At 40.8% G+C, this 72089-nt stretch overlaps 1 pseudogene; it reads right to left on the bottom strand.

Annotated features, from left to right (window-relative positions):
- Nucleotides 1-36963: 36963 nt before the first annotated feature.
- LOC109679483 (chromodomain-helicase-DNA-binding protein 1-like) lies at nt 36964-61948 on the bottom strand (annotated as a pseudogene).
- Nucleotides 61949-72089: the final 10141 nt, after the last annotated feature.

Below are 72089 nucleotides of genomic sequence, written 5' to 3'. Positions count from 1 at the left end.
ATAAAACTTCATTAACAAAATCAATATTGTATAGCTCTTCCACCACGTTTCTCCTGGCAGTTTTAGGGTCTCAAGTATTATGTTCAAGTTTTTAATAGAGTTTATTCTTATTTGTTGTATAAGATAGGGTCCAATTTCATTCTTTTGCATGTGGATATCCAGTTGTCCAAACACAATGTATTCAAGTTATTTCCTTTTCCCATTGTATATTTTTAGCACTTTGGTTGAAAATAAATTCATTGTAGATGTTTGGGTTTATTTCTAAGCTCTCTATTGTGTTATATTGGTCTGTGTCACGTTTTGCACCAAGCTCATGGTGTTTTAATTGTTACCACCTTGGGCATAGTTTCAAGTCAAATAGAAAAATATCTCCACTGTTGGGGACCAGGCATGACCCTGGACTTGGGGAAAAGTTAAAGGAAAAAAAGAATGTTTTTAAATGAGAAATGATTTTGTAAAGAAGGGTTTGTCCTAAAGATTGTTTCAAATATGGAGAGGAGGGATAAGGACAAACCATCAGAGGGTTTAGTATGTTGTATGAAGGTCTGAGTAAGTTTTAAAAGTGTATAATAAAAAACTTTGATGTGTGATAAAGCTAAAGTTGGCTATAATCTAAGAATTGCCTAAAAGATTTTTTAGGGTGATGTCAAACTAAAATCTAATTCTCTATGTCCATAAAATAACAAGGCTATCTTAATATTATTCTGCTCTGAGTAACATCTGCAGAAAACTGCTTTTTGGATAGATTTTATCAAAGTAATTATTTATGTTTTCTGTTGATCTTGTCAAGCTTTAGTACTACTAAATCAGAGTTCATTTACATATTTGTTCATACAAAGTTCTCTTAAATGACCATCTTATAACTGTGTTCTGTGTCTATACTTTATCTAAATATGGTACAAACATTTACAAAGTTTAAAGTGTCAGTTTATGTACAATGAGCAAAAGCTCTATTTTATCCAAAAGTGTTACATGTAGCTGACCAGCTAAAGTTGTTTATCCAAAAGCATTGCATCAAAACCTTTGACATATAAAATGCTTAATGAAATGTTTGGCAAGTGTGCTGTTTATGATCAGTAACATTCAGAAAAACCTTGCCATTTGAGCAATCCTATTACTTAAAACCTGGGCTATACTAGTTTTAGTCAAATAAGTGTTACTCTATATGTATAAAATGTAACTATACATCAAAAAATAAGGCTATTTGGAATCACAGGCCTTGGCTTCCTAACTTGAAGAGATCTAAAGTTAATGATGCTAGACTTTTACAAGCTTTTGTCCACAGGTTCCTAATTGTAACAAGGAGCATTAGTGCTGCTGATTTAATACTATCAGTGATAATTATTCTCCTAAAAATTCAGTCTGCAATGGAAATAACTAAATGTTCTGACAGTTCCCAAACTAATTTCCTGTATTTTAAACATGGCTATTCTTAGTCTTTTCATTCTCACTCTGAGTTCTTCAGTGCATTTGCAGTTACCCAATACCTATTTTCAATTGAGCACGTCCTTCTAAATATTGTTGGCTTTTTTCTAAACCTTTAACTGTTGTCTGTTGACATTATGCAGCATTTTTAAATTGTCAGGATATCATCTATAGTCCAGGCATGACTAAAAATGGATGCTAGGTAAGCCCACTTTTTCTAAACTTCTTTTGTTGTATTTAATTTGGCCAGATGGGCCTTATTGTAGCTCCAGATAAGGTACAAAACCAATCTCCCTTTTCATAGTTGTGACAGCTTATTGAGGGATGGACTATCCGCTCTCAAAAAATAGAAATCCGTAAAGATAATTTAAAAACTTTAAATGATTTTCAAAAATTATTAGGTGATGTAAATTGGCTACATCCTACCTTAAAACTTACCACCTGTGAACTGTCTCCTCTCTTTAAAATTTTTCAATCATCTTCTTCTTGATATCTCACACCAGAAGGTCATATGGCCCTGGCTAAGGTTGAACAAGCTATTCATAACTCTCAGAGAACTCGTGTTGATCATTCTCAACCAATACAGCTTCTTATTTTACCTACTACAAGTCTACCCACAGGAGTTCTTTGGCAGACTCAGGGAGTACTAGAGTGGTTATATTTACCTCACTCCCCTACTAGAGTCATCACTCCTTACCATAGTATTGTACAAAAATTAAAAGCTATGGGACGTTTTCACACTGTACAACTGGTAGGACTAGAACCATCCGCTATTTACAACATAATTTTAGAGCTCATAAAATGGTTAAGAACAATCCTCATTAGTATATTACTGAGAAATCATGAAAAAAATAGCTAAGAACAGAGGCTAGGCAGAGTGGTTCATGTTTGCAGCAATACCAGCTACTTGCTAGGCAGAAATGAGGAGGATCATAGTTCTAATCCAATGAAAACAAAAAGTTGGTGAGACCTGGGCTCTTGATATGGCTCAAATGGTAGATAGCCTGCCTAGAAATTACAAGGCCCTGAGAAGAAACCCCAATACCACAAAATAAAATCCCCAAAGTTAGCAAGACCTCATATCAACCAGTAAGCTGAGCATGGTATTGTGTGCCTGTTTTCTTATCTGTGTCTGCTGCCCTACCCCCCAAAAAAATCCCATCTGTGTGATGTGGCATAGGGAGGAAGATCAAAGTCTGAGGCCCACCCTGAGTAAAATCTCAAAAGACCATATCTGAAAAATAACTAAAAGATAGAACAGCTAGTGGTGTGGCTCAAGTGGTAGAGCACTTACCAAGCAAGAAAGAGACCCTGACTTCAAACACCACTTATCTCTAATTTTGTTGAAGAGAAAGTATAAGCAATAATAGGAAGGACCAAAGGTTTTTGCTAGTTGGGATAAGGATAGCTCTACAGGGAGTTGACTTACATTGCTTTCCTGGACATGTTTGTTACCTTCTAAGTTAATTGTTCTTGAACTAGCCTTTTCTCTGGTTCCTGGTCCCCTTCAACTATTGGCCTCTTTTCCTTTAAAATATCTGCTTTAGTTTCTCTGCATTGAGGGCAACAAATGCTATCTAGTTTTTGGGTGTCTTACCTATCCTCACACCTTCCTTGTGTGCTCTCACATTATCATGTGATCAAAGCTCAATCCCCTTGTTGTGTTTGCCCTTGATCTAATGTCTGCATATGAGGGAGAACATACGATTTTTGGTCTTTTGGGCCAGGCTAACCTCACTCAGAATGATGTTCTCCAATTCCATCCATTTAACTGTGAATGATAAGATTTCATTCTTCTTCATGGCTGCATAAAATTCCATTGTGTATAGATACCACATTTTCTTGATCCATTCGTCAGTAGTGGGGCATCTTGGCTGTTTCCATAACTTGGCTATTGTGAATAGTGGGGCAATAAACATGGGTATGCAGGTGCCTCTGGAGTAACCCGTGTCACATTCTTTTGGGTATATCCCCAAGAGTGGTATTGCTGGATCATATGGTAGAGCAATGTTTAGATTTTTAAGAAGCCTCCAAAATTTTTTCCAGAGTGGTTGTACTAGTTTACATTCCCACCAACAGTGTAAGAGGGTTCCTTTTTCCCCACATCCTCACCAACACCTGTTGTTAGTGGTGTTGCTAATGATGGCTATTCTAACAGGGTTGGGGTGAAATCATAGTGTGGTTTTTATTTGCATTTCCTTTAATGCTAGGGATGATGAGCATTTTTCATGTGCTTTTTGGCCATTTGAATTTCTTCTTTTGAGAAAGTTCTATTTAGTTCACTTGCCCATTTCTTTATTGGTTCATTAGTTTTAGGAAAACTTAGTTTTTTGAGTTCCCTATATATTCTGGTTATCAGTCCTTTGTCTGTTGTGTAGCTGTCAAATATTTTCTCCCACTCTGTGGGTGGTGTCTTCAGTTTAGAGACCATTTCTTTTGTTGAGCAGAAGCTCAGAAGCTCAAGTCCCATTTATCTATGCTATCTCTTTTTGTTGCTGAGATGCTGGGGTTCAATTGAGAAAGTTCTTGCCTATACCTATTAATTCCAGAGTATTTCCTACTCTTTCCTGTACCAACTTTAGAGTTTGTGGTCTGATAATAAGATCCTTGATCCATTTTGAGTTAATATTGGTATAGGGTGTTAAAAATGGATCTAGTTTAAGTTTTTTGCAGACTGCTAACCAGTTTGCCCAGCAGTTTTTCTTGGAGAGGCTATCTTTTCTCCATCATATATTTTTAGCACCTTTGTCAAAGACAAGTTGGTTATAGTTGTGTGGCTTCATATCCTGGTCTTCTATTCTTTTCTGCTGGTCTTCATATCTGTTTTTGTGCCAGTACCATGCTGTTTTTATTGTTATTGCTTTGTAATATACTTTGAAGTCAGGTAATGTGATACCTCCATAGTTGTTGTTTTTACTGAGTATTATTGCCTTGACTATTCATGGCCTCTTGTGTTTCCATATAAAATTAACAGTAGAGTTTTCAATCTCTTTAATGAATGTCATTGGGATTTTGATGGGAATTGCATTAAACATGTAGATTACTTTGGGGAGTATAGATATTTTTATTATGTTGATTCTACCAATCCATGAGCATGGGATATCTCTCCACTATCTATAGTCTTCCTCAATCTCTTTCTTCAGAAGTTTAAAGTTTTCCTTGTAGAAGTCATTCACATCCTTGGCTAAGTTTACACCTAGGTATTTGATTTTTTTGAGGCTATTGTAAACGGAATTGCTTTCATATATTCTTTCTATTTGTTCATTTTTATTGCATAGAAATGCTAATGATTTTTCTATGTTGATTTTATATCCTGCTACCTTGCTATAGCTATTGATGGTGTCTAGGAGCTTTTGAGTAGTGGTTTTTGGGTCTTTAAGCAATAGGATCATATCATCTGCAAATAGGGATATTTTGACATTTTCTTTACCTATTTGTATTCCTTTTATTCCTTCTTCTTAACTAATTGCTCTGGCTAGGAATTCCAGTACTATGTTGAATAGGAGTGGAGATAGTGGGCATCCTTGTCAAGTTCCTGATTTTAGAGGGAATGGTTTCAGTTTTTCACCACTAAGTATAATGCTGGCTGTAGGTTTGTCATATATACCTTTTATAATCTTGAGGTACTTTCCTTTATTCTTAGTTTTCTTAGAGCTTTTATCATGAAATGGTGTTGGATCTTATCAAAGGCTTTTTCTGCATCTATTGAGATGATCAAATGGATTTTGTCTTTGCTTCTGCTAAGGTGGTTTAATACGTTTATTGATTTTCGTATGTTGAACCACCCCTACATACCCAGGATGAAGCCTGCTTGGTTGTGGTGAATGATCTTTGTGATGTGTGCTGAATTAGTTTTGTCATTATTTTATTAAGTATTTTTGCATCAATGTTCATTAAGGTAATTGCCCTATAGTTCTCCTTTGTGGAGGTGTCTTTGCCTGGCTTGGAATAAGTGTAATACTGGTTTCATTAAATGTGTTAGGCAGTTTTTCTTCCCTTTCTATTTCATGGAACAGTTTAAGAAGAGTTGGTATCAGTTCTTCTTTAAAAGTCTGATAGAATTCAGCAGGGAATCCATCAGGTCCTGGACTTTTCTTTTTAGGGAGACTCTTGATTGCTGCTTCAATTTCATTTTGTGTTATAGATCTATTCAGTGATTAATAGCCTCTTGGTTCAATTTTGGATGATCATAAGTATCTGGAAATCTGTCCATTTCTTTAAGATTTTCAAATTTATTTGAATATAGGTTCTCGAAGTTATCTCTGACGATTTCCTGGACTTCCCTGGTGTTTGTTGTTATCTCCCCTTTTGCATTCTTGATTTTACTAATTTGGGTTTTTTCTCTCCTCATTTTATTTATGTTTCCCAGGGGTCTGTCTATCTTGTTTATTTTTTCAAAGAACCAGCTTTTTGTTTCATTATTCTTTGTATGGTTTTTTTTGTTTCTATTTCATTGATCTCAGCTCTTATTTTTATTATTTCTCTTTTCTATTTGTTTCGGGATTTGCTTGTTCTTGTTTTTCTAGGAGTTTGAGATGTAGCATTAGGTCATTGATTTGAGATCTTTCAGTCTTTTTAATATATGCAGTCATGGTTATAAGCTTTCCTCTCAGGACTGCTTTTGCTGTATCCCATAGGTTCCAGTAGGTTGTATTTTCATTTTCATTGACTTCCAGGAACTTTTTAGTTTCCTCTTTTATTTCATCAATGACCCATCTTTTATTAAGCAATGTTTTTCAGTTTCCAGCTGTTTGCATATTTTTGTCTTTATTTTTGTTATTGAGTTCTAGTTTTATTCCATTATGATCAGATACAATGCATGGTATATTTTCTATTTTCTTGTATTTGCTGAGGCTTGCTTTGTGCCCTACTATATGATCTATTTTGGAGAAGGTTCCGTGGGCTGCTGAGAAGAATGTATATTGTGTGGAAGTCAGATGAAATATTCTGTAGACATCAACTTGGTCCATTTGATCTATGGTATATTTTAGATCTTGGATTTCTTTATTGATTTTTTGTTTGTATGACCTATATATTGTTGATAATGGGGTGTTAAAGCCTCCCAAGACCACTGTGTTGGAGTTAATATATGCTTTTCATTCCTTCATGGTATGTTTGATGAAATTGGGTTCATTGATATTGCGTGCATATAGGATGATAATCGTTTTTCCCTTTTGGTCTATTTCCCCTTTTATTAGTACAGAATGTCCTTCTTTATCACCTTTGAATAATGTAGGTTTGAAGTCTACTTTGTCAGAGATAAGTATTGCTACTCCTGCCTGTTTTGGGGGGCCACTGGCTTGGTAAAACTTCTTCCAGCCTTTCATCCTAAACCATGCTTATTTCTTTCTATGAGATGGATCTCCTGTAAGCAACAAATTGTTGGATCTTCCTTTTTAGTCCAGTTCGTCAAACGATGCCTTTTGATGGGGAAATTAAGTCCATTAATATTAAGTGTTACTACTGATAGATATTTGGCAATTCCTGTCATTTAGTTGCCTTAGTTGTTTGAATGTTTGATTGTGTGTACCTAAATCGGAGTTACTCTCTACTTTCTTGCTTTTTCTTTTCCTGTAGTTTCATGCTGCTTGCCCTTTCATGGTTATGTTGGGTTTCACTTTCTGTGTGCAGAATCCCTTTAGAATCTTTTGTAGTGGTGTTTTTGTGGTCACATATTGCTTTAGCTTCTGCTTATCATGGAAGACTTTTATTGCTCCATATATTTTGAATGATAGTTTTGCTGGGTAGAGTATCCTATGGTTGAAGTGATTTTCATTCAGTGCCAGGAAGATCTCACCCCAAGCTCTTCTTGCTTTTAATGTTTCTATTGAGAAGTCTTCTATGAATTTGATGGGTTTACCTTTACATGTTATTTGTTTTTTCTCTCTTACCACCATCAACATTCTTTCTTGAGTCTCTGTAATTGTTGTTTTAATTATAATACGCCATGGGGTAGTTCTATTTTGATCTGGTCTGTTTGGTGTTCTGGAGGCCTCTTGTATCTGTATGAGTATAAGTTTCTGTAGATTTGGGAAATTTTCAGTAATTATTTTGTTGAATATATTACATATTAGCTTTGCTTGCACCTCTTCTACTTCTTCAATGCCCATGATTCTCAGGTTTGTTCTTCTGATGGAGTCAGTGAGTTCTTGCATTTTCTTTTCACAGGTCTTGAGTTGTTTAACTAATAGATCTTTGGTTTTTCCTTTAATTACCATTTCATCTTTGAGTTCTGAGATTCTGTCTTGTGCTTGTTCTATTCTGGTGGATTGGCCTTCCATTTGGTTTTGTATTTCTCTTTCATTCTTTTTTCTGTGGTTTTCCATATCCTGAGTCTCTTCCTTTTTAATGTTTTTTATTTTCAGCCTGAGTTCATTTATCTCTTTATTAATCATGCTCTTTGTTTCACTTTGGTGTTCATATAGTGCTTCTATGGTGTCTTTTATTTCTTCTTGTGCTTTATCAAATTCTCTATCTTTGTTGTCTTGGAATTTCTTGAGAGTCTCCTGTACATTTTGTTTGACCATATCCAGTACCATCTCTATAAAATTCTCATTGATTACTTGCATGATTTCTTCTTTCAAATTGTTCTTTTGTGCTTCATTGTGTTCTTTGACAAAGTTTATCTTCATTTTGTCGGAATCTGGATCTGAGTATCTGTTTCTTCATTTCCTTCTGGTTCCTGTACTAAGTTATTGCTGCGGGGGAGCTTGTTTCACTCTTGTTTCTGTCATCCCATCATTTCCCTTGCTATTGTTACTGTATGTACTGTGTGCAATTAAGTATTTTCTAGCTTTTAATAATAACAATGGTGATATCTAGAATGAAGGGTGAGAGGAGAGGGAAAGCAAAGAAGGTAAAGAAAAAGGGAAAAACAAACAAGTAAAAAAGCAAAACAAACAAACAACAAAAAAAATCAGTGTGGAAGGTATGAACAGGGAAACAATGTGTACTAATCAATGATAAGCTAAACAGTCATTAGAGAGACAGGAAGAGGATAAAAAATCCCCAAGTTCAAATGCCATAAAGTTTCAGTCTTAAGAATTTTGGTGTTAGTACCTCAGCCTCCAATCCTGAAGATGATGTCTCAGAAGTAGTTTGGTTGTTGTCTCATCAAAGGGGAAACAAAACCAAAAAACAAACCAAACAAAAAAAACAAGGCACAAATGCAGTACAGTTTCAGTAAGACTTTCAGCATGATTTTGTAGTTCACTCTTTTTTCTCCTCAGTACAGAGGGGAAAAAAGTATGTGAGTGTGTATATATATTCTTTCTTGTAATATTTATTCTTTTCCAAGTTTGCTAAAATAAGTACATATTACTCATGGAGAAGAAAAGTATTTCATCTCTTGTAATATCTTTGTCTGAAATCTCCTTTCCAGCTACAGGAGTTTTTTTTTAAGACCCTGAAATTTTACATCTGGCTAGCCTTACTCTGTCTATTTCTTTTTGCAATGGTAATGAAATGTGAACTCAGGGCCTTACACATGGTAGTCAGGAACTCTAACTGCTTTGAGCCACTCCACCAGCCTATATGCTCTGTACTTTCTGCACACATCTCTTCCTTTCCAGTAATTAAGGTCTTTAAATTACATTAATCCATTACTATGAAAAATTCAAAATACCCCTGCAGTGAGCTTCCTAAGACCCTCTGAGTTGTCTCTCCCTCTCCTAAGAGTTATTTCAGTAGAAAAATTAGAAAAAACTTCCAAAAATAATTTCTGCTCAAGATTGTAATTTTGTCCAACCAAAGTTCCTAATAACTACTTATCCAGTTGCAAGGTTAAATTAGCTTCCTCTTATATGTCAGAGCACCATAGATCTTTGGCAATAGAACTCACTCATTAAGACCAGATATCTTCCTTCTGGCAAAAGCTGCAGCAGCTGAACATTTTTACTATAGGCAATGATAGTTAGAAGTTGTGCATTACAGTGAGGCAGCTTTCATGTGAGTGAGCAACAAATTGTAAGATTTATTAATTAAAACTTAGGTTTAATGGCACATACGTATAATGTCAGCAATTGTGCCGCGAGGTAGGAGTCCAGCCTGGGCTACATAGCAAGATCATGTCTCAAAAAACCACAAATTAACTGGTGGCATGGTTCAAGTGGTAGAGCACTTGCCTAGCATGCATGAAGCTCTAGAATCAATTCCCAATACTTAAAAGAATAAGTAACGGTGTGTTAAAAATCAAAAAAATCCCATATCACTTACTTGACTAGGGAGATTCTTAAGGACACTGACATCCTACTGCCACAAACAAATGTATTAAGCAAATGTGATGTTCAAAAGATGCATCTGTTTACAGGTACACCATAACAGTGAACTTGCAGAATCTTAAATCAACATGTGACAACCAAGTTCCTGTGCATAATAACGTGAGCTTCAAAACTTCTTCTAGACTGAAATAATGCTCACCCTTTTCTGTCCTCTCAGAGCTCAGTAGTCCTTGTCTTCCTAGAGGAATTTGTCACATTGAAGGCAGTCAGCATACTTAGAAATGACAGTTCTTGTTTTAAATGTCCATGCTGACTTCTTAGGTCTTCAGAAGAATTCATCCCACAGAATATCATCTGCAGATTTTCTAAAATGATTCCCTAAAACAGCAAGTATTAGAAAGTTATTACAACTACTAACAATTATTTCAGATAATACACAATTATCCTGAAAACATTCTCATTTTTTCTCTCATAATCTCTTCACATTCAACCTAAGAATTTTCTGAAAACCAATGTGACTTACATCATAATTTCTACTTTCAACCAAAACCACAAAAATCATAGTACTGTATTTGTAGCCCTGGGGAACAAAGTGACAAACCTGGTCTCAAAACATCATCTAGAGGTGCCCACAGTGGCCCTGGTCTCAGAGCTGCTCTCCAGGATGGGAAGAGGCAGCATCTCAGGGCAGGAGGAGCCCTTATGACTCATTGTCCCCATGTCAACCACCAAGAACATCAAGGAAATGCCTTCCACATGTTCCTGCCCCACAGCACAGAGTTCATGAGCTTCAAAGAGGAGCTCTGGGTCTTCCTCTCCACCATGACCACCAGCTCTCCACACATGCTGCTGCAAGGTCATCAATGGTTAGTACTTACACTGGGACATGAGGCATGAATCCAGTGACCCCGACCCCCTAACCCAACACACTGCCCACTTGACCCCCACCACCCACAGCCCAACATGCAGCACATCTGATGCCTACCACCCTATGTACCACCCCGGCCATGAAGATGTGCTGTGGATAGTAGCAAGGACATACTGCTGCCAAGCCCAGGAGGCCCAAGCACTTCTTCTGCTCAGGTGACATGCTGCAGGGAATCTGGAGGGCCACCGCAAAATGCTGACCTCCTTCCCCACCTTCTCAGTCTGCTGGCTCGTGGTGAGTGCCACCTGGGTGTGGAACAGACACAGTTTTCCAAGTCCTGGGAATGGGCATGGAGGTGGTGCTCAGGCCCCACCCTTCTCTTGCTTCTGGTATAGGTGCCTCCCCAAGATGCACTCTACTGGTCCCCTGTCAGCCACCATGCTGCAGTTGCTCTGGAGTGAACAAAGTTGAGTGTTTACTCATCCTGTTCACTAGTGTACTTTATTCTCCTGTCTGTTCCCAGCCTGAGACTCCAGGACTTATGCCCTGCTCACCCCCAGTGCCCAGTATCGCTATGAGGTGGAGGAGAGTATGGAGTCTCAGCTGGACCTGGGCCTGCACCATGGCACATCTACAGGAACACAGGGGCTCATCTCTTGAGGACTCCACCTCACTGGTCTCTCTGCATGTCCTCCAAAGACACCATCCTTCTCCAAAGGAATGTGATTTCCTGTGTGTGCAATAAGCCACTGTATTTCTTGCTGTCCCCTCCTGGGTAGCTGTGATTACAGGGATGGATCACCAGAACTGGCTCTTCTACTTTTAGATGTCTCTTTGTGATAAACAAGTCTATTTCTCCTGTTACTAAATATTTAGAAAACATGTGTGCTGCAAAAATATTTCTTAATATTTTTATTTAATATTTTTAAATGAAATGGAAGGGTGGAATATTACAAATTCAACTAGGAAAAGAGAACTTTTTGTGCAGGTAAGATTTGACCTGCATGGATTTAATCACTATTTCTTTATATTGTTAACCATTTTATATATTCACTTCACTTATTTGAAATTATCAAGTAATGTGCTATTAGCAAGTTCACACATTGCAAGTACAGCTGAATCCCCTCTCAAATGTGACTCTGTTCAACCCCAGATCTCATAGAAAAAGAATTCAGTGCATTTGCCCGTGTGTAGTTTAAGCTAGTAAAATATGTTTATTTTCTCTTTGACACAACCTTCTATGGTCATGTAGACTTTCCCCTCTTTTGTTATGACTGTTCTTATGATTTCCATAAATGGGTGTACCACAGTGCAGTTGGTCCTGTCCTACTGATGATTGTTCCAGCTTTTCATGATTGTAGATGAAACAATTTTGAGGATGTCTCTTACAGATGCTCAAGTGTTTCCCCTGGGTTTGTGGCAAAAAATGGAGTTGCTGTACATTAAATTTATATGCATTTATATTTTAATAGATGCTTCTGAGTTGCTTATACCGATTTTAACTGTTAATGCTAGTGTCATTAAAATACATAAAGGGAAGATATCCTTAGGAGAGGCATAAGAATAATTATGCATGAGAATTTAGAACAAGGTAATGTAAGAACCATTACAGCTTTTGACTTATTATTTTGTTCTTATTTTGTGGTTGATACTCAGGGCCATGTGCTAACTAGGCAAGCATGCTACCACTTCACTTGAGCAACACCATTGGTACGTTTGTTTTTATGTTGTTCTTGAGATGGGGTCTTCCACTTGTTCTCTCTCTCTCTCTCTCTCTCTCTCTCTCTCTCTCTCTCTCTCTCTCTTTCTCCCTCTCCCTCCCTCTTCTTTCTTTCAGCCTGGACTGGCCTCAGATGGAGATGATCCCAAGTATTTGAGATTGTAGGATTGATCCACCATGCCTGACTTGTTTTTAGATATAGAGTCTCACTAACTTTTGCTTGGGCTGACCTCAAAACAAAAACCTTCCGTCTATTCATCCACAGTAGCTGGGATTATAAGCATGTACCACTGCATTAGAGCTTTTAAAACTCTTAAGTTAATTTTTCAAGGGGAAACGATTACTTTGGAAACTTTAAAAATGGGAAACATTTAGGAATGTATAGATGAAAGGGTGAGGGATGTAGCTCAGTGGTAAAGTGCTTGCCCAGCATACATGAGACCCTGAGTGTGATCCAGCACCACACAAAAATGAGTATCCCAGGGGAGCTTATGGTCCATCTGCCATGAAAGAGCCCTGAGGTGGCTGCTGGAGCAGAGCACTTGTGTGGGAGCAAAAATAAGGAGAAAGGCCTCCTGCTTAACTCTGTGCTATTCATTCACCTACAGTGCAGTGGGGGACTAAATAAATTATAGATCAATGGAATGTGTGGTATAGCAGTCATGTGATGTTCTAAAAAATGTAATTATGAGCAGGAAAAAAGATATCCAATTATACCCATATTGTTGTCTAAATTGTGGTTTTGTTTTGTCTTTTTACAGGACTGGGGTTTGAACTTTGGGCCTTGCACTTGCTAGGCAGGCACTCTGTGACTTGAACCATCCCACCCAGATTGCATTTTAAAATGTATATGTTTATATAGAAAATGAAGCAGAAGTACACAAAGTGTTAAAAATAGAATGTGAAATAAGGAACATGTTGGTTTTTTTTGTTGTTTGCATTTCTTTGTTTTCTAGGTATTTTCCAATGAAAATGTTTTGTATTTTCAGAAAATACGTCATGCTGTTAAGAAAGTGTTTTTGTTTTACTTTGTCTTTAATATGATAGTGCTGATTTAGGGTCACCTGAAGAGAAATGCAAAACTACCCACCCTGGTTGATTCTACTTCAAAGATTGGCAGGTAAAGTAAAATAGCATCCATGCATTTAGAAATATGTATCCAAAAGGAACTATAGGAATATAGTGTTATTTTCTAAATTGTAAATAATACACTGTGTATCATGTCCTCCCCTTAATTTATTTTCTTGTGTGTGTGGTCCGTTCAGCACTAAGGTAAGCCCTAGACTATTGAATAGAGTTGATTTAAATATTCAGTATGAATCTGACTTTGAGAGCCAAGTGTGAGAAATTGTCCTGAAATCAGTCCTAGCTACCAGCAACCTGAGGGAGTTTTAATCTTTTTTAGACTCATGAGGGATTGTGAAGATGCTATTGTGGTAGTCTTCTTGGCTAGGCCTCTTGCAGAATACCCAGGCCACCTCAATCCATTGGTCCACCACCCAGGGTTGATCTGAGTCCTTCATGCTCTGGTCTCCCAGGGAGGTTGTGATGACAGAGGAAACCAAGGTTTCAAATTGATTGATGGTGGTGTGAATAATGGGTGCTAGGTAGTTCTTGCACTTCATGCCCCACTGAGACCAGATGCAGCCCAGGCAGTGGTAGAGCACCACATTTTTGAGCAGCACTTCTGTTCGAATTACACTGTGGACAGAAATAGGGATTGACCAGTTACAAACATGTGACACATCTTTGTCACACACATTTTTGTTACACAAACATGTACAATTAATTCAGTGCTCAGTGGATGAACAGTCACCGCAGGGTTCACTCACTGCTTCCATTCTCTGAAGGTGAATTGGTCTCAAGAATCAGTTTTCAATTAGTGCTATCCCTGTCCCTAGACACAGGGGCTTTGAACACATAAGCCCCACAGCAGCCTCATCACCAGTTCCTGCCTTTCCTTGGTGCCTAGGACCAAGACATAGATTACATCATTTGTCATCTGTGCCAGTATCTCAGAATCAAAGGTGAGTCATGAGATGGCTGCCCACAGTCCTTTTATGAGTGGGACAAGGAGGATCCACACCAAGTTATTGTGTAGACAGGTTAGCAATGGGTGTTTGAATTCCAGGAATAGAGGCTAAGTGTATGACTAGCAACTGGGTAGCTCTTTGAAAGGGAAAAGAGAAATTATGATCACCTTTGAGATGCCCTGTGATTGGATGAATGTGTGTGCATGAGTTTTTGACTCAGTGTACATTTATGTGTGTGTATAATCACACGTGCACATGAACTTATGTGACATTTGTTCTTATCTGCATCTGTTTGCATATGTGTAAACATCTGTGGGCACATGAATTTTTGTTCATATAAACCATTGTGTCTGTATGTATTTGTCTCTGTGTGCACACCTTTGATTTTCTCTAAATAAAGCCATGGAACTCAAATCTCTGTTAACTTGGGGTTCTCTGGTTTTGTTTAGAGCCCATGTATGGCTATCTAGCCCTGCCTGGATATGAACTTTGATACTCCAAGCCTCATCCTCCCTAGTTTTGAAATTATAGATGTGCAATACTACACCCAATCTATATTCCATTCTTATTGCTTCCCATCTTCTAAATTTCCCAACACTCATTTAGTGCATTATCTACATGAATCAACTGCCTGAAAGTGTCACAGGAAATACAGGTACTAGACACCATGAAAAACTGATGACTTCCTGGGAATTGGATGCTAGGATGATCCCCCAGGGAGCAATCAGGAAGATTGGGAAGGTTCTGAGATCCCTAACGCTCTGCTCAGGGTCACATACCTGGTTTAATTAATGTAGGGGCCATCTCTGACCCCATCTCTGTGTCCTCAATATTGGAACAGTGACTGTACTCAGACAACTGTGGTGGGCTTTGTGAGTCAGAATATGTCAACCTATCCTATGACCTCAACTGGGGTTTGGGGGTGGAGCATCCTACTAGACTTTGGGGAGGGCTTGCCTAAGGAAGATTTTCAGTTGTGAGTACCACCAGAGATGCCCTCACTTTCTGGATGATGGACCATAGAATATTGAACACTGATGACCAGATGACCACATTCCAAACAAACTGTAGCCAGATCATTTCTCTGGAAATTAAAGAACAATCTTTTGCTATCACCTACTGTGTGGAGGTTCAGGCTGCACGAGAGCCCAGAGTGGAGATGTAGACAATAAAAAGAGACACTGGGTCAACCTCAACCAAGATGCTTCTGGAAATTTTACCAAAGGACCTCAAAGAGGACACAGAGCAGGCCAGGGCAGGCAATGTCAGGTCACCTCAACCACTCTGATCCTCCACAAATAACACCAGTGTGTGTGTGTGTGTGTGTGTGTGTGTGTGTGTGTGTAGTTAAATTTTTTCAAGCTGTTTTCACTTAACTGTAGGCCAATGAGTACATTACCAGGTTGTTTCAGTTTTCATGTTTCATGTTTCATGACCCTTCTTGGTACAAACCAAGGGTGAAAATGAGTCAGGCCCCAATCTGGAGGAGCCCAGAATGGTAGTGTACTTCAAGGCAGGCATACTGGAGAATCTGCTAGGCTAGCTGGTATCTTTCCTTATGTGTGTGGACCCCCTTTTCATCTCTATCTTCCTGTGCATCTACAGACATTTTGCTACCACCAAGCAGGTTCTGGACCTGCTCTTCACAAGGTGAGCACTACCTCCAAGTCCAGAGTATTCCCTCACCTCCTTGCTGTGGCTAAGGAATGCCCTGTGTTTGTGGAAGTTGGAGTGCTTAGAGGTCCACACTTACAGAGTATTGGGAGGACTATGTGGGATGAACCCTGGGAGTGCTTTCCCTGTACCTGTCCAGAGAATCTGCTTTCCAAGACTATGATCTGTTCTGCCTGACTACCAACTCAGCTTGAAGAATCTCAGATCTTTTGTCCTCACTTATTTGAGGTCCCTCGCAAAACAATTTCCCATTTGAAATGGATCTCCTTCATTTTATGGACATGCCCCTGACCTAGCTATGTGCAGGTCAGATTTATCTGGGGTGGGATGGCATCCCCATACCCACTCAAGTATGTAGGATGGGACTGGTTGTTTTGAAATATATGAGGCACAAAATGTGTGCCAGTAGATTGCCAGGCTCTTACAATAAATTGGTAAAAGAGTGTGGAGAGCAGAATATGAGAAGCCTATGAGAACTGGAGATAAGCAAGATAAGTTGCAGCTCAACTGATTTCATCTGGAGGCCGAGATTGGAACAACCTGACAGCAGAACAGCTGCTTCTCCTAAATTGTTTATGTTCAGAGAGGTAGGAACACAGGTTTCTCCTGTTACAATGTCATGTCCCTCCCTGAGAACCACTGCTCCGCCCTGTTTACCATTGGGCATAAAAGACTCCCTGAAGGGAGAAAAGAGACTTTTGTTTTGAGACTTTTGCCTTGAGGCTTTTGCCTTTGGTTTGAGGCTTTTTGTTATTGGCTTTCTGATGGGGAAGACTTTTTGATGTGGGAGGATTTTGGAAGAGAAAAGAATTGCTGAAGGGAAAAGAATTGCTGAAGGAGAATTGCTAAAGGGGAATTGCTAGCAAGTCTGAGGGCCGAGACTTTAAGAAAGCTATAGAGTCACTACAAGTCTGGGGGCAAAGAATTTGAGAGATTATGCTAAAGAACAGCTAAGAGAAAACATGGGACAGAGCAAGTCTAAGGAAAGAGGTTTTAAGTGAGGTTTTAAGCAAGGTTTTAAAGAACTGTAACAAAGTAAGGCCTTAAAGAATAATGATAAAAAAAGAAGCAGTGAGAGTTGTGCATCTCCACTGAAGCGCCCAACACACCTGAACCCTGTCTGTCTGCCCTGTGTCTTTTCTGAATCTCCAGTTGCCACCAGTTAGCCCCAGTTAGGTTCATTAATAACTAGGAGTGAGAGAAAGTTCACTCTAACAAGGGAGGAAGAGAAACAGCTCACTCCAAAAAAGCAGATATATCCCTGCCATCCTCAGCTCCATTTCTAGCAGAAAACTAATCATTAATAATAGACATCATAAGCAGGTACAGTAGATGTGACATCCTCACAGTTCCCCTGGATAGTTGAGGAACTACTCCAGTGAGGATTGTAGACCACAGGCCCAGCTCAAAAACTGAGTTAACTTCTGGTCATCTGGGAGGTACCTATTGGCATAGAGGGGAAATTGGTGGGACATCATCAGGGGAGAGGGGGATGGTCAAATTCTGGGTCCCAAACATCTTCTGATTCCCACTCGAGTACTAATGTTGATGATATGCCACTAGAGGAGGAAGACAAGTGCTGTGCATTTGGCCTGAGCACCTTTAAACCACAGGGCAGCATAGAGAATCAGAGCCAGGCTCTTTGTGAATTCATCATCTTCACCACAACTCATCACAGCCAAGCGTTCCCAACTTCTTGCATATCAGAGACACACAGAATGTATGAGGGAACCTATCTTGTTGATGGACACTCAACTAGTTCCCAGTTGTCTCAGTGTATGCTCAGGAGGTAGTCTGTGCTCCTCTGGAGAACAACATTTAGGAAAATCATCCACAATTTGAGGGCCACCAGGTTCAGGTGGTTGCCAGGCAAGAGGACATGCCTTGGTTGAATTGATATTTCTGGGGGAAAGGCTCCCAGGGAGACACAGGTCACTATGTGTAGAGTCCCTGAGCAGGGGAGATGTGCATGCACATTCTGCTGGGCTCCCTCTCAGAGAGGTTCCCTGAAACTCCTCCCTGTTTACCTTGTCTGACACTGTCTGGACAGACAAATGTCTCTTTCTGGGGTGTCCTGTCCTGTGGAAAGACAAGGGCATTTACAGGAACCCAGGACCCACAATTCAACTGTGGCAAGGCAGGGAAAGGCAAGGCCAGGTCTCTGATTCTGATACCCATCCAACTGCCTCCAGGGCCATCTCCTCCATCATTGACACTTGACTGGATCAGTATTCAAATGATTTCTGTCAGCCTCATGAATTTCCCTGCCTCAAGTTGTTGATGGCTTACTTGCAGCTTAACATGCAGACTTGGAATTGAACAGGCATGACCACCTTCTTCTGGCCCAGTGGGATCACTTGGAGCCTAGTGATGCAGAGCAATATGGTCAGGAGCCCAAGTCTATGAACATAAAGCATGTGACTAATTGTCATTGCTAGACCTTGTCTAGAGGAGACCCTAAGAGTATGCCATGTGTTAAACAATCCTGGGGCTCCAGAAAGTGTTGACCTGAGTCTCAAAAATTGTCCTTTTCTAGAGACCAATACTGTGGGTTATCAGGAAGGCTGAGAACATCTCTGCCTTGGAAAGCCTCAGTGCAAGGCAGTCATACAGGGATCTTGTGTCCTATAGCTCTATGAGCTCCAGTGCTGCTTCTAAACCCAAGTCCAGATCCTGAGTCGGCTTCCTCATGAGCTCAGTGTCTCCAGCCAGACATGGTGCCAAGCCCATCACAAGACTTTTCCTGGCCTTTTGTTGTGGCCACTAAAAATGGGCTGATCAAGGAAAGCCTCACCTCTTGGCATTACCTCCAGGCCTGGTAGCAAAACAATTCAAACTGATGGATGCTATGAGTGTCTGAGAAGGGCAGGGTTGTTGCAGGCGTCCTTCTGGCCTCTTCTTCCCATGTGTAGCATTCTCTGGCCCAGATTTGATGTTACCATTGAAATCCCAACTCTACGTTTTCAATTTCCATGACCAGGCCAAGCTTCTTAAATCTAAATTCAACTCTGCTTGGAAAAATGAAGATTGGAATGCCTACAGTTACTGTGAGGATTCAGGGATTAGGACAGAGATGTAACCAGGCCAGTGTGACACCTTGATCTTTGCAGGAGGCCTCTCAAGGTATAGCACTCATTAGACACCTGGTGTGTCCATGATCACATACATAGGATAAGTTGTGGTTATACCAAATGTGTATGTGGACTTGTATTTAGATTGATGTAGTGCTGGTGGGAGGAGGGATGGCAGAATGTACTATACAGCCATGAGACACTTGCTGGCAACCTGCTACTGAGTTTGGATGGGGAAAATGCTCTCACCATTTCTTTCCTTTAGGCCACTCATATATTGTGTGCTCTTTGTAGTCAGGTAACAAATCCAGAGATTTTTACAAGGCTTTTTTAATACCTCAGTTTTGTAAGCTCAAGAATGAACTGGCTGAGTTCCACTCATGGTCTGGAGGCTGTGGTTGTGTGGAATCATCAGGTGATACAGACCTCTTCCCCAGGAGATATTCAAGAAGGTGGTGCCCTACCACTCCCTGGACTCCATCTGGTCTCATGGATATGAAGTGCAAGAAATTCCTAGCTCCCACCATCTGAACCACCACTACTCAGTTTAAGACTGTGCTCTCCTCTGCCATTACCACCTGCCTGGAAGAACAGAGTATGAAGGCCTCAGACTGAGCCCAGGTAGTAGAACACTGGATTGAGGTGGCCAGGGTATGCTACAAGTGGGACCTAGGGACACCCTCTTTACATTCCTCCTCTCATTATGTGGACTACTGTTCAGAGCCAGTGCCAAGACCCAAGGTCCATTCTCAAAGTTGTGGCCAAGACTATTGTAAGGGGATGGGAAGGTTTACCCATGTAGTTAACTGAAGTCCTGCCTTCATGACACCAGGGTCCCTTATGGATCCCTAGAGCTCCCCACCAACAGTATCATAAAGAGATTTCATTCCTGTAGTAGGTGAAGGCAGGAGCACACAGTAGTTCCATCCATGGCTCACACAATCCTCTTATGCAGGAGTGTGGAGTCCTGAAAAACTCCTCCTTTTATGCCATATTCATGGAGTCCTGAAAAACTCCTCCCTTTATGCCATATTCATTGATCTGTGGCTCAATGCCATCTACCCCATGAAGAGAACTTGGGAAGGTCTTCAGGCTGGTGTAACCCCCTTCCCAGAAGTTATACATGCACAGGAGCTAGTATAGCTAGCTCTTCATTAAGGCAAGGCACAAGCTCTGGGTACAGGTATCACTAGTGGCAAAACACAGTTCACATGGACACTGGTCAGTGTGTCTTTTTCCAAGATAAGGATTCTGTGCCTTCCAGACACTGGGCAGAGTCACAAGGTAGATTTTAATGTTATTAAATTGGAACCAAGGAACTTCATGAGGTTGAAATTCAAATAGAACCTCTCAGTGGAAATGGGGTTTGGATCTCATGTGGTGACACCACAGAAGTTCTCCTAGAAGCTCATGTATGCTTTGGGATCAGTGGAACAATTTCCATAACTCATATCCAGGCGTTTGGAGTCTTGGTTCTGAAAAAAGATGAATCTCTTGCCCCTCTGCTCCCTTCCCATTGACAATTCTCTGCCCTTTCTGCAAGTAGAAATTGAAGAGTGTCTAGAAATTCAAGAAGCTAACAAAGACTCTCTGTCATGAGCATATTCATTCCGTTAAGGAAAAGCTGCTCAGCAAGGTAGGTGAGAGTTTGGGGGCAGACTGGGGGAAGACAGAGGTGATGTTAGTTCCACACTGAAAGTGCTTTTGAAAATGTCTAGTCCTGTCTTCATGGATGAGTTTAAGAGAGATGTATTGACCACTGGTCTGATCAGGGCCAGTTTGAGGAAAAAGAGTCCTGGTAATGGGATATGGTAGAAGCAGTGGTTTGACCCAGAAGGTGGATGAGCAAGGAGAATATGGGGGTCTCTGGCTTCCTGATCAGGTAATGGCTCCTGGAGTCTTCTCAGACCCTAATGGGCAAAGCCAGACTTTTATGCCAAGGATAAGACCAGTTGTCTCTGTGGACACCGAAATCTTTGGGAAAGCAACAGACCCATTTCGGGACAGAGACCCAGTGGAAGCTGGAGCATGCAGGGGCATGAGAAACTTTGTCCCTCTCCCTCTGTGGCTCATCTCAACAGTAACCTACACACTGAGTGGCCTGAGGACAGAAGCCTGATCAGTGGCCTAATGGGGGCTGCAACCTGCTCCTCTTAAGCATCTTTAGGGCCCTGCACATGTTGCCACTCCTCTGTGGGCCTGTCATCTGGTAATGTAGTTAGAACATTCATCCTAAACACACTGGAAGCAATGAGTTCCAAGGGAAAAAGTACATGTGCAGGAGCTCTGAGCAGGACATGGCCACATATCTGAGCCAGGACAACACAAATGACAGGAAAGAGACATTGAGTCCTCCCTGTCCTCATGAGACATGAGTATTTTCTTGTGCAATTTGCAAATGATGAAACAAGAAGAGTGAGGCCATTCCACAGCATGAGATCCCCAAGGATTAGTATTTGAGTAGAGGCCTGATCTAGATCTAATATACCTGCTGGCAGAAACATCAGCACCACAAAGGAATGGTCCTTCAGGCCCAAGGTAAGAGCAGTGGATCAGTAGGGGATGAGAATGGAAAGGAATATTACCAATGCATGAGGCTAAGATCAAGACAGAAATGGAAAAGCACCTGCCTAGGAATCATGAGACCCAGAGTTCAAAGTCCAGTACCATCAGAGAGAAACAGAGGGAGACAGAGAGAGAGAGATAGACATAGAAAAAGACATAGGAAAGAGAAGAAATGATTCATTAATTCCATCCTTAATCCTACAAGGTAAAGACTTCAATATATGGAGTTTTAGGGAAGAAACTCGAGATCCCACAGTCACCATGAGTAAGTAGTAAGTGACTGAGTCTGAAAACAGAGAGTGACTCCTGGAAGCAATGAATGGGGGGGGTTCCACAGCCCCACTGCCTGAAATGTCCATCACACCTGGTCTCTGCACTCTGTTAGGTCTGTGTCCTGACCAGATGATGTTTTTTAATGAGGAGCTTCAGTAACCACATGTAGAACCTGGTAGAGTCTTCCAGGAGGACAGTGGGTATGGGTATCATACCTCAGGGATCTGCAAAATACACGTTTAGGGGCTAACAGGCAACGTGTGCTCACAGCTGCCAGGAGGGGGTTTCTAGAGAGAGGTCACCAAAAGTCTCCAGGCTATTCTAAGTGGGAGGTTATTCTTGGCAGGAGTGGGGTCAGGCTGAGAAACTTTTAGAGGAGGAATGCTAGGACTTGCTGATCACTACCCACATGATGCCTCAGGTGTCATTACAAGGGAACCATCTCCTACCTTGGCACCTCCCTCACTTACTGACCTGGAGATCTGGACACTTACATGGAGGACTATCTGTACGCAAATGATCCTGGGCTTGGGGTAGGGGAGTTCTTTTGTGGGTAGACAATTTTTGTGTGATCCCTAACCTCTAGTGCTCCCACTCAATGTTCTCAATTCTAAATCCATCCCACCTGGGAATAACAGACCAGAGATCTTCACAGCTTTCCTGCAGGCAGCTTTGACAGGAGAGTGAAGCCAGGTCCTCCAAGTAAGGTAGTTCATAGAACAAACAGGGCCTTCTCATCCAAAGCCTCAGTCTCTGAGATATTCTCATAGAGTATCAGGCAAAAATATCCCATCTGTGTTCCCAGATTCCCGTGCCCTGGAATAAAACCCTAGACCAGTCTTGGGTCCATATTGCCCTAAGTTGGTTTTTTATAGTAGTGCAGTGCTAAGATTGGTGATGTAATGGTGGAGAGACCACTTTGTAACTTCATTGCCTATCTACCTTCTAGGGTTGAGGTACCATCTTTGAGAAGATGATGAAGGTGAGCAGATTCTGCCCTCGCTCATGGGGAGGGTAGTGGAAATTTTATGGCTATTACAATCAGCTCTGTCTGCCACTTTTGATCTATGCAGTCATTTGGTGCAGAGAGGTACGCTCTCCACAGAATGTTGGGTATCTGAGCTGGGGTCTGAACAACTTGGCAGAAGTGGCTGTTTGAACTCAGTTATGTTGATGAATAGGACCCTGAGTGGGACTGAGGTAAGGGGAGACCCAGAGGAAATAACTAGAGATTGGCCCCTGCCTCACTTGGCACCTACTCAGGCTATCACTGTCTTGATCTTTCCCTGGCCCATGCATTTGATGTGATTTCTGAGATCAAGCTGCTGCAGTTGGCCTGTATCATCTATGATATTGACCCCTTTGAGCACTTTGATGCCTGGAGAGGCTCAGTGAGGCTTAGAGGAATGGTGGGGCCAGCATTGTGTGCAGTGAGAGTAAATTTGGTTAGCTCACAAGAGACTGTTCTGCATCCAGATTCAGTGACATCTGTTCCATGGTGAATGCTGGGCACCTGGGCTTCTGCTTCCAGGCAAACTAGGAGATGGAGGGAGAATTTCAGTCCTGATAACTTCACAGCTGCTCCTTTCCTCAGCTACCAACTATCATGTGAGCTGGAGCCCCCATTTCAGTTAACCAAAAAGGTCCCCAACAAGCACAGAGGCTTAGGGAAGCACTGGATCAAGTAAGTGCCTTGTATTGATGGGCAGTGGACAGAGAAGTGTCTGGACTATAGGCTGGGGGAACCAGTCAAGTATTGTGTGGATCCCACTCCATCTAAATCAGCCTCATAACTAACCTGAGAGACCTCAATTTCCTACTCTGGAATGTAGAAATCCCTCACATGATGTGGTAGAATGAAGTATGGATAGATGATCATGAACCAAGAATGGTGCATCAGGTCCAGAGTACAGTGGGGAGCAAGGGGTGTGTATATCCTTGTGGATTTCCCTCAAGTAAGCTATCCCCTCCATCCAGACACAAGGCCCCCAAGATGGAACCCAGAAGCAGCATTACCTCACTCTCCAAGTCCTATAACCAGCCTAGCTATGCCTCTGATTTCAGCAGTGTGAACATCAATGACCAACTCTTTGTGGACCCAGCTGGCTCTGCCAGATCACACACGGAAGGAATAAACATGAACTGTGTCCTTGTGTCTCTTGGTGGACAGGCTGAGCTGCAACCCCAGGAGCTTCCACATCCTCCTACTGCCAGGCTTCTCTACTGTTTCCACAAACAAGCCCAGAATCTCCAGTAAATCAAGGGACCAACTCAATTCTCCCTCCCATGAAGAAGAAAGGACTCAGACAACCAAGGTGAGATTCAGAGATCATCTCAACTCAAAATGAGGGTTTTGGGGGCAGGACAAGTGCATGAATAGGGTGACGACTGAATATTTTTATTTAAAAATTTACTTACTTTCTTGGGAAATACTTGTGTACGTAGTGTGTAATAGTTTGAAATTTTACTAAAGTACTGTTTCTACTATAGCTTAATCATTGTAGACTTATTCACAAATTTTATGTGAAAAATGCAATATTAGGGTCAGAAAAATAGAACTGGAAGCCCTAAACATTCCCAACCTAAGGAAATACAAACTTTATAAAAACACACAGACGAAAAGCATATGTGAGGAATCTCAATGCCATTAGAAGGTTCTTACATGGCTATTATGGGTTGACTGAACCCCATCCCAGCCTCGTTGGAAAATTTGGGGTCCTCTTCACTCCTATTCATAACAGCTCCATGCCCTGTGAAAGCACTGTGCAATCGGTAGGAAAACTGATCATCTATCTTATCCATGGAGAAGGAGACCTTTGGAATACCCCATGGTTTGGAGTGTCCACAGGCCTTTGTGCCCTTTGTGCCTGGATCTCACTGAGCAGAATAGGCCGCACTGGATCTCACTGTGGTACACAGGTGACCTTGATTTCACGGGCTCACCCTGAACATCTGATCTCATGGTGTGCTGCTAGTGGACTGGCAAGGGAGGAAGGAGGCTACATGGAGGCCCAGGCAGCTGTTGATCTGACATCACTTATTCTCGGGCCCGCAGGGTTCATTACACCTTGGCCATGAATGTTTGAAAAAATTACCTTGTTTCACAAGTATTTGCTGGTATTAATGAAGTTTGGGTGCTGCTAAAAGGTACTTTACTTAGATGAAAGCCCAGAAATTCACTTACACCAGAATGCTTAATACTCATGGGAAATAGCCATGCTGTGGGTGTGTTTGTGTGTGGGTGGGTCCTTGGTTGGTTGCAAACTATTTCCTGTATCAGTGTCTGTTAGGTACTGTGTTTCAAATAATGCAAGGCAGCAATGCTTCCTGGAAGTCACTAATTTCGGGTTTGGCTGAACATTGCTATTCCAAAGATCAACTGTAATTTATTGTCTGAGGAGGAAATATTTAACATTCATTGAATATGACCAATGTGTGTCCGGGTATCATGATACAAGTGTCCATGTGTGTCCCGTCCTGCAGGACACATCAGCATGGGTAGCGAACCTAGAAGGGGAAGAATGAAGGGACAAGAGACACGAAGGAGACAGCAAGACAGGAGTTCTGATCAAGCTGCAAAATTTTATTGTTCACACAGGGGTATTTATGTGCTGAGGGAGTGAGGGGTATGACGAGGTGCAGGCTGGTTGGCTGGTTCTGCTATAGGACTTCTGATAGGGTGCACGTTCGCGCCAGCGGCAAGGTAAACTCCCGGAAGAGAAGCAGGGACGGCGCCATCTTGAGCTGGAGATGGAGAAGTTGGGACAAACAACCGCAAAATGTTCCAGGGCAAGGTCAAGACAGAATGGCTCACAAAGAGAGCCTTGTCTCCGACATTTCCCCCTTATTCTTATACAAACATGACCAGAATATGTCAGCTTATTGAGAGGGGATGACAGAGGCCCAGTTCCTCAGGGTGGAGATCATTTTTGCTTTGTAAGCAAGCGTCCTTGCTAATTTCTCAAGAGAATCTCCTCGGCATGTTTTTTGAGGAGGCGGATTTTTTAGGAGCATGCCAACCACCATGCACCAGGGCATGTCATACAGAGGTCTTGGGTCTGGGGATCCTAGGATCCACCCTCCTGCAGTCTTACCTGCACCCTCGTTTAGAAAAGCCTTTATGATCACTCTCCCTGGGTGCTGCCTCCCCCAAGCAGAGGGGCCCAGTGGAGGAGGGCCCAATGGGCAATGAGTGGTCAAGAATGTTATATAAGAAGAGGGGGTGGCAGAGAGAAAATTTGGAAACCCAGATGGAGCATTTAGCGAGTTTCTATTGAAAGGAAGGTCTCAGGGGCAAGGTCTTCCATATCCAGGCGATGATAATGGACCTGTATAGGCTTAGAGGCTAAGGTGTTAATTTGTTCTTTAATGAATTGTATCAGCCTGTTTATAATGCAGGGCCCTATGATCACAATTAAAAGTAGACCTAGCAAGGGGCCTAATAGTGGAAGAAGGTAGGGTAGAATTCCATTAAGTCCAGTCCAGAGGGGGTTTTCAAATAGCTCCCTTCGTCTTTTTTCTAAATCTTCTTGAAGCTGTTTAATTTTGGTGCGTACTATGCCTGATTTATTGGCATAAAAGCAGCATCTTTCCCCTAAGGCCAAGCAGATACCTCCCTGGTTGGCTGTTAGCAGATCTAAGCCTCGCCTGTTCTGAAGGACCACTTCTGCCAGGGAGTCTATTTGGTCCTGTAAATCCTTAATGGTTCCAGATAGAGTTTGTACATCATCTATAAGTTGTTGAGATAGGCGACGGTAAGAGTGTATAGCCGTGCCTAAGCCAGCTGTACCTGTGCCTATAGCTGCTGTTATTCCAAGGCTGGCAAGGAGCGGTAAGGCTTGTATTGCCCGTTTATGTCTTTTAATTAAGGTGTCTAAGCTAGGAATGGGCAGAGGTTCATCTCCTGAGACAACAGTAATATCTGGGAGTAATAAGGCAACAACACAGCCACCAGTCCAATTTGCTGGAAGCCTGGGGAAGGCTGAGTTTCCTCCACACAAAAAAACTGTACCATTGGGGGGACAAAGAGCTGGGGTGGGTGAGGAATAATTTAGAACTGATGAGCAATTTCCAAAAGAACTAACCCCAACGTCAATATCATAAGAATTATTTTGCATCCTGCCTTGAAGGCATACTGTAGGTGCATCCATAGGCTGTACTTTAAGGGAAGTCCAGATTGGCAGGTATCCTGATTATTTACGGTGGAGTTAACAGGTATTGCCATGGGCATTATTGCTCCTGTGGTCATGCAAAGCCAGCAATCCTTAGCAAGGGTAGGGTTGGAAGTGTTAAGCAAGGAGAAAGTACTTCCCAAAATATCTAATGTATTGGGATCTAAATCTGGAATCTGAGATTTAGGCAACATTAAGGGGTGATATGTGAGTTCGGGGATTTGGGGTTTTAAAAGCTCGATTACTTGAAGATGTTTGACAGCATCCGTGGGTCCTCCACCATCAGAGACCCCTGTAGGAGGGCGGGAAGCCGTCTGCATAGCATTTTGCCCAATTTTAACAAGTTTTAAAGTACCATTATCAAAGGGTGCACTTTTGAGAATGTCATTAATCAAGTTCCCATAAGAAAATGCGGTCACAGGGACTTTTTCGGGGCCAAAAGATTCATAATAGTCTTTTAAACAGTCTCCGACCCGGAGCCATCTTTTACCATCAATGGTTCCTTCGAGAGGAAACCAAGGACATAAATCTCCTATGTAACAAAAGAATGACCTCAAGTCTTTTTTCTTAACACGTGCCCCTCGTGTCTTGAGGGCCTCCTTGAGGCCTGAAAGAAACAAATCATGTGACGACACTGCTTGTCCCAGGGTGGGTCACTCACCGTTCGCCGTCCTCACTCTCCTCCTGGATCTGTCTCTCGGTTGCATTTGCCGAGGCGATCGCGAACTCTGCTTGGGCCCAAGCCTTTCCAGAGGACGGTGTTCTCCCCGCAATCAAAGGAATAGCTACAGCCACGTTGGGCGCCAGATGTCCCGTCCTGCAGGACACATCAGCATGGGTAGCGAACCTAGAAGGGGAAGAATGAAGGGACAAGAGACACGAAGGAGACAGCAAGACAGGAGTTCTGATCAAGCTGCAAAATTTTATTGTTCACACAGGGGTATTTATGTGCTGAGGGAGTGAGGGGTATGACGAGGTGCAGGCTGGTTGGCTGGTTCTGCTATAGGACTTCTGATAGGGTGCACGTTCGCGCCAGCGGCAAGGTAAACTCCCGGAAGAGAAGCAGGGACGGCGCCATCTTGTGCTGGAGATGGAGAAGTTGGGACAAACAACCGCAAAATGTTCCAGGGCAAGGTCAAGACAGAATGGCTCACAAAGGGAGCCTTGTCTCCGACACATGTGTATCATTGGCTTTCTAGAAATGATTTCAATTCCAGTGATTACTTCAGGCATAGACTCTGGTGGATTAGGGCTTATCTCCTCATTGGCATAAAGGTGATAGTATGTCTTCTTTCCAAGAACATTGGTGGAAATGATGTCACTTCACGTGTTTTTCTAAGTTTGATGTTTTTGAAGTCATAAAAGTGTCTGCACAGTAGGGTAATAATGGGATTGCAGCTCTTGTGGGGTAACTTTCCACATACAATGAATAGAGGCAGGTTTCGTGTTTGTGTATGTGTGCAATACTCGTAATGGCATAGTGTATTAATTTCTCTCCTCTTTCTAATAAATTCTCATACTACACACTATTTCACACTTATTTAGTATATCCACTGTTTAGGCATGCATAAGACTCCTTGAATCAAAATCTCTCTTTCACACTGTGGGAATGGATGGAGTGCTCCAGGGTGTCCTGGTGTTCAGTGACTTCTGGTCTTGTTCAACTTGGCTATTCAGTAGATCGAAGATAAGAAATTCATTTACTAGACAACAATTAAGATATAATCACTTTGTGTGTGTGTGTGATATTTGTTGTTAAATTTGCCATCACTGATTTGCAGAAATTAGGTTAACTCCCGAAGTCACTTTGAGGAACAGCCTTGAGTTGCGCTGACTTTCTGTGTTCAGTTCCATGAATGAAAGGTGTACTTTTTTGTTCCTGAGAGAATCTTTGCAGAAATAAATTTCCTTCCCAAGTTCTTCACGATATTCCATAGTTTCTGGTGTTCCTGAAAGCTGTTGTTCTTTGGAGAGGTGGTAAAAATTTCACTAACTAGGGATTCTAAGCATTCCTTGACTACACCATGTGTGCTTGTGTATTTCTTAGATCAAAGTGAATTAATTTCTTTCTCGACATGAAGTGAATTCTTGTAGTCCCTTTGAGGCTTTTGCCAGCCAGTGTGTGTGTTTGCATGTTTTGATGAAGTTAGGAACACAGAAGCCTGGAAACACAACCCCCTGGTTCCCAGTGTGCTCTATTTTGCATTACATAAGGGAACATCCTCCCACATGATGGGAGATGTAGTTCTTGGATGGAAATTGCCTCAATCAATGAAAAGGGAGTTTTCCCAGCTGATGGACCTGCAAAGGCCCTGAGGTTTCTTAGTACTCACTGCCAGAAACACTTCCTGTCCTCCAAAATGCAGGTTCCAAATTGGGAGTTCTTTGGAAGAGGACAGAAATGTCATCCCACTTGAATCTTGAACAAGCTGATGAAGGAACCTGGAGGAAAAAAGCAATCCTCAGATCAGAAGATCTTGCCAGGAAACTGCCACAAAAGTGGCTGGAGCTGGGAGGAGGTAGGGCCTTAGAGGGAGTGCTTACGCAGTCTGACCAATCAGGAAAGACTTGGTTGTGATGTCACTGTGGGCTCACCACCCCTGGAACTTGGAGAGTCCTGAGGCAGCTCCTGACTTGCCTGTTGCTATGGGAGCCTGGCCAGCGAAGCAGGAAAAACCTGGAGGAAGGTGCCCCTGTCTTGTGTGGAAGATTTCTCCATTAAGTTGGGCCTAGGGAAACGGAGCAGGTACAGCAGGAACACATGGTTGACTTCAGCACATCAGGCTTGGGGGAATCCATTCTTCACCTGCTAGCCTAAGCTCCCATGCCCTATGGTTTGGAGTGTCCACAGGTGTTTGTGCCCTTTGGGCATGGATCTCCCCGAGCAGAACAGGCCACCCAGGATCTCGCTGTGGTACACAGGCAGCCTTGATGTCAGGGGCTGACCCTGAACACCTGATCTGATGGTGTGCTGCTAGCAGACAGGCAAGGGAGGAAGGAGGCTACTCGGAGGCCCAGGCACCTATTGATCTAACATCACTTCTCTGTCCCACAGGGTACATTAAACCATGGGCAAGGAAGGTTTGAAGAAATTAACCTCATTCACCAGTGTTTCTAGTTATTCATTAAGTATTGGTACTGCTGAAAGGTACTTTTCTTAAATGAAAGCCCAGAAATTCACTTACTCCAAGAGTTAATATTCATGGAACACAGCCACTCTGTGTGTGTGTTTGTGTGTGTGGGTGCATGGGTGGTTGTAAAATATTTCCTGGATCACTGTCTGTTAGATACTCTGTTCCAAATGATGCCAGTCAGAAATGCTTCCTGGAAGTCAGTAATTTGGGATTTTGTTATTCCATAGGTCAACTGTAATCAATTGTCTGAGGAGGAAATATTCAGCATTCATTGAATATCCCAGTGTATGTCCAGCTATCATGATGCATGAATTTATGTGCATAATTGCCCTGTTTGATATGATTTCAATTCAAGTGATCACTTCAGGCATAGGCTCTGGTGGATTAGGCTTTAGTTGTTCATTGGCATAAAGGTGGTAGTATGTCTTCCTTCCAAGATCATTGGTGGAACCGATGTCACATCTCATGTTTTTCTAAGTTTGATACTTTTTTACATGCTGAAAGTGTCCACTCGATAGGTTAATGCCAGGATTTCAGCTATTGTGGATAACATTCCACATACAGTGAATATAAGAAGGGTGTGTGTGTGTGTGTGTGGCTGTCTGTCTGTCTGTCTTTGTGTGTGTACATCTGTCTTTGTGTGTGTGTGCTTGTGTGCATTATATTCGAAGTGTCATTGTGTATTAATTTCTTTGCTCTTCCTAATACCTTCTCATACTACTATTTCATACTCATTGAGTATATCTGCTGCTTAGGCATGCAGAAGACTCCTTGAATCAAAGTCTTCTTTAACACTGTGGAAAGAGATGGAATGCAGCAAGGTGTCTGGTGTTCAATGACTTCTGGAGTTGCACAACATTGCTATTCAATAGATAGAAGATAAAAAATTCATTTACAAGATAACAATTGGAATATCACCAATTGTGTGTGTGTGTGTGTGTGTGAAATTTATTGTTCAATTTGCCATTACTAATTTTAGAAATTTGGTTCATCCCTGAAATCACTTCAAGAACAGCCTTGTGTCACTCTGACTTTTTGTTTTCAGTTTCATGAATGAAAGGTGTACTGTGTTGTCACTCATAGAACCTTTGCAGAAATTAATGTCCTTCCCAAGTGTTTCATGCTATTCCATAGTTTCTGGTTTTCCTATAACCTGCTGTTCTCTTGAGAGGTGGTAACAATTTCACTGACTAGGGAATACTAAGCTTCCCTTGACTATAGCCTGTGTGTGTCTGTGCATTTATCAGATCAAAGTGAAGTAAATTCTTTGTTGACAGGAAGTGAATTCATGAGGTCACATTGAGGCTCAGGCCAGCAGTGTATGCGTTTGCATGTTTTGTTGAAGTTAGGAGCACAGAAGCCTGGAATAACATCCCCTGGTTCCCACTGTGGGACATTTTGCATGCACATAAGGGAATACCCTCCCACATGGTGGGAGATGTAGTTCTGAGAGGGAAGTTGCCTTATCCAAGGTGAAGGGAGTTTTCTTATATGATTTAATGGCAAAGGGCTTGAGGTGTTTTTGTACTCACCATGAGAAAGTCTTCATGTCCTCCAAACTGTGGGTTCCAGAAGGTAGTTCTTTGGAACAAGACAGAAATGTCGTGAGAGTTCAAGGCCTTGAATGACTGAGGAGGGAACATGGAGGAGAAAAGCAATCCCCAGATCAGAGGATCTTGCAAGGAACCTGCCACACAAGTGGCTGGAGACTGGAGACGAGGGGCCATAGAGGGAATGCTTACATGGTTTGACCAATCAGGAAAGATTTGGATGTGAAGTCACAGTGTACTCACTGTCCCTGAGCACACTGGAGAGTCCTGAGACAGCTCCTGCCAGTCCTATTGCTATTGCAGCCCAAGCCAGCCAAGCAGGAAGAAGCTGGAGGAAAGTGCCCCTGTCTTGTGTGGAAGACTTCTCTTTTAATTGTGGCCTAGGGAGAAGGGGCAGGTATGGCAGGAGCACATGGGTAACTTGAGAATATCAGGATTGGGAGATTCCATTCTTCACGAGTAGCCTAAGCTACCATGCCACACAGATTTTAGTGTCCACAGGACTTTGTCCCATTTGGGTGTGGAACTCAACAAGTTCTTGGAGTTCAGGCTCAACAAGTCTACAGTGAGCCTGTGGACCTCACTGTAGTGCACAGGCTGCCTTGATTTCTGCTGCTCACCCTGACTTCCTGATCTCAGGGTGTGGAACTACTGGACTGGCAAGGGAGGAATGAGGTTACATGGAGGCACAGGCACAGGCACCTGTTGATCTGACATCATTTCTTCTCCAGCATACAGGGAGAATTAAACCATGGGCAACAAAGGTTTGAATAAATTAACCTCAATCACCAGTGTTTCTAGGTATTCATTAAGTATTGTTTCTGCTGAAAGGTACTTTTCTTAAATGAAAGCTCAGAAATTCACTTACTCCAAAAGAGTTAATATTCATGGAACAAAGCCACTCCGTGTGGGTTTGTTTGTGTGTGAGGGCACGAATGTGGTTGTAAAATATTTCCTGGATCAGTGTCTGTTAGATACTCTGTTCCAAATGATATCAGTCAGGAATGCATCCTGGAACTCAGTAATTTCGAGTTTTGCTCAGCTTTGCTATTCCATAGGTCAACTGTAATCAGTTGTCTGAGGAGGAAATATTCAGCATTCATTGAATATGCCCAGTGTACGTCCAGCTATCATGATTCATGTATCTACGTGCATCACTGCCCTGCTACATATGATTTCAATTCAAGTGATTGCTTCAGGCACAGAATCTGGTGGATTAAGCTTTAGTTGTTCATTGGCATAAGTTGGTAGCATGTCTTCCTTTCAAGAACATTGGTGGAACTGATATCACTTCACATGTTTTTCCACTCAGTAGGTTAACAGAAGGATTTCAGCTGTTGTGTATAACATTCCACATGCATTGAATATAGGAAGGGACACTCTGTGTGTGTGTGTCTGTCTGTCTGTATGTCTTTGTGTGTGTATGTCTGTCTTTGTGCATGTGTGCATGCATGCATAATATTCATAGTGTCATCATTTATTAATTTCATTGTTCTTTCTAATACATTCTCATACTACAAAGTATTTCATAATCATTGAGTATATCTGCTGCTTAGGCATGCAGGAGACTCCTTGAATCAAAATCTGTCTTTTACACTCTGGAAAGAGATGGAATGCACCAGGGTGTCTGGTGTTCAATGACTTCTGGTCTTGCACAATGTTGCTATTCAGTAGATAGAAGGTAAGAAGCTCATTTACAAGATAACAATTGGTATGTCACAAATTTATGGGTGTGTGTGGGTGTGTATGAAGTTTGTTGTTCAATTTGCCATCACTGATTTGTAGAAATTAGGTTCATTCCTGAAGTCACTTGAGGAACAGCCTTGTGTCACTCCGACTTTTTGTCTTCAGTTCCATGAATGAAAGGTGTACTGTGTTGTCCCTCAGAAAACCTTTGCAGAAATGAATGTCCTTCCTGAGTGTTTCATGCTATTACATAGTTTCAGGTGTTCCAGAAATCTGCTATTCTTCCGAGAGGTGGTAACAATTTCACTGACTAGGGAATACTAAGCATTCCTTGGCTATAGCCTGTGTGTGCCTGTGTATTTCTCAGATCAAACTGATGTAATTTCTTTGTCAAAAGGAAGTGAATTCATGTGGTCACTTTGAGGGTCTTGCCAACCAGTGTGTGTTTGCATGTTTTCTTGAAGTTAGGAACACAGAAGCCTGGAATAACAACCCCTGGTTTCCACTATGGGACATTTTGCATCCACATAAGGGAATACCCTCCCACATGATGGGAGATGTAGTTCTAAGAAGGATGTTGTCTCATCCAAGGATAAGAGAGTTTTCCTGGGTGATTTAACAGCAAAGGGCTTAGGTGTTTTTGTATTCACCTTGAGAAAGTCCTCGTGTCCTCCAAACTGTGAGTTCCAGATTGGGAGTTCTTTGGAACAGGACAGAAATGCCATGCCAGTTCAAACTGGAACAACTGGGGAGGGAACATGGAGGAGAAAAACAATCCCAAGATCAGAAGATCATGCCAGGAAACTACCACACAAGTGGCTGGAGACTGGAGGGGGAGGGGCCATAGATGGAGTGCTTACGTGGTCTGACCAATGAGCAAAGACTTGGCTGTGATGACACAGTGGGCTCACCGCCCCTGGAACTTGGAGAGTCCTGAGGCAGCTCCTACCTTGTATGTTTCTATGGCCACCCAGCCAGCCAAGCAAGAAGAAGCTGGAGGAAGGTGCCCCTGCCTTGTGTGGGAAGTTATGTGGGGCCTAGGGAAATGGGGCAGTTAGATCTGGAGCACATGGTGACCTGAGCACATCAGGATTGGGGGATTCCTTTCTTCATGGCTAGCCTATGCTACCAGGCCACACAGATTTTAGTGTCTACAGGCATTTGTGCCATTTTGGCGTGGAACTCACCAAGCAGAACTGTACACTGTGGACCTCACTGTGGTGAACAGGCTGCCTTGATTTCTGCTTCTCACCCTGACTTCCTGATCTCAGGGTGTGGTACTAGTGGACTGGCAAGGTAGGAATGAGGTTACATGGAGGCACAGGCACCTGTTGATCTGACATCATTTCTTCTCTGGCCTGCAGGGTCCATTAAACCACAGGCAATGAAGGTTTGAAGAAATTAACCTCATTCACCAGTGTTTCCAGGTATTCATTAAGTATTGGTACTGCTGAAGTGCACTTTTCTAAGATGAAAGCCCAGAAATTCACTTCCTCCAAAATAGTTAATATTCATGGGACACAGCCATTCTCTGTGTGTGTTTGTGTGTGCAGGCATGTGTGCTATTGTAAAACATTTCCTGGATCTGTCTCTTTTAGATACTCTGTTCCAAATAATGCCAGTCAGGAATGCTTCTTGGAAGTCAGTAATTTCGGGTTTTGCTCTACGTTGCTATTCCGTAGATCAACTCTAATCAATTATCTGAGGAGGAAATGTTCAGCATTGAATATGCCCAGTGTATGTCTGGCTATCATGATGCATGTGTCTACCTGCATCATTTCCCTGCTAGATATGATTTCAATTCAAGTGATCACTTCAGGCACAGTCTTTGGTGGATTAGACTTTAGTTCTTCATTGGCATTAAGTTGTTAGTATGTCTTCCTTCCAAGAACATTGGTGGAACCAATGTTACTTCATGTGTTTTTCTAAGTTTGATCCTTTCTAAAGTGCTAAAAGTGTCCAGTCAGTAAGTTAAGGCCAGGATTTCAGCTATTGTGGATAACATTCCACATGCATTGAATATAGGTAGGGTTCCTCTGTGTGTGTGTGTGTGTGTGTGTGTGTGTGTGTGTGTGTCAGTGGTCTTTGTGTGTGTGTGTGTGTGTGTGTGTCAGTCTTTGGTCTTTGTGTGTGTGTGTGTGTGTGTGCATGTGTAATATTCCTGTCATCGTGTATTAATTTCTTTGCTCCTTCTAATACATCCTCATACTACAGACTGTTTCATACTCATTGAGTATATCTGCTGCTTAGGCATTCAGCAGATTCCTTGAATCAAAATCTGTCATTAACGCTGTGGAAATAAATGGAATCCACCAGGGTGTCTGGTGTTCAATGACTTCTGGCCTTGCTCAACATTGCTATTCCGTAGATAGAAAATAGAAATTCATTTACAAGGTAATTATTAGAATCTCACCAATTCGTGTATGTGTGTGTCTGTGTGTGTGTGAAATTTATTGTTCAATTTGCCATCATTGATTTGTAGAAATTAGGTTCATTCCCGAAGTCACTTGAGGATCAGCCTTGTGTAGCTCTGACTTTTGTCTTCAGTTCCATGAATGAAAGGTGTACTGTGTTGTCCCTCATAGAACCTTTGCAGAAACACTCCTTTCTGAGTGTTTCATGATATGCCATAGTTTCTGGTGTTCCTGAAACCTGCCATTCTCTCAAGAGCTGGTAACAATTTCACTGACTAGGGAATAGTAAGCATTCCTTGGCTATAACCTGTGTATGCCTGTGTATTTTTCAGATCAAAATGATGTAATTTCTTTGTTGATAGGAAGTGAATTCATGTGGTCACTTTGAGGATCTTGCCAGTGTGTGTGTTTGCATATTTTCTTGAAGTTAGGAACACAGAAGCCTGGAATCCCCTGGTTCCCACTATGGGTTGTTTTGTGTCAACATAAGGGAATACCCTCCCACATGATGGGAGATACAGTTCTGAGAGGGAAGTTGACTCATTCAACATTAAAGGAGTTTCCCTGGCTGATTTAACTGCAAAGGGCTGGAGGTATTTTTGTACTCACCACAAGAAAGTCTTCGTGTCCTCCAAACTGTGGGTTTCAGATTGGGAGGTCTTTGGAACAGGACAGAAATGTCATGCCAGTTCAACCTTGAACGACTGAGGAGGGAACATAGAGGAGAAACACAATCAGAAGTTCTTGCCAGGAAACTGCCACAAGTGGCTGGAGACTGGAGGGGGAGGGGCCATAGAAGGAGTGCTTACGTGGTCTGAGCAATCAGGAAAGACTTGGCTGTGGTGTCACAGTGGGCTCACTGCCCCTGGAACTTGGAGAGTCCTGAGGCAGCTTGCCAAGCCTGTTGCTATGGCAGCCCAGCCAGCCAAACAGGAAGAAGCTGGAGGAAAGTGCTCCTGTCTTGTGTGGAAGACTTTTCTTTCAATTGGCGCCTAGGTTGATGGGGCAGGTATTGCAGGAGCACATGGTGACCTGAGCACATCAGGATTAGGGGATTCCATTGTAGCAAACAAAATTCCCTGAGTTCAAACCCCAGTTCAAACCAAAAAAAATAAAATAAAATAAAGATCTCAACTCTGATACTGAGTGTAGTTAATAATTCAGACTTCCTTTTTCTTATGTTCCACTTCTTTTTCCCTCTTCTTATCCTCTATTAGGCTCTTTCTCATGGTTGCTGCTTCTTGTCTTTTCTTCCATCCATCCTCCAGTTCTTCTGGGCTCAGTGTGTGCTTCCTTCTGATGAGCCCCTCCACAAGGCCTGTATATAAGAATCTTAGGAAAAAACACCCAGAACCAGAAGGTCAGAAACCACCTGTTCCTCTGTGAATCTCACTGATCGCTGAGGCACTCTGTACAGAAGCAATATACTGAGTACTGCAAAAACCACGCATCTCCAAGCCACCTTGTGTGGTGCGGAATGTTGGTAAGACATTTCAATTTACTATCCAGGTGATACATCTCACAGGTAAGATGGCCATACTGTGATAAACTCAGCCAAAGTTCTGACATGGTAGTTAGGCTTGTTTTGATTAATTTCATTAGGAACAAGGTACTGCAAAACAGTAAATTCATTCCATGATTGAATACATGCAGAAATCCAATTTTAGTTTAGCCTACTTTAATTCCAATCTTTCTACAAATGGATTGCATAATTTCTTTGCAAATGGAATAGTTCAATATCATTATTGTAATGATATCTCGCATTTAGTGAGCTCACGAAGGCACCAAACTCTGAACATTACATGTATCATTTATGAGCTATCTTCTGTTAATGGCATAGGGTCACCATTCTCAGCAGCAGGATTTGATAGTCCCTTCAGGGTGGATTAGAGGAATAAGGAAACTTTTACCTGCATCAAATTACATGATACATCACCCTGTTTACATTTTTATGACAATATTTTACGTTTTTACATTAGATTTCAGTTAATTTATTACATTCAACAAACATGTACTTACTTGATCCTAGCAACATTTTTTCATTCTCTTAAGAAGACAGTTTGAAAGAATTTATGCTTTTACATAAATTAACAGTTCTTACACTTCCTTTCTTTTAGAGTGAACAGCTCTCTTCATTTGGTTTCTCCAAAAGTTTTCTGAAGACTCACCAGTTGTTCAAATATTTTTCTATCTTCTGTACTGGGCTCTTTAGAATTATTTTTGCCTTCAAATAGGTACATGTGTTTTTCTAAGAACATAAAACACAAAGGAAAATATTAGACATTGAAAAATAGATTACTGTTACTCAAAGCAATAACTGCGGTGAAAAGAGAGAGCAGCCACACTCTAAATATGCTAAGACCTGCTTGTGACAAAGGGATTTCATTTCACACAAATGGGCTTGGGTTCCACATGTAGGTCCCATACATTCACTTTTAAAAGGACAAAACATGCCTTAAAACTCTTTTAGTCCATGTAGATAATTTGAAGCTCTCTGCTGACTCAAATTTCTCATTCATTCCACAGCTATTCCTCAGCACAAATCTCACTGATTTTAAGTATATATTCCATATATACCTTTAATACTCAACCTTTTCCCCCTTTTTACAATATTAAAAAAAAAGTGACAAATCTATGAGAAAATGAAAAATCACAAACACAATCTCTAGGATTTGCAATATTCTTTACAGATCTCTTGATGTACCTTCATGATCCTCACCTCAGTCCTGGGTAACTAACATTACGTGTGAAAAAGGGAAGCTGAGGCTTACACAGGAATTAAGGGATGCCTCAACTTTCACTGCTAATAAATGGAAAAAGCAAGACTTTCTGATTCCAATGCCAGACTGCTGTTTTCAGTACATTACTGTCCACAGAAAAGCGAAAATGAAGCAAGCTAGGAAAAAATAATTATGGTAATAGTGTAATCTTCAGTAGCACTTTCTGCTATCAGAGCACTTTCACACCTATCAGCACTTTTGATTTTTGCAACTGTGTAAGAGGGCAAAGCAGACATTAATAGCACCATTTTACAGATGAGGACACAAAGACTCAATGAGGATGAGTGATTTGACTTGATCATGAATCAAGGGATAATCATCCAAGATCAACAACCACAGACAGGTAAGATAATGATTTGACAGTGAAGTGTATTTAACTGCACATGTTACCAAATAATGTATTTTCACAGCATTATGATATCAGCTGTAATTATGCAACAAGGGACTCCTTTCTGACAGTTGAATTATGTGAAAAAATATATGATGTTTTCAAGCAGTTGGATTAACTACGAAATATAATCATGTTTCTGAAAACATTGCAATTTTATTTTGTTCTAGGAAACGTTAGGAAAATAAGCTGGAATTAATCTAGATGCTTGCAGAAATGGATGTAAGCTTTGGTATTTAAGAAAATCAACTATAGCTTAAAAATAAGACTACATACATCTATTACTTCCCTTACATGAAACCTCTAAATGACAGTAAAAGGATGTTTAAAAAGGTGGGTGAGACAGTGCTTAGATGAGAAAGTTCAATAATTCTTTGCAAAGTGGAAAGTGGCTGGACGGATATTAGATTAAGAAGAGTTGTGGAAGTAAAACAACCTAATCCATGGCTGACTATGGAAACAGAGAGCTTCCCAAGCCTCCAAAACCTCAGGCCTCACAAATACAGAGCACCATGAGGTAAGGGAACTGAGAAATCTGTACACAAAGCAATGGGACACCCCAGCCAGGCTCACCCCATGGATTCAGTGTAAGCAAACTGGTTTACTCCAACTCCCACCTCTTCCATGGAAGATATGAGATGATTCATCTCTGGAAAAAAATGAGTTTCCCAGTAAAAAGTCTTCAAATACAGGTATCTTGGAAAGCTGCCTCACCAACCAGCCATGCTCAGATCAACCAAGCACCAGGACCTATCTACCTGCTCACAGCAGAGCTGTCATCAACTACATGGCACTTTATGAGCATTTACAGTCAGGCAGCCTGAGGCTATCAGACAGTTCAGAAAAGCTACCAAAAAGAACAAGAGATTCCAAAACAAAATTTTTAAAAGAGCGAGAAGAAATTGGAGGGAAAAGAGACAATGCAGTAGACAGAAGAATCATTTTTTAAGAAGCTATAATAAAGGTCCTCAGGGAAGATTCAGGGAGAATATTAGGCCCTCAAAATAAGAGCAGGATACAATTAAGACAAGCAAAGAACAGGAATGTATTCATGAAGAATGTAAATGGGATATTATTATAAAGAGCTTAAATATAAAACATGATAGAAGTCAAAGAGCAGTGTCATGCAGAACAATACCAACAACCTAAATCCCATTTTCTCCAGATACCCCATAAAAACCATACACATTAACAATGTTGACAAAACCACGCCAATCCAGGTCTACTGCAAAATTAGGTGTCAGGAAATATTATAAATTTCCATTGGCAGGTAAGTAGAGAAATAAACACCCCAAACCAGCTGAACCAGCTGGGAAGGCAACAGTAGAATGTTGAGTCAGGTGAAGACTGAATAGGAGGAAAAGCAGCGGGGTTGTAATACTGTCAGACAGATGAAATTCACCCCACCAAATGAAGGTTTCACCTGCTGGATGACAGCATTGGCTACTGAGAAATTAAAAGGAAAGAACTAAAATTAGATGCAATCAGAAATTTGGGAAAGCTTTTGGGGGCTGGGGAGATACAACTTAGAATGAGGAGACATCCCTTAACATGTTTTTGGTAAAGGGAAAAAAGAAAGCACATCATGGAAATTCCTAGAGTAGCAAGAGAAGTCACATCCAGCCCATCCAGCCCACTTCCACCACAGAAAGAAAGCTCCATCTAGCAAAGGCAGAGTTCTTCTCTGCATGGGTGGCACAAGGAATGCTTGAATTAAGAAGCCCAGTGAGATTCTCTACTCCTCACCCTCGTCCATATGACTCCCTGCTCCTGCTGGCACAGGAAAACAGTCACTTGAAAATAACCAAGAGACACTAGGGAACATCCATACACAGTTACTTTGATAAAACAAAAAACCATGCAAAATTCAAAACTTCAGAATAGAAAAGGACAAAAAAGCAAAATGTTGACCAAATTCAGAGTAAGGAAAAGACAAAATCACCTTCTTCACACAAGGGGTCCTGTGGAGGTAAATGGCACGTGATACAGCTTGCACTGTGAGTGAGCACACAGTGAGAACTTAACTGATAAAGCAAGTCATTCTGCCCAAAAAGGACATCACTATGTGTAGAGCAGCCTTGTAAAGACACAGGCCTGAGAAGATACTTGGAATGGCACAAAGGTACTCTTTGAGGTTCAGATGAACATAAGCATTAATATAATGATTTTGGTTCAAAGTTCAGCTACAAAGGAACAGCCAGATACTTTTCCAGTTGGTCCAGGAAGAGTTCTTGGGCCAAGCAAATCTATAACAGTATGCCCAAGATAGCATTAGGGCTGGGTGGGAAAGAGGTCCTGGGCACAGTCTCTCCATGAGACTCATCTCACTTATGCCCTAGCTTGGGGTGACTATGCCATGTGCTCTACCTGGGCACCCAACTCACTTCTTTCCTCTTGCTCTCTGCTCCCTCCTCCTGTTACAGGCAAGCAATCAGAGACCCACTGAATTCTGTGTTTTCTCCCAGGATGGTGCTGCCCTTAGAGAAGAGCAGTCTATCCAAGCCAAATTGGAGGATCTACTTAGCTTGAATGGAGAGAACAAAAAGGTCCAGTTAGTTTTTATGAAAGGAAACATCAGGATGTGCTAATTGGCTAAGAGATGCCAGGTACATTCTTTCCCTGACACCCTTTCTTCTCCTCCACCAAGATGACACTTACTAGTCAGTTTAAAGATGATGGGTAAGAAAAGAGGATAAATGATGAACAGAGCTCTTGACCTTGACAGTTCTCTGTAACAACAGAAAAATTTATAAGCCTCCATTTGCCATAAGAATAACAGCACTTTTCAGCATTTTCCATTAGCACTTCTCACTAACTTTTTCTCACAGGTATTCCCAGAAGCTACAAGAGAAATCAGAGACCCCATTAGCTGCTTTCTAACTTTTACACAGCCAAATCTCTTAGAAAGAGAAGGTTCTGCTAAGTACTGTGACTCATCATATGCTGACTCTTTTCCTTTGGCGATTTGCTTCCTATCATAATGCTCTATGGAAATCACCATGGCTAAGACAAGAGACAACTCCTGGTCACCAGACCCAAAGGCTCTTTCTCAGTCTGAATCTTCTTGACACTCCTAGTACTCATCATCCTGCTCTCTCCCCTTATTCCTCCCTACAATTCCCTCAACCTGTTCCCCTATGGCTATCATAACCACCCAGAAATCTTAGATAGCATTTCCTGGCTTTCATTTGCAGCTTCCAACTTTATGCTTAACCTCAGCACAATCTCTGAAATTCTGAGCAAAGTTGGATTCACATTGTGGGTCCTCATCTCTACCTTGCCCTTTCAGACTGGATTAACCATCTCAAGATTATTTATTTTATAACTTGGAAAGTTTATGTGAGGTTAGCTCACATAAGCATAAGCATACCTGGATATGTCTACATTTTTGCTATACAAAACGATGGCAACTGGCTTTCTTGGTATTTGGTTCCAAAACTAGTGGAAAGTGAACTATTTATAACTATTTATGGTAAAGATTAGTCCCTACCAATACCCTCTCTTCAGCCTCCTTATATTTGTATCTTATATTTATTATTGCTCACGTACAATGTGTTGTAGCCACTAAAACACTGCTTGTATTTTTATGAGAAGCAGTATATTATAGCAACAAGGGCATGTGGCTGGAGTTTAAAGAGTGCTTAGATTTGGAGTCCTAAACCTGAATGACCTTGGGCTAACTACTTAAGATGAAGATAAAGATAGTGCTACCTCATTCTGTTGTTATTTGCTGAAACAACTGGAAAAGAGCACTTCAGAAAATATGGAGCACATAGTAGGCATGCTGTAAATGCTCACTCAGTAAACCATCATGTGAAAACAAAAAACACAGCCTGCCCTGCCATCATAATGGATGAGCAAGCACAGAATATCACTGTCAGTAGCAACAGAAATGGAAAAAGAAAAAAAAATTCCACACCTGTACCTCAAGATGGACAGCAAACAAAACAGCATGGTTTACATCTGTTCATTGCCAAAGTGTAAAACCACCATTAGCCTTTGGATATGTGTGAGAAAACTGCTGGTTATTAGGAGTAATTGTAAACCTGGTAACTCAACTACCTGTAACACTGCGTAATGCTTCATTTCCTATACGTTTATTTGATAAGTTAGTCCTTTTAAAGCCTGATTTTCCTTGCAAACTTTTCTAAATGAAAGCCTTTCACTTTGTCTGTGAGTCTTTCCCAAACAATTGTGTTTCTATTGCATTTTTCTTTCTTTTTTTTTCTTTTTTTGTCTACATGCTAGACAAATGGTCTACCTAAGCCACACCCTCTTTATGTTGTATTCTTACTACAAACTATACTTACTAAAGCCTACATTATACTCACTATCCTAACTCAGCCCTTTCTCCTACACCTCCTCTCTTCCCAATTCTATTCTCACCACATAGGCTTAAAGGCTCACAGCTGTGTTGGAGGGTCTGTCTGCCCATTTGCCCACTTCAAAACAGTAGCCAGCTCCTGTCAGTTCTTCTCTGCAATGTTCCTTACAGCAAACCTTTTCATGCTACTGCCCTTGCCAGACATTTATTACTTACTTCATTCCAGGATCTTTCTAGAATCCTAGGAGTTGTTCTCTCTGCACCCAGGCTTTCAAAAGGACCTGGATATATTGTACCACAGGTTCTAATTTTAACTCAAGAGCTGTATATAATAACTTTAAGCCTCTTCCAAAAAAGGACTTCTCTCTAGAATTATCCAAGACATCATTTGGCTCCCATCTATGTTTCCCTTCCTCAAGCAATTAACTGTCATTCTTTCATCCCTTTTTCAAATGGCCCAGTTTTGAATTACTGATCTTGTTTGCCTCCTTTGTGTATGATGTGAGTGGCATAAATCACTGATCAAAGGACCTGGGGTTAAGAAAGAGATTTGGAATTAAGTGTCACTGATAATGTCAAGTTCTGTTTTTAATTTAATTCTCTTAACTGCCTCATAAGGTAAAAAGTGTCATCCTAATTTTTACAAAAGCAAAAAAGAAAGTAGGTCTATAAGATTAAGATATCTGCTGGAAAGCCAGGTGTGGTGATTCACTTCCATAACTCATGCTATTTGGGAGGTGGAGGCAGGATCATGAGTTTGGGGCCAGCCTGGACAAAGTTAGTAACACCCTGTCTCAGAAACAAAATAAAGGCTGGGTGATGCAGTTCAGTGGTATTTTGCTTGCCTAGCATGTGCTAGGCTCTAAGTTCAATATCCAGAACCACAAAAAATTTAATAAATAAAGCCAAAAGGGCTGGGGCATGGCTCAAGTGGAAGACTGTTAGCTGAACATGCACCAGGACCTGGGTTCAATTCCTAGTACTGACAAAAAAATTATCTACTTAAGGTCACACAGTCAATGAGTGATGAGGCTTGGATTTGAATCCAAGCTAGATGTCTCAAAGCTGGTTCCCTTTATTCTATAATCTACTGCCTTCATGTACCACTCTCATTTTAGCTCCTCCAGCACCCTGCATGTGTCAGTGCTATGGTGGGTATGAGTTAGGTCAGGGAATGAACGTGTAGTTGAGGAGAATGGGTGGTTAATGCTGACATATTCCACTTACATCCTCACCCAGAGAGCACAGGCCACAAAGCAAGGCTTTCCTAAGTAGAACTGTGTATTCTACATGGAGGTCAGCATCATTTGAAGGTTTCTGCGGTCCCAGAGTAAAATGGCTGGCTTCTATGATCATGCTGGTGAGCTGCAGTTTGGAGGTGCTTTCCTATAGATGATTTCTTCCATGGTGTCTCAGCCAATTAGCCAAATAACTTTAATAGACCTGAACATAAGACAAATGAAAGCAGTTGTGATAAGCATCTGCAAAGCTGGGGAAAGGTGTACCAGGTAGGTATGCCTAACAGGAAGCCAAACTAAATATTACACACACACACACACACACACACACACACACGGTACAATTAAAAGGATATCCTTAGACTAGGGCTTTAACTCAGTAGTAGATAACACATGTAATGCCCTGGGTTTCATCTTCAATACCAAAAGAAAGACATTGTGTCATTTAGACCTGAGCATTTGCTAGAGGAGAGGAGTCAAGGAGACGATAAGGAGGTGTCCATAACTGTGATACCTCATCCCTGGCTAAGGAAAATCCCTAGCAGACACATATTGTCTTCAGGTCAAAAACACCCATCTTTTTGGTGAAGTTCCAGAACCCCTTTTAGCCCACTTTTTAATTTTGTTAATCCCTAACTCAAGAAGCATCCTTCTTAATAAGTTATATCCATTTATAATTTTATCTTTATCTAATAACATAAGTTGGGACTAATAATGTGACCCATCCAACACAACTCCAGGAGTCAGCAGCAAATCTGCTCTCAACTCCCTGTTTGGTGCTGTCACCAGGACCCCAACCTAGGAAAGCCAAGGATGAAAGAAAATGATTCTCACTTGTTCTGCCAATTTGGTGAGCCCTGGCAGCTCCTTGCAAGTAATTCTGAGGATTCAAATCACTGTTAGAAAAAATAATGGTATCTGTTGCCATTACGTTCATGCCAACTCCAATTAAACCAAGGCAAAATGGAGTGTGAGCAGCAGTACAGAGATGAGGAGCTGGGAAACAGACACAAGGCTAGGCTAGTAAACTGAAATTGGCCAAACAGACTAACAGACTGGCTTTATCTTTCAAACCAACACCTCATCACCAACTCCAGAGTCCAGTGGTTGTCAGACCTGGTCCCTGACTTCACATTGCCAGAGTAGGGAACATCTAATTACTGAGTATAAAAGAATGAAAAGAGTGGGAGATAATAGCAAATGAGGATGCTTAAGGTAGTGCAGGAAGTTACTTTAAATCTTTCTGCTTAAAAACCTCATTGAATTTTGCTTAGAATAGTCTTCCAAAATTCTCTTTCAGAAAACAGCTCTACACATGAGATGTCTGCTATGGGCAGAGAAGAGCACTTGATCACACTTATGAGCTAACAAGCAGAGGGAATGACACACTCTCAAGCAGAATGAGAAACAACCTCCCTCTGACTGGAGAAAACCTAGAAAGTCTTTCTGTACTATGTCCACATTAATCAAAGGCAATACAACACACCAACTCAAGACAAAAACAGGCCACGCAACAACCTCTGGTCTTTCTTCAGTACTGCAGGACAAAGGCTGAGGAGGACTGGTTGCAGGAATTAAGAGAACCACAAAGGCAAATTACAACCTTCTCTTTGACTAATGTGAAAACCAGTACAAAATGGACTCACTCTTGCCAGGGTCATTAAAACTCTTTGCTAAAACAAGAGAGCCTACAAGGGCTTGTTCCAAGGCCCTGAATTATGAACTAACTTTGAAGACTACTCACAGCTGGATCTTAAGATAAGTTATTCAAGAACATTCTAATTAAAGCCTTCATCTAATAATAAAGTTGGAATAAAGAGAGAATAATGACTGAGTACTGAAAGGCTAAGTTATACTCAACAAAGATAGCTATACACATGCTTTGTTTATAGTGTGCTAACTGCTATTCTGACACTTTGCATATATTAACTCTTCTACCCCTCATACAACCCTGAGTCCTTACACCATTTTGTATATATTGAAATGGAAACAGAGATCAAGGGATTTATTTGAAGTTGCACAGCTAGAAGATGAAAGAGCTAGGATTCAGTCCCCCATGTTCTGGATCCTATTCATTCATTCTTTCTTTCTTTCTTTCTTTCACTTATTCATTGAATTAAGGTCTCCTTAATATGTTTACCAGGTTGGCCTCAAACTCCTGGACTCAAACTATCTGGAACTACAGGTCACATACCACACCTGGCTCCAGAACCAGTGTTTTCATCTATTATACTCTAATACTTCCCAGGCACTTATTTCACTTAAAAATGTCCTCCATAAAAATTATCTTCTTCTACTGGGCACAATGTCTCATGCCTATAATGCCAGGTACTTGGGAGTCAGAGATCATGAGGACTGCAGTTTGAGGCTAGGTTGGAGAAAAGTTTGTGAGATCCGATATGAATTTATAAGCCAGACATGGTGGCTGTGATTCCCAGTATGCAGGAGATCACGGGCAGGAGAATCATGTTCTGAGGCAAGCCCAGGGAAAAAACTGAGACCCTACCTGAAAAATATCTAAAACAAAAAGGGATGGAGGTGTTGCTCAAGTAGTAGAGCACCTGCCTAGCCAGTGTGAGGCCCTGAATTCAAATGCCAGGAATGCAAAAAAATCTGGCTCTTCATCATGATGATGATTTTTTAAAAATATATTACTATTTTCAGTGCTGGGGGTTGAACCCAGGGCCTTGCACACACTATGCAAGCATTCTGTCACTGAGCTATACCTCCAGCCCTTGGGTGTTTTGTTTGGAAGGGATTCATGAGCTGTCATTGCCACCTCGTGGCAATATGACTCAATCACAGAAATATTTGAAAGTTGGAAGGAAACCCGTTAAATACAAAAGTGCTGCAAAACTGAAGCAAAAACATGATAGCAAACATGGCAGTGTTGTGTTAAAAAGTTAATATCTAGGACTGTTTCAGATCTTATAGGATCTACACTAAGTCCACACACATATTAACTGAAAAGCAGAGACTTCTTTCTTCCCAACTTCAAACATTTTGAACATAATACTGTTCTCTCAGGCAGAATTCTTTAAAGCACAAATGGAAATGATTTCACAATGCTATGATGCAGTTTCCCTGATCCCTAATACTCCCTTGAGACAGCCGATCACATGAATGGTGGCTGAGATGCAGGGTGTTGTCTGTCACCTTAGAAGAGAATGAGGCCAAATGAATCTGTTAACTTACATTATTATCTTTTTAGAGAGGTAAGACATAAACTGATGGTCTTATGGTTAAGGATTATATCTAAAACTTCATTATTGAAACCAAGATTATGAGTTCAAAACTGAATTTAAGCTCTGTACTAAATCCAGGATGTAAGAAAAGTTTCATTTCCCAAAATTGATTTCAAATTATTTGATAGTACATAAAAGCACTCTGTAACTATTACATACAACACCACAAATTTCATGTATAGTATTTATGATTTAAGTTGCATAGTGACACAGTCATATATAATTCTAAATAGCTGGAAGTTTCATTGCAATCACATTTTAAACAACAAAATATCTGTTAAGTTTGTAAAACACTATTCCTAGGGCACTTCTGGAGGAAAAGCAAGTAGCAAAGAGACCTTCATATTTACCAAATTCATGGTGGAAAAAATTCACTGGTAGGGATAAACTCAAAGGAATGTAAGTCAGTTTACAATAAAGACACCTGCACACCCATGTTTATTGCAACACTATTAGCAATCACTAAGGTATGGAAACAGGTAAGATGCTCCACTACTGATTAGTGGATTAAGAAAATGTTGCATTTATGTACAATGAAATTTTATTCAGCCATAAAGAATAAAATTTATTTGCAAGTTAGTGAATGGAACTGAAGAACATCATCTTAACTGAAGCTAGTCACATTCAGAAAGCCAACAGCTGCACATTTTCTCTCATATGTGGAATACAGACCCAATACAAATACAGGAAATATGAAAAACAGGTCACACTAAAGGGAGGTCACTAACAAGAGAGGGAGGATAAAAGAAGGAAATTAAGAAGGTGAATGTTAGGAAAAATGCCAGTCACAAAGAAAGCTCATGAGAAAAGTCTCACGTTCATAGAGCATAGTTTAATAGTAGGCCCAAACTGCCAAGCTGGCCGGGGAAAAAAATGGCATAGCAGTGAACCTGGGTGAGGAGTGGCTTTTATAGAAGGGGAGGTTAAGGAAGTTAGCTCATGCACAGTAGTCTCTGGCAGGAGTGGGGCTTATAGCGTGGGAATTTCTCTTAAGGGGCGGGGCTGCCATTTTGGCCGATTAACAAAATGGCAACATTATTACTCCATCATTCCCCCCTTTTTTAATATGAGGGTAGGGCCTGAGGATCAGGGATTGGGGTGTGAAGCATCAATCTCTTTAGCTACTTCCTGCTGGCAGGGGGCATTGTATGGGGCTGGATCCTCAGGCTCCTGCATCCTGGTGGGGATCCTCATAGCAGTCTTCTGGATGGTTTTGGAGAGGTTGATATCCATGGAGGTAAAACTGGATAAACTTTTGATTAGCCATAGCAGACATGTAGTATTGTACAAGGGAGGAAGCTTAAGAATAGGACAGCAAGAAACATAGGCATTAGGATGGGCATTGGCCAGGAGAACCACTATGAAATGTTGTTCCCTAGACAATTTCTAGAGTCCTGCAATTCCTTTCTCAATTTTTCTAACTGTTCCTTGGGAGGTGTCACCACTGGGGGATCCCATTGAGCTTGACAGCAGAGGGTGTCATGAGAATGACCAGATGAGGGCTGGTCCACAGAAGTTTCAATAGAGAGAGTAGAAGATTCTTTAAGAGAACAAGATCCCCTGGTTTAGCAGGGTTTGCTATAGGGTGGGGCAGGATCTGGTCTGCATGCTCTCCAAAAAGTTCCCTGAGAAGGTTAAGATAAGGTAGGTAGTCAGCCAGAGGAGGAGAGTCTGTTGGGGGCAAGTTTTCTAAGAGAAATGGGTGGCCATGCGTTATTTAAGACCCAAATAGGACTATTAGGAGAAGCATAAAAAGGTGTCTGCTAAGGGATTGCATACCTAGGGATCTAAATTCTGTAAAATCCTGTAACTCCCAGGAGAGCTCTAATCTGCCTTATGGTATGGGGGAGTGGGAAATGGAAGATTGGGTTGATGCACTCATGACTCAGGGAGTGAGTTTGTCCCTTTAAGAACACACCTAGCTAGGTGACCTGAGGGAGACATAATTGAGCCTTCTCCTTAGAGACTTTGTATTCCCAGAGGCCAGAAAGTTTTAAAAGGGACTCAATTGCACTGCAGATAAGGGGCTTTGAGGTTCTGCACTGAAGAAGGGTGGCCTCTGGGTAGTGCCAAACTAATAAGTCTCTGGTTAGGGCCTGTCCACAAAGATGAGGGCTGTTTTTAAATTCTTGTGGCAAAACTGTATAGGTTAGTTGCTGTGAAGCGTTTGTGAGACCTTTAAAGTCAAATAGAGACTGACTGTCAGGATGAAGGTTAAATGTAACACTTTTGGATAAAAGAGAGATTTAGCTCATCAGTTTACATAAACTGACACTTAATTCTATAAATGTTTGTACCATATTTAGATAAAATCTAGACACCAAACACAATTATAAGGTGGTCATTTAAGAGGCCCTTGAATGAGCAAATACATAAATGAACTCTGGTTTAGTAGTACTTAAAGTTTGACAAGATCAACAGAAAACACAAATAATTTCTTTGATGAAATCTTTTTCTGTAACAGTTTTTTGTAGATGTTACTCAGAGAAGAACAATATTAAGATAACCTGTTATTTTATAGACATAGAGAATTTGATTTTAGTTTGACATGACCCTAAAAATCTTTTAGGCAAATCTTAGATTATATTCAACTTCAACTTTATCACACATAGAAGCTTTTTATTATACACTTTTAAAACTTACTCAGACCTTTATATAACATACTAAACCCTTTGATGGCTTGTCTTTATCCTTTCTATTTGAAACGACCTTTATGATAAACCCTTTTTTACAAAATCCTTTCTCATCTAAAAACATTTTTTCCTTTTATTTCTCAAAAAATACATTCACTACCTATCTATATCCTTTCCAGTTGTTTACTTTGTACCTTGTATTTTAAAATTAACTTTTATAAAAATTTTAAATTTATTTTGTTGATTGGAGCAACTAATCAGTAGTCCATGTTGTTTTAAGGAATTTATGATAGGCATAAGGCCTCATCATCCCTCAGGCTTGAGGGGATATTGTTTTGGGTGAGGAAACTGTGAGGGGTTTTTGAGTTTTATTTGAATATGGAGGGCTGTCCTGGCTCAGCCTACACTCATCTCATCAGTCCACATTGTGGAATCTATTATTTCCTGAGGGAAGGGGCAGCAAAAATAGCTGCCTGGGGAGAGGAGAATTTGAGTTTTAGTTGTGATTGTAAATCTTGTCCTAGCAGGGACATTGGAGTTTTAGGTACTATGAGGAAAGAGTGACAGAAGAGGAAGTCTCCCCAACAGCAGGCCAGAGGCTAGATAAAGTAGTGCTCTAGGGGCTGGCCAGATTTGCCCCGAACAATAACTTTTGTCATTGGACCAGGGACCTGGGGAGAAATGTAAAACAGAGAAATGAGTTCCACTGTCTAACTGGAAAATGAGCTTTTGGGTTTTTTTGTCATAATGGCTACCATGAGGCTCCTCAACATCGATGCCAGGAAGTGGAGTGTGGACAGGGTCCTGGGAACCATCAATCCATAGGAGGTGGCATCTTGCCTTCCATCTGGAGACGGGGGCACTTAGACCTCCAGTGGTTTCCTTTGCAGAGAGGTCACGGTCCTGGTTGGGGGCGGGGCTGTCTCCCTGGCTGTCCCCCTTAAGCATTCTCTGCAGAAAAGTCCCTCCTGTCCACCATGGTAGCAAACTCGAGATGTAGGCCCGAGAGCAATGAGGTCATGTCTCTTATCTTTCTCTCTGTTAGTAATGTCCTGGTTATAATATACAGACATGGCTAGTTCTATTAGTTGATCCAATGACTTTTCTTCTTAAGCCACAGACTGAGTTTTCTACAAATATCTGGGGCTGACTGTTAGAAATTTATCTTTGAGGAGAACCTACCTGACCTGTGACTCTGGGTCCATCATGTTATGTTTTCTGATAGCATCCTTAAGATGTTGTAGAAAGGTAAGGGGATTTTCTTTAGGGAATTGCTGTAAAGCAAAGTTGTTATTTTACATTGACACCTGACACTCTGGAGAGCAGATCTCTGAACTGTTCTGGGCCTCAGTTTCCTCATTTGAAGAATGAGGGATCTGGTCTAGGTTAAACTACTTTCTTCCCCTAAGAGATGGCTGAAGTGGCATTAACACCATTTATCCTCTTCATCATTTTTTTTGATTTAGTAATGTTGGGAAATTGAACCCAGGGCTTTGCACATGCTGGGCAGACATTCTCCCATTGAGCTACATCTTTACCCCCATATATATATATTTTTCCTTTTATAGAAAAGGTCTAATTGGAGTATGGTATTGTAATTTAAGGAACCCTGTGAAGGCCACTTCTCTTTGTCACCAAAGGCATATTGAGGCCAGGCCTCAGTACAAAGCTTTTAATATCTACAAGCCAGAAGACTGGAAGGTGCAGATTCCATCTAGACAGAAAAAAAGTTAGAATCCTGTCTTTTAGTTAACAGCAGGCAGCCACTTTAATACAGTCTACCTTTTTTAAAAAAGGAATAAATCATGTGTAAAGTTAGAGAAGGGCATTTTCGGCCAATAATAGTACTATATGGGACAACTAGTGTTAATGTTTGGAGGGAAAAATTTATGTTGAGGCCAAAGAAATAGAAAATTTTAAATGAGAAGTTTAGAGACCACAGTAATGTCCATTTTGCTTTTTCTGGAACTATAACCTTGAGCTAACAATTGGCTTACAAGGGCTGGGTCTGATGCCCCAAGGTGTGAGGTGGGGCTAGGAGCAGGGCTTGTACAAGGTGCCACCCCCTCCACACACACCTGGGACAAATGACCCTGGCTGCCTAGGCCTGATCCTGTGGCCTGTTGCCCTTCCCCCCTTCCTGTGTACTCTGCATGCATTTATTCTAGGGGAAGTGGCAGTGGAGCTTCAGCCATTGCCACATGTGGCTGGTGGCCCAGGATGTGCTGGGTCCTCTCTATGGATTTTCTTAGCTATGGCAGGTGTTTTTGCTGTGTCCAGGAGCCAGCATCCTTCAGCATGAGTGCTCCTGTTTGCTTTCCCTCCTCCCCTTGTGGGGGCAGAGTTACAGTGTGAGAGTGGCAGCTGCATTTTTTGTAAGTGCTTTTGTAAAGCAGCTGATTTAAAGTTACTTTAGTTGAGAGGCCTGCAAACGAGTTGGAATAACTTAAGTCATAAGGTACCATGCTACAGGTTTTTCATGGGAGGCAGGGTTGGGAAGGCAGACAGAGACAAAGGACATGCTGTGAGACCATGGAGGAAGCAGAAAAGGTGTCCTTATATCTTAGGTAAGGGAGGGGAAGGCAGAGCCTGGAGGCACAAAATATGCCTGAGGGATTAGCCATCACCTGCATCTCTAGGTTGCTCCCACTCACTGGTACTGGAACATTTTCAGCAAAATGAAACCTCCACTCTCTGGTCGCTGTCTCAGGAAAAAGGGACATTAGTTGGGAGTGGGGGAGAAGCAGTCATCAGATGTCATAATCAAACAGGATTTTGCCAATGTAGCATGAGGCATACCTGAATAAATCCGGGGCTTGGTCTCAGCCCACAGGAATGGAGCATGAGTTCTCCCAGAGCTGGATTCTCCTTGAGGCCAGAGTTGGCAAGGAGTGGCTTGGTTAACTCCATGACGGGGAAAGTTTTTCAGGAAGATAGGAGGAGAGAGGCATGGTAAGCAGTGCAAGAAGTCTGCTTACATGGGGAAGGAGGAGGTTTGGGAGAGGAATTGGTTGATTTAGAAACTGGTTTACAGACTAATAGAATCTGCACAGGGGAACAGAAAGTACAGAGGGAGGGTTTGATGCAGAGATAGGGAAAGGATTGGGCATAGGAAAGCTCCTTCCATTTACCAGCACGCTCACAGAAATTGTATAAATCCCTTAAAATATTGGGATTGAAATTGCCATTAAGTGGCCATTTGGAGGCATTGTCTAATGGGTATTGGGGCCAGGCCTTATTACAGAGAAAAATGAGCTTTCGTGGCTTAAGATCAGGTGTTAGGTGGAGGGACACAAGGTTGGCCAGGAGACATCCAGTGGGGAGTCTGAAGTAATTTGGGATGGTCCAACTCCCATGGTGAGGCCTGACCTGAGGAGAGATATGGCAGGTGTGCCTGAAATATCAGGTCCTCAGGAGAGACCGAGAAATGTGGAACACCCAGAGGGAACACCTTCACCATGGGGGGTCCACAGTCCCTAGTTTGGAACCCAATTCCCAGGGATGAGAGTGAGCTGTGACCTAGCACCAGGTTTTTGAGGAAATGAGAGAGAGAGGCCATAGCTCAGCATTCAAGGAGGACTCACCAAGAGAGAGAGGACATTGAGGGAAGATTGGCCAGTGGTGGATGGCAGTTGGAGGTGCGCTGGGGTGAAGGAACTTCACTGTGAGCTAGTGAGAGAGTGACATTTTGTTTTTAGGATCGGGGGTCCCAGTAAAGCAGCCCAGATCCCAGAGGAAGGGAATGGGAACTGAGAGAGAGAGAGGGATGGGGTGGGGGAGGCTGGGAGAGCAAGGTCAGTCCTGGGAATGCACCCCAATCAGATTCACAGCACCAAATGTTAGGAAAAACACCACTCACAAAGAAAGCTCAAGAGAAAATTCTCACGTCAATAGAGCAAAGTTTAGTGGCAGGCCCAAACTGCCAGGCTGTCTGGGGAAAAGATGGCACAACAGTGAACCTGGGTGAGGAGTGGCTTTTATAGAAGGGGGAGGTCAATGAAGTTAGCACATTCGTGGTAGTCTCGGCAGGGGTGGGTCTGTCTTACAGCATGGGAATTTCTGTTAAGGGGTGGGGCTGCCATTTGGCTGATTCACAAAATGGGAACATTATTACTGTATCAGTAAATACAGTTGATATACTTCCTCTATAAGAATGAATATAGAATGTTTATACCTGTTGAAAACACCATAGGTATGGGACTAGGATAGAAAGGAGAAAAATAGAGGGGATGAATGAGTTCAGTTTGCAACACATATATACATGGAAATGTCACAATGAAGTACCCTGTACAACTATCTTAAATAAACAAAAAGTTTTTTTTTCAAAAATGGATACCAGGAAGGCAAAATAGGTCCTGTCTTAGGGGTTGGCAATAGTGGAAGGGGGGAGGATATAAGGAAAGGGTGTAGGAGTGTGAATATGGTGGAAATATTATGAACTCATGCATGTCAAAGGAAAAATGAAACCTGTTGAAACTATTCCAGGAATGAGGAAGAGGTGGATAAAGGAAAATGGTGGAGGGGGTGATACATTGTAAAACCTTTTGTAAATGTCACAATGTACACTCTGTGCAACAATTTAAAGAAAATAAACTGAAACCTATCATGTGTAACAAATGTACCATTCTGATGGGGTGTGGTGATAACAAGCATGACTGTGAATGTGGGTGTCATAACTGTATTTGGGAAATTTCGGTGTCTTTCTCAGTCTTGTTGTAAAAACACTTTTCCAAAAAGTAAAATAAATTAAAAATATAAAAATCCTGAAGCCCAGAGAAACAAAACAACAAAACAAATTCATAGTGGTAAGGGCAGCTGCCTCCACTGAATGCAAATAAAACTTCTCACAAAAATCACAGAACTCATTAAGGAAATTGCCAGGCCAATGATAAAGCAGATTAGCTTGCATGGGGTGGATAGAAATGTTACCACACTAGAAGTCCAGTACCATGACAAACTATGGCAATGACCTCAATTCCCTCTTTTTTTATACTTCTTGGTAATAACCTCACCTTTAATGGAATTATGGGAAAATGTGCTAATGGTTGGAATGTAAAGTCCTATCTTGCCTATTATTTTGTTGTTTCCATCATACCCAAGTGGTCTACCTGGCCAGGAATACAGAAGAAATATAAAAAATGGGCTGCTGTCCAAATTTCCTAATGGTCAGGAATTTCTCTTCCCCTCTCACAGAGCCATCCACACACTCATAGCTGTAGCCTTTACATAGAGGGGTAAAAAACGAGACATCTTAACTCTTTTCAAACACTCTTGGGAATAAAAAAATTTCAGTCCAAAACCGAACACCAATTTTGTCTTTTTTCTTATACAGGCATGCCCCTACTTTAAATCTCATGGAAAAGATCTAAACTTAGGGGGCATTTTGACATTTTACAAGGGAACTGACCATACCAGATTGCTCTGGGAATTTATGGAATTAGTACTTGCTGTGATTCTTCCTGTGCCACCTGACTGTCCACTCTATGGCAGTTTGTATTTCTGGGAAACAATTCTTATTCAGGCAAGCATGAGCCCTTGGGAGAAGTGAGGGAGCCTGCCTGATGGCCCAACACACACCTGTTGATGAAGCATGGGCATTCTCTATCTGTCACCAGGCACCATGTCAGAAAGGGAAGTCATGAGTTCATGTGGGCTTGTGTATCAGGGACTCCCCAATGTGACAATGGCTTTCCTGCTGGTAATCACTGGACTAGACACACTGTCCCAGGGAGCATCCAATGGATCTGAGAGACCTACTCTGGACTAACTTTTAAACTTATAAGGTCTGGAGTTGATACTTCTGCACTGCTGGGCTTTAAATCAACCATAATTATAGCTTTTCTCATTATGCCATGTATATTTTGTTATATATTATGCAGAGTTCTCAGGTAATAACCTACATTGTCAACTATCTATATAGAAATGAGTGATCTTATCTTTTGGAGGGGGCACTGTGTTTTTGCTCCCTCCCTTGTTAGAGTGAGCTTTTTACTCTCCTGGATATTATTGAACCTAACTGGGCTTACCTGGGGGTGACTGGAGATTCAGAAAAGACATAGGATAGACAGACAGACAGAAAGTGGGGTCAAGTGTGTTGGGTACTTGGGTGGAGATGCCCAACCCTCATTCCTTCTTTTCTCTATCTTTATTCTTTAAGGACTTACTCCTTGAAGTTCTTTAAAACCTTGTCTAAAACCTCTTCCCTTAGACTCACACTGTCCCATGTTTTCTCTTAGCTTATCTTTAGCTTAATTGCTCTTAAAGTCTTTTGCCCCCAGGCTTTTATCTTTTCTTTAGCATTCTCTCTTTGACTTTCTTAAAGGCTCAGTGCTCAGACTTGCAAAGTCTTGGTCCTCTACCTTGAACTGTCCCATGTTCTCTTTGGCTTTGCTTTAGTTTCTAAAGCCTATGTTAAAGTTCTTTCTTTAGGTTAGCTTTGCTAAGGTCTATGTTAAAGTTCTTGGTGCAGACTATCAGCCCCCTTTCAGCAAGTTCCTTTTAGCAATTCTTTTCCCTTCAGGAATTCTTTTCCTTTCCAAAAGCTTCCCACACCAAAAAGCCCAAAGCAAACAACCCAAACCAAAGCTCAAAGTAAAAGCCAAAGGCAAAGAGCAAAATGTCTTTCTTCCTCCTTCAGGGGTCTTTTACAAAGAGCCATAAACAGGATGGAGGAGCAGCTCTTGGGGAGGGGCGTGACATTGTAACAGGATAAACCTGTGTACCTGCTTCTCTGAACACAAACAATTCAGGAGAAACAGCTGTTCTGCTTCCAGGGCCATGCCAATCTCAGAAAAGCAGGTGAGCCACATCTCGCCTTCCTTGCATTCAGTTCTCATAGGCTTTAATCCACTCTCCACAATCTTTTCCCTGTTTGATTTGTGGTATATCTATAATTCAATATTATTTTTTTTGAACTCAGGGCTTTTTGCTTGCTAAGCAGGCACTTTACACTTGAGCCAAACCTTCATCCATTTATTCTGGTTATTTTGGAGATGGGGAGGGTCTCATAAACTATTTGCTGCATCTGGCCTTGAACCACAGTTCTCTCCATCTCAACAACATAAGTAGCTAGGCTTACAGGTATGAGCTACTGGCATCCTGTAATATTCATGTTTTTACTTATCCTGAGTCAGTGCTCAACTGTGGAGTTGAATGTTTCAAGTCATTGAATGTTCTCATCACTGAAACTGTTTATGGTGCATTTTCAAAAACACTCTATTTCTGCAATATTTGTTCCAGTGAACCACAATTTTAAGTCACATAACCAACAGAAATACAGCATTCATTCCCACCCATGTGTCTCTACCCCACTGTCAATCCCTGCTTCACACACCATTCCCTTTACTTCTTGTCTCCTTTCACTTCTGAACAGTGTTCTTGCACTGCTTTCCTCTCTAATATTCCCACCCCACATATTACTCTTCATGGGCCTGTCTGGCTGTGAAATCTAAAAGGCTTATGTAGCTTAATAGCAAAGGCAAGTCACCTCTATAAGCCATATAGTCTTGGAGAATACCCAACATCTGCGTCATATGTGAGAAAAGTAAAACCTAATGACCCCTGGCAAGAAAAAGAAAAGGAGAAACTGCCAACACTAGTAGTATTTAAGGTAAGGTTTCCTTCAGATGAAACATACCAAAAATACCAGGTTATAAGTAAATGAATGCTAATGTAGAAATATAAATGTTACATAATTTAAATACTTTCTCAGAAACTCTTTACATAAAGAATATTACCTGTACATATACCTATATCCTTCAGAGTGGCAGATCATAACTAGTGTGGATTTCTTTGGGGCATGTATCAATGGATATGAGAAGACCTACAATAACTAGGAGCACTTTCTTGTATACCAATTGACTCAGTCAAAAGAAATATAAGCTTTCATTTCAACAGCAAAATAAATATACACATGTGAAGAGTAAAATGCAAAATTCAAATGCACAGACACACACAACAAAGACCCTGATGAATTTGTGGTCAGCCATCTACAGCTTCCTACTTGAGAAGTAAGTTACTATCACTACAGCTAAATGAACTGAAGCCTGAGAAGCATCATTTTAGAGAAGTAAGGGGCAAGGGGAAACTTCTATGCAATAGAGAGAGAAAAGAGAAAACTAGAAGGCAAGTTGATGGATTGTGTCTAGAATGAATTCAAGCCTGTTACCTTGTTCTTTGCGTAAAAAAGCACAATCCTGTCAAAATAATATTTTCATGAATAAACTAACAATCTAAATGTACAAAAACATATCAGAAGAACAGTTAAGGATAAGTCCTGCAATATTTTAGTTGTTAATACATGGAAAAATTGAACTTGAAGGTGAGGACATTAATGATAATCTCATCTCTGCCACATGCTGGCTGTGTGACCTTGAACAAGTCACATAAATTTTCTGGTTCTGTGAAATGAAACAGTTGGCAAGAAGGAATTTGTTGGCTCTTCTCCAACTCTAATATACTCATGGTAGATATATAGATAATGGAATCAATAAAATACAGAAAGAAATGCAATTATTTAACTTATACATTCCAAAGGTTGGGAAATTTTGACTAATTTGAAGTTTTAGTTTAGCTGGGGCTACCCCTGGGGAAATTTTCCCAAAGGAACAACTTTGAGATCCTGAGAATCTGGGCTTTTTCTAGATTCCACTTTTCCTCTAATGACTAGGAATAACAGGCCTAAGCTGTACACAGGTCACCAAACATAACTAAACCTGGTCTTTGATGCTCAACTCATGTCTCTGGGAAGGATCCCACAATTTCCCCTTGAGTTCAAATGAATGCTCAATGTTTTCTCTGTCCTGAGGTTATGATGCATGATCAACCAGATAGCAGAGTAAGGTCTACAATTGCCAGTGCTGGATTAGGATCCTAAGTGCTGTAGTAATTCAGGAAAGAAAGGGTGATTGTGGAGCAGGAGGCAGGCGTGTAGTTGCAGATTAGGTAGAACCTTAATCAGGGTGCTGAAAAATGGAAAATGTGATTTAGTCTCAAGAAATCAGCAAGTTCCTCAATATTCAGTTCTGAACAGTCACTAGCCCAGCAGTAAACAAGAACCTGCTGCCTACCTATAATAAAGGAAATCCAGCAACTTATCCAGCAAGTGAAGTTTCCCGCTAGCCTCAATCAGGTGGTCTCCAACTTCAAAAGGCTCTGGTTCCACACCTGGTAAAGAGAAAAATCCACTCCCAACAATGTTCCCTCAGTCAGGATATACTCCTCAAGAAGAAAAGCCATTATTTAGGGTGCAGCAAGAGCATCCACACTTCAGCTGTGGAATGTGCCTCAGATTCATCTCTGTTGACAATCAGCTTATAATTGCTTACATGACAATCTCAAGGCTGCTGATCACCAATCACAGAACCTAGCACACTCAAAAAGCCTAACAAATGCTTATCTAAGGGGAAAACCTACTCTTTGGGAAACTGAGGCACAGGGAGATGCTAGTACTTTAGAAAATAAATTAAGAGTGCTGGATATGGTGGGGCACTCTTGTCATCCAGCTACTCAGGTAAAGAAGACAAGAAGATTGTGGTTTGAGGCCAGCCTGGACAAACATTAGCAATATGCTATCTTAAAAAAAAAGAACAATCTGAGTATGGTGGCACCCAGGCAAAAGCACAAGACTCTATCTGAAAAATAAACTGAAAGCAAAAAGTTCTGGGGGTGTGCCTCAAGTGGTAGAGCACTTGCCTAGGAAGCTCAAAGGTCTATGTTTAAACCCCAGTACCACCAAAAATAACTAAATAAATAAGCTTAAATGTGTATCTATTTAAGATGCAGGTCATATCATTACATGGCAAAAACTTCCTTGAAATGACTACTGCAGTCATAAACATTAATCCTTTCTACACTTGAAGTTCCATGGCCAGTGGTCCTGGAATTGTACCACAGGTTTCCATCAGAGCATAATAATAAAGCCCTAGTTTAAGTGAAAACAAAAACACTGCACATCAAATTTATAGGTGGGACCTAAGAAGTTCTCAGAAGGAAACTCAGAGAAGTTGGTAAGACAAGGGCAGGGAGCAAAGGAGACTAAGAAGAAGAAGGAGAAAGTGCTCCCCAGAAGCTGAGTGCAGAAAGGGCTTCCAAGAAGAGGCTAACTGAACCATGAACTGACAGCCACTGTCTGGGAAACACAGAGAGCACTGGAGAACTTGGCAGAGTGGTGACCAACACAGTGGGCAATTGATTGATGAAGAAATGCTCAGATAAATCTAGGTTATGACATATTCTGGAAAATCAATCACTGGCTTTGACTCTCTAAAATTCTCAAGATCATGGAAGACAAAAACAAACCAAAACGAAGAAGCTTAAAAACATTTCAAGATTATAGGAGAATAAACAGGCTTGACAAAGGCAATGCAGAATCTATGATTGGACCTTAGATTTTTTTTATGTCAAAGAAGGCCAGGGGTGGTGGTTCATGACAGTCATCTCAAACAACCTCTGAGGCTGAGACAGAAGGATTACAGTCTAAGGCCAACCTGAGCACAATCATGAGGCCCTATCTGAACAACAAACTAAAAGCTAAAGTACTGAGGCATGGCTTGAGTAGGAGTTCTCGCCTGCCAGCTTGAGACCCTGAAAAAGAGAGAGACAGAGAGAGAGAGAAAAGAAGAAGAAGAAGAAGGAGGAGGAGGAGGAATGAGAATAATAAACAGAGTAAATACAGGCAATTCTTTTGAAAAGATTTTCTATGATTTTGACCACAGTACTGTTCAGAAGAAATAATACAGGAAAGGGAACTGGATTACCATCCAACAAATATGGGTGATCCACACACTTTCGAAGCTGGGACAACTTTCTTTGCCACCTCATTTTCAAATGTATCTGAAATTTTTAAAAAGGAGAGAAAAAGGTGGACTACCAAACCAACCCCCCAAAATTGCCATAAATAACTTTACTGGTTTCCTCATATACCCCTCAATTGTATTAACTTCTTGAATGCACAAAGCTACATTGTGAATTAACAGCACATCCATAGGAAATTGTCCTTACCATCATTTTGTTTTGAGAGGTCTGTATTGAATGTAGTGGTATCTTTTCTTTTTACAAAATTCTCAGTTCCCATCTTCAACTGTTTTCAAGTCAAAAGACTAAACCAAACTAAAACAAAACAAACAAAAAACTACAGCAAATAGACTGTTCCACTCCTGCCTCTTACTTCCCAATCTCATTTCCTCCCAGTGAATTTGATTCAATAAAAGAGTTTTGCAATTTGCTAAATATCTGAGAGGTCAAAGGCATGACTGGGGCATTTAAAAACATTTGCTTAATTAAGGCAAACTTGGTGAAAGAAAAATTTCATGACTTACAACAACCAAGTCTAAGCTACTCTTAAGATAGTCTCACTGAAGCTGACCTGACTACAAAATTGTACCCTGCATTCTTCTTATACAAATGAGTAGGATTATAAAATATTTCCCTGCATGAAAATCACATGCTCATTTACTTTCCAAATAGACAAATGTCTGCTGATTATTGAGATCTTTCATCAAGATGGCCTTGTAGTATTTTTTCTGCAATGCTGACATGCCATGATATATCACTACTGTCTTCTTGGGAAGCTCAGTAGCTACCTCAGCTTTCACTCACCTCAGCAAAAAAAAACATACAAGAGTGTGGGACAAAAGTAGGCAAGGCATTGAAATCTACAGAACACACTGCAATATTTTAATATTGTTGCTCCTTTTCATGCTATGTTTTGGGTCATTATTTTTCACAGCACAGATGCTTCTGGGTTTACAATAGGATTACGGCCTTATATAGCTATTGCAAGTTGAAAATGTCATTAAGCTGATAATATGTTTAATATAGCTACCCTACTGAATACCAATACAGTAAAAGTGCTTCAAACTCACAGCTTGCCTAACTCTGCAGCTGGGTAAAAAAAATCTAAGAGGAAGTCTATTTTACAGAAAGAAAAAGAAAAGCTGAGTTATTTTGTTTAGTTTACTGAAGACCTTCATGAAAACAATGCTGGCAACAACCACACTGTGGAGGATCAGTCATTTATCATTAAGATTGCTGGCTAATGGGTAGCTCTGATCCACTGGTGCAGCCCAGGTTCATAAGAAAGAGTTTCTTACCACATATGGCTAGCCTGGGAAGAGATCAAAACACAGTGTTTTTTTTATACTTTTAGAGTGTCCCACTATGTATATATCAGATTTTCTTTATTCATTCATCTGTTGGTGGACATTTAGGTTAGTTTCATGTCCTGACTATTATGAAGAGAGCTGCAATAAACATGGGCATGCAAGTATCTTTGACATACTGATTTCATTTCTTTTGGCCATATACCCAGTAGTAGAATTGCTGGATTGTATGATAGTACTTTTTAGTTATTTGAGAAACCTCCATCCAGTTTTCCCACCAGGAGTGCATAAGACCTCCTTTTCTTCACATCCTCACCAGCATTGGTAATTTTCTTTTGGGTAATAGCCATTCTCACTGGGGTGAAACTGTGATTTCCCTAAGTTCATCACTACCCAATGTATATATGAATCAAAACATTGCACTGTACCTCAAAAATATGTACAATGTTATGTTAATAAAAATTCAAAGATGGTTTATACTGAAAGTGCATTGCTTTCCTAACATCATAAATTCAAAAAATTATAAGATGATCAGTCATAAGTGGAGGACTATCTGTATTTCTTCCTTCACTGAGTTCCTCCCATCTTCTTCTAGAATTGTGACTGGCTCTTAACCAAAGAACTAGAAACACTCAAAAACTTGATTCTTAATTGTAATCTCATTTCCAGGGTATTTTTGCATCTAATCTTATGATCAGCTTTACACTTCAGAAATAGGGAAAGTAATGTTGCCCCATTTTATAGCAGAGTTAAGTAAGTTTCAGAGAAAACAAAGCATCTTCTCCAAGGTCACACAGCTGAATAAAAATGCTGCCAGCATTCAGATTTTGTTCTTTTGAATTTAAGTTCCTTGTGTTCCTTCACCAAGTTTCATGAACTTCAGAAAGTGTCATAAGTTTAAATTACACCACATGTAGGATTACCTGACACAGTGGGAAGAAAAGCAAAGAAGGAACCAGTTAAATTTGAGTTTCAGATTAACAATAAACAGCAATTTAATACAGATATACCCCATGTGATATCTGACTGGGCGTTCTATATTTTATCTGACAACCGTAAACATGGGAGTGACCAGAGCAGATCCCCAGGTCATCTTTACCCTCTGGTGTGCAGATTTTTTCTGTGAGAGGCCCTCCAACTCATTTAACCAGTGCCTACAAAATCACAAGTTGGTGTGCCATCACTTGTTTTAAATAACCATCCTGGGATACTCAGATAATTCTACAAGGCAGAGGGGCTAAAGTATGAAATAAAGCAGTCACCTATAAGATTGAATAAGACTTCCCTCCTTCCCTCTTTCACTTCCACTTCCCATCCGTCTCAAACTCTTGGTCTTGGAGCAATGTTAGAAAGAAACACCAGTGCCACGAATGCTGAACAGGATTTGAGACTACAGCAACCTATTAATTTCTGCTTCAGGAAATGGCATTGAAAGCCTTTGGAGAGAAATGACAACTTGGGGAAAAAAGTCTGAAAGTTGGCATGCACATTTTACTTCTCCCCAAAATGAATCAAATAAATAAGGCACACTGTAAAATTTTGTAACAAACAAGTAAGAGAGTCAAGAATAGCAAACAACTAGAGACAATATGAAGGATCTAATATCTGCCGTGTATTTGTGGCTCTTTATCTCCCTGGAAGGTGTCCTCTTGCTATCAATTCTCTTCTCTCTGTAGTTGTTATGTACTAGGGTAGTTTCTGTGCCAAGTCCTCTTGGAGATAGTTAGTAGAAAAGGAGCTTTTCTATTAAATGAACTATTGATTTGGACTCTCTCAGTATCCTGGTAATGTTGAACAAAATCTTCCACCTCCTCCTTAGAAAAGAGATCAGGCTCCACAAAACTGAGGAGGGAGAAGAGCTCATGGAAGCTGTTCTGGATAGGAGTCCCAGTCAACAGGAGACTGAAGACCACTGAGAACACAAATAGATAGATAAACAAAATTAAAGATCCCTGACACTGGGAAGCAGGATTGAGTTACCCATCAAAACCTGTGTTCATATAGAGTGGCGTGATTTAATGGAATGACTAAGGTACATGAAATCAGAAGGCTCAGGTTCAAGTTGCATGCTCTGATTGATGTAGGAAATGACTCATTGGTTTCAACAGTAAGAAAGGGATAATAACCCTTTGAGGAAGACATTCCTATAAAGATGTAAGCAACAGCCATTTATTACCTCTGCAGTACTACATGAGTATTCAGTATGGTTACTGCTATACAATCTATGTGGGGATTCAAAGTGTGTGTTACAATCTAAGTGTAGCTTACAAAGCATCTGAGACACAGTGAGTACATACATGTGAAGTGTGAGAAGCCAAAATGACAACATCAGACTCCTCCATTATGAGCAAGAAGCAAGATCTAAAACAAAAGTGTATCCTTTTGTAATAATTTCAATACTTTCAGTGCCTCAGATGTAAGATATGAAGACTTCTGGATGTTTCTGGACATTGTACAGAATGGAAAGAACTTCTTAAAGCTTTGAGAAAGAAACAAGAACATCAAGAATAAGTCTCTTATTAATAATTAAATGCTAGTTAACTGGTAATAAAATAAAAGGTTAGAAAAAACAACAGATATTAGTCCAAGAAGGTCAACTTCTGAACAGACATAAACAGGAACTTATAACATTAGACTAACAGACAATGTGGGAAAACAATATCCTCTGCATGTACACATGTATGCATACTGTGTTTTGATATTTAATTTCTTTTTTTTTCCTTTTTCTTTTATTATTCATATGTGCATACAAGGCTTGGTTCATTTCTCCCCCCTGCCCCCACCCCCTCCCTTACCACCCACTCCACCCCCTTCCTCTCCCCCTCCTCAATACCCAGCAGAAACTATTTTGCCCTTATCTCTAATGTTGTTGTAGAGAGAGTATAAGCAATAACAGCAAGGGACAAGGGTTTTTGTTGGTTGAGATAAGGATGGCTATACAGGGCATTGACTCACGTTGATTTCCTGTGCATGGGTGTTACCTTCTAGATTAATTCTTTTCGATCTAACCTTTTCTCTAGTTCCTGTTCCCCTTTTCCTGTTGGCCTCAGTTGCTTTTAAGGTATAGGCTTTAGTTTCTCTGCGTTAAGGACAACAAATGCTAGCTACTTTTTTAGTTGTCTTACCTATCCTCACCCCTCCCTTGTGTGCTCTCGCTTTTATCATGTGCTCATAGTCTAATCCCATTGTTGTGTTTGCCCTTGATCTAATGTCCACATATGAGGGAGAACATACGATTTTTGGTCTTTTGGGCCAGGCTAACCTCACTCAGAATGATGTTCTCCAATTCCATCCATTTACCAGCGAATGATAACATTTCATTCTTCATGGCTGCATAAAATTCCATTGTGTATAGATACCACATTTTCTTAATCCATTCGTCAGTGCTGGGGCATCTTGGCTGTTTCCATCACTTGGCTATTGTGAATAGTGCCGCAATAAACATGGGTGTGCAGGTGCCTCTGGAGTAAACTGTGTCACAGTCTTTTGGGTATATGCCCAAGAGTGGTATTGCTGGATCAAATGGTAGATCAATTTCTAGCTTTTTAAGTAGCCTCCAAATTTTTTTCCAGAGTGGTTGTACTAATCTACATTCCCACCAACAGTGTAAGAGGGTTCCTTTTTCCCTGCATCCTCGCCAACACCTGTTGGTGGTGGTGTTGCTGATGATGGCTATTCTAACAGGGGTGAGGTAGAATCTTAGCGTGGTTTTAATTTGCATTTCCTTTATTGCTAGAGATGGTGAGCATTTTTTTATGTGTTTTTTGGCCATTTGAATTTCTTCTTTTGAGAAAGTTCTGTTTAGTTCACTTGCCCATTTCTTTATTGGTTCATTAGTTTTGGGAGAATTTAGTTTTTTAAGTTCCCTATATATTCTGGTTATCAGTCCTTTGTCTGATATATAGTTGGCAAATATTTTCTCCCACTCTGTGGGTGTTCTCTTCAGTTTAGAGACCATTGCTTTTGATGAACAGAAGCTTTTTAGCTTTATGAGGTCCCATTTATCTATGCTGTCTCTTAGTTGCTGTGCTGCTGGGGTTTCATTGAGAAAGTTCTTACCTATACCTACTAACTCCAGAGTATTTCCTACTCTTTCCTGTATCAACTTAAGAGTTTGGGGTCTGATATTAAGATCCTTGATCCATTTTGAGTTAATATTGGTATAGGGTGATATACATGGATCTAGTTTCAGTTTTTTGCAGACTGCTAACCAGTGATATTTAAAATAATATATTTATTTCAAAAACATGATATGGCAGCATATGCCTATGTACCAAAGTGTTAATGTAAGAGGAGGATTTAATGCTATGTTTTCCTTTTCTTATCTTTCTTTACTTGATTGGGAGGATAATAAGAACACACTGCTTTTGTAATATGAAAATGTGATAAATGAAATGACACAATCAACTAAAGCTGATTAAATGGTTTTTCAATTGCCCTTTTTTAAAGGGGCAGCTTCTTTTAAAAATGTTTAATTAATGTCTACCAAATCATGCCTGCTCAGCTTATTGGACACTATTTTCAAAGTATTTCAACTATGGGAACTGGTTTTTTAAAAATGTGTCCAATAACTCATCATGACTTACATTTTCACCAGTCACTACAATCCTAAAACATGAATTAATTTGTTGATTCACAGTAGTGTCCATTTTTGCATGAAAAGTTATAATTAGGTATAAAAGATCCAGAGACAAACTCTATAGTATTATGTAAATGTTCTTTGTGTATAAAATACTTTGCAAACTTATTCCATGTGATTAAATACTGTTGTACATAATTTTTCATGGCACCTGTGCTTTGTAAATTCTTTATAAGGATGCAGCACAGACTATATAACCAAATGACTCAGTTTCAAATTTAGGTTATTCCAACTTGTGCAAGCAAGCTGAAAATAATGTTAACAAGGACAAAAAACAAAAAGAATTACCTTCCCACCTCTCAGCCTAATACACAAAAATTTTTTCTATCCATATAGCTATCTTTACATCTCACCTAAAAAAGGAAAGCTGAGAGGACCAGAACAATCTCCCCATATCACCCTCTGAACAGGAAAAGGCTTTGAAGATAACTGCAACTGAACTGAGTATTCCCACCTCAAATTCTGGTTCTTTTACACCTGTGTCTCTTCTCCCATTACAAATTACTAAAGTGGTCTAGTGTTTTATGAAGCAAACTTTTACAAGGACAGAGCCCAGGAAGATGACAACTGCTACAGTTTGATTGTGTTGCCCCCAAAACTCAGGTGTTGCCAATGTGATGGTCATAAGAAGCAAGTCTATAAGAAGTGACTGATTAGGCCCCAGAGACTCTTCCCTTGCGAATGGTATCAAGGCCCTTTTAAAAGAGTCATTGTAGCCAGGCCCAGTGGCTCAAACCTACAATTCTAGCTACTTGGGAGGTGGACATAAGAGGATCACAGTTCAAGGCCAATCTGGGCAAAAAGTTCATGAGACCCCATCTTGAGGAATGGCTAGTTTTGATGGTGCACACATTTCATCCCACCTTTGTGGGAGACACAAATAGAAGAACAGCAGTCAAGTCTGGCCCAGGCATGAAGCAAGACCCTACTTCAAAGAAAATCAGTGCAAAAAGGATTAGCAGCATGGCTCAAGTGGTAAAGTGCCTGCCTAGTATGCACAAGGCCCTGAGTTCAACACCCAGTATGGCCAAAATAAAAAAAAGAGGTACTGGACATGATTGCCTCTTTCTTGCCATTCTGCCAAGTAAAGGCATATAAGAAGGCCCATACCAAATTCTGGCATCTTGATATTGGACTTCCCAACCTTCAAAACTATGAGACATAAATTTCTGTTCTTTATAAATTACCTGGCCTATGGTATTTGGCACAAATGGACTAACATAACAACTTCCTGGGGAAGGGACACTAAAAAGAAGGCAAAGGACACTTTGAAGTACAGGGTGCCCTACACAGGGACATCAGTCTTTGAGAAATATAGGCACTGACCACACCTGCACTAGAACTCTAAAATCTTCCATTTATAGGCCAATAAATTTAGGATTGAGCTTTAAGATTTTCTTCTAAACATACTCTAAAGTTAAGTGATTTGTTACAGAATGAAGACCAAACTTCATCATCACAGAAACTACCATGTATGATCTCACAATTGAACAGGCCAGTATCGGGTTAATAATGAGCAGGATAGCTCAATTCCACCAGCTCCTCAGGAAAAAGAGCAGATACTTCTCATCTACTTTGCCAGCGTGGGGCAAGGGAGCAAGGTAAGGAAACAAGAGCAAGAATACCACATCCAAAGCATGGGAAGGACAAGAGATTGAAGGTAATACTTGATGGTATGAAACTGGACTCTTCACGACTCCATGTGGACTGTAAACTTTTTAAATAGGTAAATGAGGAGAAAGGTATAATATGTCCAATATATCTACTACTGTAGACAAGAATTGTAAGATTTTTCACAAACAAATTTAAGACAATTGAAAGAGAGCTGAAACATTTCTAAAACTACAATGCATTTTATAGGGGTCTTACTTATTTCATAACCAGATTTTAGTAAACATTACCTCCTACATAAAAAGAAGAAGGTAGGCTATGTTAAATACTACTTCCACTTCCTAGAAGAGTGTTCACTTAGAAGTATAGAGATCTGACTGAAAAATGTGTTATAATTTTTTTAAAAAATTTGAGACAGTCTTGCTATGTAGATCAGATTGGCCTTGAACTTGAGATCCTCCTGCCTCAGCCTCTGAAATGCTGGGACTCCAGGTGTGTACCACCCTGTCCAGCTAGCATTTTTTATACAGGGGAGCTATGGGAGGAGGGAAGATGAATAGGTGAACACAGAGTACTTTCAGGGCAGGGAGTTGCTATGCCTGATACTACAATGGTGGATATATGTCATTATACAGTTGTCCAACCCCACATAATCTACAACATGAAAAGTGAACCCATAAATTAGGGACTCTGAGTAATAACTAACTGCTCTGGTGGGTGACGTTAGTAATGGTGGATGTTATGTATGGGGGGCAAAGGAATATGGGAAATCTTTGTATCTTCCACTTACTTTTGTTGTGAAGCTAAAATTGCTCTAAAAAACAAAGTATATTATAAAGGGGGGAGGTCATATAAAACCTAAGCTTACCTTTGAAATTGCCAAATGCAGTTGGAAGTTTAGTTTTTCCAACCTGTGAACTTCATCCACAACAAGAACAGTACATGAGAAGCTGTGCAAGAAATGCACATTTTTGAGTTGCACTTCGTGTAACTCAAATGAGTATCTCACAACCAGAATTGCAACTATTGTTGACTAACAGTAAACCCAGCATATTAAAAAAACACCTGAACCATCTCCCTATCTGAGGGGCAACCATGTACATAAAATAATATCTGGATAAGGTAGTAAAAGGGAATATTTTTCCAAGGTAGGAAAAATGTACACAGAAAGGAAGGAGATAGAAACAGAAAGGACCTCCTACTATGTGCCAGACATTGGGCTTGTGTCTACATATTATGCAGACATATTTCAGCTAACAAGGAGACTAAAGTTCAGATAGGTTATGTGACTTAGTCAAATCAAAAAGATAGAGCTGGGATTCAAACCCACAAGATTAAGACACAGGGTTGTCACAATAGTCAAAAAAGTGGAATTTTGACAGGCAATGGTGGCTCAAGTCTGTAATCCTGGCTTTTGGGAGGCAGGGATCAGGAGGATCATGGTTCAAAGCCAGTCTGGACAAATAGTTCAAGAAACCTTATCTCAAAAATCCCCAACACAAAACAGGGCTAGTGGACTTGCTCAAGTGGTAGAGCGCCTACCTAGCAAGCATGAAGCCCTGAGTTCAAACTCCAGCACTGCCGAAAAAAAGTGGGATTTTAAAAGATATAGTGTATATCTTTCTGTAAAGTGTGAAAATTGTACAAAAGATAAGAAAGCAGAAGTTATAAGATTTTTAACTTTATTTTTATTTGTAAGTATTATGGAATCACATTATGCCATCTTTACTTTTAAAAACTAAGTATACATACATACAAGTGAAATAGAGGTTATGGTAAGAAAATTCCTAAAAAATCAGTAACAAATTTTGTGCAGAGAAGCCTGTCTTCTCTGAAGTTATGGAGGAAGTTCAGAGGACAAATGAGAGCATAGGTGCATCCTGCTACCATTTACCTGCTGAGACTGTACAGGCAGAGAAAGAATTGGGGTCCAAGGAGAGTATAAGAAGTCCCTGGAGAGTGCAGGGGATGCATGTAAGGACAACAGAAGTGAGCATGCAGATGAGGGAGGACAGTGCTCAAGATAAGCTGTGAGTCTCCGTAGTACATAGCTATTCTAAACAGGTTAGATTCTATTCCTTTATGAAGAACTGGACACTAAGCTTTTTGCATACACAGATCCAAAAATGCCTTTTTCAAGAAGATGGGTTGTAGCTCAATAAAAGGAAGTGAGTGGAATCATTCATCAAAGTACAATCTAAAGGGTGCTCCCTGGAGAGAAAGAGGTGGGTAGAGTTTCAGTAGTGAATAACAGACAACCCAAGAGATCTTCTAATTCTCTCAGTCCAAAGATTTTCCAAATCTAGTGTCCAAAACATTTCAAATTTCTTATATTGTTAACATCATAGTCTTCACTCTCCATAATAAATCTCTTTAGTGCAGAGATTATTCTTCCCTACTGCTTTTGGAACATGCAACACAGAAGTAGACAATATAACTTTATAAACATATTGAAAAATACAACTATGTTGCTGTGTTTTCAACTATTAGTTAATAATATAAATGTCCATCTGTGACTTAGGTTCTTCAAGCCACCTAGAAATGCATTCAGAGCAGAATATCTGAAATAAAATGACTGTATTTCTGATGAATAATATGACAATCCAGTGTGTTTAGATACTTTAAGAAGCTATCTTTAAAAAGAGGCTCCATTGCACTGGGTGCTGAATTTGTATATCTCCCTTGCCATTAATTAAGAAATTAACGAGCTTTTGTCTATAATGTCAGCTACTCAGGAGGAGGAGATCAAGAGGATTGTGATTCCAGGCTAACCCAGGAAAAAGTTAGTGAGAATATAGCTCAATTACTGAGCTTGAGTGTGGTGGTACAAATCAGTAGAAGGATTGAGGTCCAGGTTGGCCCCAGGCAAAACATTGGAAACCCTTTCTAAAGAACAACTAAAGCAAACAGCCTAGAGTTATTGCTCACATGGCAGAGACTTGGTGGGCTGCCTAATCTCTTATTTTCCTCAACTGTAAAGTTGGCAAAACCTGCCTACTATAGTTTTTGAAAAATTTATTGGATGATTTATATAAAGTACTCAAAAACATTTATGTTCTAATCTTACTGCCTTTTGAGACTTCTTACACAATGCCCTGCTCTGTGGGTATCTGGTACTTCTTATGCATGTATTACATTTTATGTCTTCCTAGGGGGGCCATGTGTTACTTTCCTAGTATTGTCAACAATTCTCAGAACATTTCTTTCCCAGTGAGGTACCAAAAAATGTTAAATTTGATATTAAGAATAAAAATGGGGCTGGGGGCTAGGTTCAAGTGGTAAAGCATTGGCCTGGGAAATGGAAGGCCATGTGTCAAAAAAAAACAA

The sequence above is a fragment of the Castor canadensis genome, chromosome 4 (assembly GCF_047511655.1).
Source record: "Castor canadensis chromosome 4, mCasCan1.hap1v2, whole genome shotgun sequence".
In the NCBI taxonomy this organism is placed as follows: domain Eukaryota; kingdom Metazoa; phylum Chordata; class Mammalia; order Rodentia; family Castoridae; genus Castor; species Castor canadensis.
This window is presented reverse-complemented; position numbering and strand designations above follow the sequence as displayed.